The 72089-nt window shown below is 45.4% G+C and overlaps 1 long non-coding RNA gene and 2 pseudogenes across 1 annotated transcript; 1 reads left to right on the top strand and 2 right to left on the bottom strand.

Annotated features, from left to right (window-relative positions):
• The first annotated feature begins 48963 nt into the window (after positions 1 to 48963).
• Positions 48964 to 50233, top strand: LOC147972116 (uncharacterized; annotated as a pseudogene).
• A 4354-nt stretch (positions 50234 to 54587) lies between these two features.
• On the bottom strand, positions 54588 to 57755 carry LOC147972115 (uncharacterized). Its single transcript, XR_015602411.1, has 2 exons — positions 57054 to 57755; positions 54588 to 56804 (listed from the first exon to the last, which is right to left on the bottom strand). It is a non-coding gene; the product is annotated as an uncharacterized LOC147972115 (long non-coding RNA).
• Positions 57756 to 70805: 13050 nt separating this feature from the next.
• On the bottom strand, positions 70806 to 71716 carry LOC125556302 (E3 ubiquitin-protein ligase SINA-like 10; annotated as a pseudogene).
• Positions 71717 to 72089: the final 373 nt, after the last annotated feature.

Below are 72089 nucleotides of genomic sequence, written 5' to 3'. Positions count from 1 at the left end.
GCGGCCTTGCCGATGCAGGTTGTGACATGGTCGATGCAGGCTTGATGAAGTGACCGTGCGGCGATGCCGGTATGCCCGCTCCATCTAATCCGTGGGGCGGCGATGTTGGTGATGATTTATCCTTTGCGATGCCGGACTCTTGTTTGGCTTGCCGAGATGATGATCCGAAGAGGTTGAGCTCGGCTCAACAAAGTGACGACGTGTCTAGCGAAGGTCGACACCCTTGGAGCAATATCGCCGGACTGGTTTGACACCAGCATGATGATGAAGGCGACCTTAGGGGAGGCTTAAAAATTTATGGGCACGTGTTTAAGAACGACGCACAATACCCTAGAAGAGAATTCCTCTAAAAAGGTTGTCCAATGTCACGTTCATAAAGAAACTTGAATTCGGGTCGGATCCGTATTCGCGCAGAAAACGGATCCAAAAATTGATCCACTCATCGGAACGTTCCCGAAGTTTGAACCATCGGATCAAGCTGAAATTTGGAGGGATGGTAGATATGGGAATTCCGCAGTAGATGAACGGTTGGATCTTCCAAAGGACCTCCGAGATAGGCTCAGGAGACAACGCCCTAAACTCGTCCAAATTACCGTCCAGATTTGACAGGGCTCCGGTGTATCGTATATTGTCGAAGATTCCTCCATCGGAACGCGGCGAAATTTTGCATGACTGTTGTAGACTCAATTCCGCACAATTCCACCAAAGGGATCGTCAAAGTGATGCTCTAAGAGGCGGTGGCAGCACATACAAGTTTGCTGTTCGGAAAAACAACACGGCCGCCCGAGGGCAATGTTGACGTTGAGCCCCCGAGCTCCATGGATGATTCCTCCATGATCTTGATAGAGATCGGAGTTGATGTTGATGAAGGCCCTCATCCGAAATTGACGATCGGAGATGGAGCACGGTCCTTGGTCGAGCCAAGGTGACCAGTCGAGCTGGCAACGAAGATGCCGACATCGCAGTTGACCTGCAGACGAGCCATCGATCCTTTTGCCGATCACACAGTGGAACTCTCATTGAAAGAACCAATGTCGGTGTCAAAACCGGCGGATCTTGGGTAGGGGGTCCCGAACTGTGCGTCTAAGGCTGATGGTAATAGGAGGCAGGGGACACGATGTTTTACCCAGGTTCGGGCCCTCTTGATGGAGGTAAAACCCTACGTCCTGCTCGATTAATATTGATGATATGGGTAGTACAAGAGTAGATCTACCACGAGATCAGTGAGGCTAAACCCTAGAAGCTAGCCTATGGTATGATTGTATATATATTATCTATTGACTAGCCTGGCCTCGGTTTATATAATGCACCAGAGGCCTAGGATAACAAGAGTCCTAGCCGAATACGCCGGTGGGGAGGAGTCCTTGTCTTGATCGCCAAGTCTTATGGAATCTTCCATATATGCGGCAGCTGTCCGAACTGGCCCATGAGTATACGGCCGTGGGGGTCCTCCGCCCAATCTAATAGATCGGGAGATGACGTGGTGAGTACCCCCTAGTCCAGGACACTGTCACCAGTTGTAGATGAACTAGCTGGTTTGAAATGCCAAATCAATGCTATGACTTCTTCTATCTTTGGTAAATGTCTGCTTATGTGTTTTGCGCAAGTCAATGAACCTTATTACTGACCAGAATGTTGATAAAAATCTTTGGCAGGCACTCGGATCGCTCATCTTGGTACAGACATGCGGATGAAGCTCAACGCGGCATATACATTGGTTGAACAGCTATACTCTGGGTCTCAGCGGGCTATTTGCACAGCAGCTTACAACAAACTGGCCCCAACTTTGATTAAAGAAACACTTGATAAGTTGGCCATGTTACCAGCCCGTATTGCCGAATTGAAGAGGGCAGCTGCCAGGTCCTGAGCTTTAACCGCACTTATTCGAGCCAAAGCCTAGATTCCAGACCTTGAAGCTGATGATATCATTAAAGGATACCCAGGTGTGAAGGAAGATGGTTCAAACTTTGATAATGATGACCTTCGGCGGCTGACTAAACAGATGCGGCCAGTAGCCAGCAAACTGGCCGATGATACAGACTTGTCCCATTTTCAACCGGTTTATGCCGCTGAAAGGAAAAGACAGTCGGCTGACATCCATGAAGTTGAAGAACTTGTGCCTCTGATTCGTAAGCACACTTATGCTCCTGATATTAACCCCTCCAATCTTATCCACGAGGAACCAGTATTTCAAGTTTTAACTGGAATCGATTGGTCGACGGTTGATTTCCAGCATCTGGGGAGGGATTAAGAAGTGCCCACACCAACTGACCCTCAACCATCAAACCGTCCAGACGAAGCGTCCTAAACCGATCGCCGGTTTACTGGCCACTGTGTGCCGACCTTGTGAAAAACAATTATGCCATTGGAGCCGCTTTGAAAGCTTCTTGTAATAAAATAGCCAAAACTCCGTTATTTGCCATGCCATCGAGCATGTTTTGTAATGCCTCATGACAACTTTTGCCACCTTTTGAGATATATTTATACATAACCCATGATGAATTGTGTTCCTGGGTACAACAACTTAAAAGTATCTAGCGGTTTACCGCTAGAGGGGTCATAATGTCCAGGAAGTGTACAATACATAGATGAAATAATCGAAGTGTTTGTACAAAAAACAATATACATAACATACCTCATTGGTTGACCAACAATGTATACAGCAAAGGTGTTAATACCAATCCGGAACGTTGATAACCCCATCTTTGTAATGCCGGTCTATATATTAAACCGGACCGGGATAACTACTGGGTTTTCTTTATAACACTGGTGATTTAGTCAAACCAGACCGGGTCAATAAACACCGGTTTATAATTGATCATGTGCCGACAACTTGTAGTTGAAAAGCAAGCCGGGTCAAGGACGCCGGTTTATCAAAAAATATTTATGAACTTCAACAAATAAAACTCAAAAAGGAAAATATGCAAGGATTTTTACGAGCTGCCAGGCTCCAAATCGAGGCTTTTCATGGGCTGCCAGCCCTCTGAGTTAAACCATTTAACAAAGCCTTTTAAGATGGGCCTCCAATTAACCAATCATCATTTTAACTTTGACAAGTTTAGGGTCTATAAAAGATTGACATGTCAAACGTTCGATGGGTCATACCAGGATTACCTGGACAGGAGTGGCTTACTTGATGAATACACCAGGCTTCCAAGCCGTGCCTTGATAGCCAATTACAAGGGTCCTTTCAAACTCTTTGTTGCTTTGAAAAAAGATCCCCCAAGTAACTTTGTGAGCTATGCTTAGTGTGTGCCCATGTTTGAGTCTGTGCTTTGTGCAACACTCTCTTTGGCTCCACATATTGTTCTTGTATGGCCTAAATGCCTATCAAGAGGTGTAGCTATGGTGTGATGACAACCAAGCCCCCTAGTGATATCCCTTCGTGGTTTTAAAACCAATCAAGAGGTGTAGCTGTAGTTCAAATATGACCAAGCCCCCTAGTGATTTTCTTTATATCAGTGCAACTGCTAAGACCGGAGTAATAAAAGCTCCGCTTTGTCAGTAAACTCGTATAACACACATATGATGTAAAAAGAACAGATACCCCGCTTAGAACGGAGGTTCCGTTTTATTATATGATATATACACTTTCATAAATATGTACAGATGATGAGCCTATGGCTTCAAGTATAGTAAAGCCGAAGGAGAGCTATGTTCCATGGCCGCTTGGTCTCCTCCTCCGATTGACATGAGTCTTGGTGCTCTCGAACATCAATGAGGTAGTAAGACCCGTTGTGCAGATTTTTGCTAACCACAAAGGGTCCTTCCCAAGGTAGGGATAATTTGTGAATATCAGTCTGATCCTGGATGAGCCGGAGCACTAAATCGCCTTCTTGAAAGGTTCTGGTTTTAACCCGGCGGCTGTGATAGCGTCGGAGATCTTGTTGATAAATCACCGATCGTGCTGCTGCAAGATCACACTCTTCATCCAGCAGGTCCAGAGAATCTTGACGTGCCTTCTCATTATCAACTTCAACATAGGCTGTCACACGGGGCGAGTCGTGACGGATGTCACTAGGAAGAACTGCCTCCGCTCCATAAACCATGAAGAAAGGTGTGTAACCCGTAGACCTATTGGGTGTGGTGTTGATGCTCCATAACACAGAAGGTAGCTCCTCAACCCAACAACCCGGTGTCCACTTTAAAGGAACTGAAGGAAATATGCCCTAGAGGCAATAATAAAGTTATTATTTATTTCCTTATTTCATGATAAATGTTTATTATTCATGCTAGAAACATAATACATGTGTGAATACATAGACAAACAAAGTGTCACTAGTATGCCTCTACTTGACTAGCTCGTTAATCGAAGATGGTTATGTTTCCTAACCATAGACATGTGTTGTCATTTGATTAACGGGATCACATCATTAGGAGAATGATGTGATTGACATGACCCATTCCATTAGCTTAGCACCCGATCGTTTAGTATGTTGCTATTGATTTCTTCATGACTTATACATTTTCCTATGACTATGAGATTATGCAACTCCCGTTTGCCGGAGGAACACTTTGTGTGCTACCAAACGTCACAACGTAACTGGGTGATTATAAAGGAGCTCTGTAGGTGTCTCCAAAGGTACATGTTGGGTTGGCGTATTTCAAGATTAGGATTTGTCACTCCGATTGTCAAAGAGGTATCTCTGGGCCCTCTCGGTAATGCACATCACATAAGCCTTGCAAGCATTGCAACTAATGAGTTAGTTGTGAGATGATGTATTACAAAACGAGTGAGACTTGCCGGTAATGATATTGAACTAGGTATTAAGATACCGACGATCAAATCTCGGGCAAGTAACATACCGATGACAAAGGGAACACCGTATGTTGTTATGCGGTCTGACCGATAAAGATCTTCGTAGAATATGTGGGAGCCAATATGAGCATCCAGGTTCCACTATTGGTTATTGACCGGAGACATGTCTCGGTCATGTCTACATTGTTCTCGAACCCGTAGGGTCCGCACGCTTAAGGTTTCGATGATAGTTATATTATGAGTTTATGAGTTTTGATGTACCGAAGGAGTTCGGAGTCCCGGATGAGATCGGGGACATGACGAGGAGTCTCGAAATGGTCGAGACATAAAGATCGATATATTGGACGACTATATTCGGACATCGGAAAGGTTCCGAGTGATTCAGATATTTTCGGAGGTACCGGGGAGTTACGGGAATACGAGGAAGAAGCAATGGGACTTAATGGGACTTAGTGGGAAGGACCAGGAGGTGGCGCGCGCCCCTCCCAAGCCCAGTCCGAATTGGACAAGTGGTTTGGGGCGCGGCCCCTCTCTCCCTTCCTTCCCCTCTTCCCCCCTTTCCCCCCTTCTCCTAGTTGGACTAGGAAAGGAGGAAACCTACTCCAACTAGGAGTAGGAATCCTACTCCCTGGCGCGCCTCTCCTAAGGCCGGCCTCCTCCCCCTTGCTCCTTTATATACGGGGGCAAGGGGGCACCTCTAGACACACAAGTTGATCTCCAAGATCGTTCTCTTAGCCGTGTGCGGTGCCCTCTTCCACCATAGTCCTCGATAATATTGTAGTGGTGCTTAGACGAAGCCCTGCAATAGTAGAACATCAAGATCGTCACCACGCCGTCCTACTGACAGAACTCTTCCCTGACACTTTGCTGGATCGGAGTCTGGGGATCGTCATCGAGCTGAACGTGTGCTAAAACTCAGAGGTGCCGTAGTTTCGGTACTTGATCGGTCGGGCCGTGAAGACATACGACTACATCAACCGCGTTGTGCTAACGCTTCCGCTGTCGGTCTACGAGGGTACGTAGATCACACTCTCCCCTCTTGTGGCTATGCATCACCATGATCTTGCGCGTGCGTAGGAAATTTTTTGAAATTACTACGTTCCCCAACAGTGGCATCCGAGCCTAGGTTTTATGCGTTGATGTAATATGCACGAGTAGAACACAAGTGAGTTGTGGGCGATATAAGTCATACTGCTTACCAGCATGTCATACTTTGGTTCGGCGGTATTGTTCGACGAAGCGGCCCGGACCGACATTACGCGTACGCTTACGCGAGACCGGTTCTCCCGACGTGCTTTGCACAAAGGTGGCTAGCGGGTGTCAGTTTCTCCAACTTTAGTTGAACCGAGTGTGGCTACTCCCGGTCCTTGCGAAGGTTAAAACAGCACCAACTTGACAAACTATCGTTGTGGTTTTGATGCGTAGGTAAGAACGGTTCTTGCTAAGCCCGTAGCAGCCACGTAAAACTTGCAACAACAAAGTAGAGGATGTCTAACTTGTTTTTGCAGGGCATGTTGTGATGTGATATGGTCAAGACATGATACTAAATTTTATTGTATGAGATGATCATGTTTTGTAACTGAGTTATCGGCAACTGGCAGGAGCCATATGGTTGTCGCTTTATTGTATGCAATGCAATTGCGCTGTAATGCTTTACTTTATCACTAAGCGGTAGCAATAGTCGTGGAAGCATAATGTAGCACCCTCGATGCGACTATAGCTCCCACGTGTTGAGGCACGACTTAGAGACATAATCGCATTGAAGGCATATGTCGCAAGTTAGGCAATCTTCACAACATCCCATGTAATATATAGATAATAAAAGGGGAGATAACATAGTTGGCTTACACTCGCCACGTCAATCAAGGTACATAAATAACATTACATCATCCAAACACTCATGGCCCGACTACGGCGCCAAAATAAAAGATAACCCAACAAGCGACACGGTCCCGATCACCCCCAACTGGGCACCACTACTGATCATCAGGAAAAGAAACATAGTATCGTTGAGAGTCCTCGTCAAACTCCCACTTGAGCTCAAGCGCATCACCTGGAGCGGAATCATCAGGCCCTGCATCTGGTGTAATAGTAATCTATGAGCCATAGGGACTCAGCAATCTCGCACCCTCACGATCAAGACTATTTAAGCTTAATAGGTAAGGTAAGGTAAAATATGTGGAGCTGCAGCAAGCGACTAGCATATATGGTGGCTATCCTGTTCGCAAAAGAGAGCGAGAAGAGGAGGCAAAGCGCGAGCGAGAAACTAGAGGGCAACCTGCGCAAGCATTACTCCAACACCGTGTCCACTTCCCGGACTCCGCCGAGAAGAGGCCATCACGATAACACACTCAGTTGATTCATTTTAATTAAGTTAAGGTTCAAGTTATCTACAACCGGACATTAACAAATTCCCATCTGCCCATAACCGCGGGCACGGCTTTCAAAAGTTCAAATCCCTGCAGGGGAGTCCCAACTTAGCCCATGACAAGCTCTCACGGTCAACGAAGGAATAGACCTCCTCCCGAGACGTTCCCATCAGACTCGGTATCTCGGTTCTTCAAGACACTTCGACAGGTTAAAACAAGACCAGCAACACTGCCCGAATGTGCCGACAAATCCCGATAGGAGCTGCACATATCTCGTTCTCAGGGCACACTCAGATGAGACATCCTACGAGTAAAACCAACCCTCAAGTTGCCCCGAGGTGGCCCCGTAGTCTACTCGGTCGGACCAACACTCAGAGGAGCACTGGCCCGGGGGGGCTAAAATAAGATGACCCTTGGGCTCCGGAAACCCAAGGGAAAAAGAGGCTAGGTGGCAAATGGTAAAACCAAGGTTGGGCATTGCTGGAAAAGCTTTAATAAAGGCGAACTATCAAGGGGTTCCCATTATAACCCAACCACGTAAGGAACGCAAAATCGGGAAACTAGGGCGGCAAGAGTGGAACAAAACAATAGGCGAGAGGCCGAGCCTTCTACCCTTTACCAAGTATATAGATGCATTAAGATAACAAGATAATATAATGATATCCCAACAAGTAAATAAGGTTCCAACAAGGAACGGTCTCCAATCTTCACCTGCAACTAGCAACGCTATAAGAGGGGCTGAGCAAAGCGTTAACATAGCCAATCAACGGTTTGCTAGGACAAGGTGGGTTAGAGGTTTGACATGGCAATTTGGGAGGCTTGAAAACATGTGGTAGGCATCGTAGCATTGGCATAGCAAAAGAGCGAGCATCTAGCAAAGCAAAGCTAGTAGTGATTTCGAGGGTATGATCATCTTGCCTGCAAAGTTGTCAGAGTTGACTGGATCCTCGAAAGCAAACTCAACGGGCTCCTCGTTAGCGAACTCGTCTCCCGGCTCTACCCAAACAAGACAAACAAGCAACAAGGACACAATCAACCACGTGCAAGGATCAAACAATATGATGCAAGGATGGTATGCTATGCGGGATGCGATGCGGGATGCATATGCAAGATTTGACAAGGAATGCATGAACCTGGCCTCAACTTGGGAATCCAAGTGTTCCACTGGAAAGATGAGATGAAATCGCTTGAAAATGATATAAAGAACGCCGAAATCGGAGTTATGGTTTGGAAATGGCAAGCGATTCAAGTATGACACCGGTCTGCGATTTACAGCAAGTAGCCAACTAAATGCAATGAGATGAACAAGCTACAGCACCCAAACATGACAGAAAAATACATGGCAGGGATGCATTCAAGATGCTTAACAAAAGTCTAGCACTAAGCTACGGCCAAATCATCCATTAATAGGTTCAAACAAGCATGGCAAAAATGCATATGGTAAACAGATTTCAGACTTAGTGAAATTAACACTTGTCTGGAATTTCAGATCAGATAGCACTTTTCGGAGCAAAAAAACTACATGCTACAGGACCTGAACATGGCAAAGTAAAACATGGAATGGAGCTACTCAAAAAGCTTAACAAAAGTCCCTTAGTGACCTTGAGCCAAAAGGGATCAGAAAACACATTTGCAAGCATGTGAACATAGCAACAACATAATCAGTTTTCAAACTTAGTGAAAACTGGCACATGCTGAAACAGATATCAAGTAGGCATGTTTACGAGCTCGATGCACTCACTACAGAGCAAGTCATGGCAAACTAAGCATACACCCATCAAGAATACAAAAAATTCAAGCTAGACATGGCAAGAACAATAGCATAGCATGCACGGATCAACTACAACATCATCGGCAAAATCTCTAACAAGTAGACAATCTGCCCAGATTCACGAAGTAGCAAAAGTAGAGCTCGATTGACTCAAACTAGGGTGCTCCATAATTGCAAAAAAAGACATGGATGGATAGAGCACTACAAGATTAATAAAACATCCTTACTGATCATCCTCAAAAGAGGCACGGATCACTAGGAAACAACATGAACATATGGCCATATGAAATAAACAGCTCAAGGACTTAGTGGAAATGCTAAGTCCCTGAAATCGGCATTACCAAGTGCCTCACTTTGCAAGCTTGTGCTAGTCACCACACACATCACGAAAATACATGGGTTGTACCTCTGGAAAGATGGCAAAACCCTTAACAAAAACATATGTAGAACTCATGGGCATATCATGCACACAATAATCATGGCAAAAATGACAAATATCTAAATGGAGTAGCTGATCTGACAATTATCTCAAGTAGCACTCTTCTAACAGCATTTCGGGCATCAAAATGAACTCAAATGAAAATGATGCTATGGAATGAAATGATTTGCTCTCTGCGGCGAACATTTTGATATGCTATATGTCCAAAACGGAGCTACGGATGCGGAGATATAGCACGATGAACATAGGCAAAAAAATTAGGCTTAGGGAGAGAGGAGATCCGCGAATTTCGGGAGGGTGGTGTATATATAGGCATAGAGGGAGCTAGGAGAGTCCAAATGAGGTGCGGTTTTCGGCCACGCGATCGTGATCGAACGCTCTAGATGATGGAGAAGGTTTTGGTGGGTTTTGGGCCAACTTGGAGGGGTGTTGGGCTGCAACACACACGAGGCCTTTTCGGTCCCTCGGTTAACCGTTGGAGCATCAAACGAAGTCCAAATGGTACGAAACTTGACAGGCGGTCTACCGGTAGTAAACCAAGGCCGCTTGGCAAGTCTCGGTCCAATCCGGAAATGTTTAATCCCCACGCACGAAAGAAAGGTAGAAATGACCACCGGAGGAGAACGAAGCGCCGGAATGCAAAACGAACAACGGGGAAAATGCTCGAATGCATGAGATGAACACGTATGCAAATGCAATGCACATGATGACATGATATGAGATGCATGACAACGACAACAACACACGGAGACAAAACCCGAACCCGAGAAAATAAAATAACTTAACGCCGGAAACGACAAGAGTTGGATTACAAATTGGGTAAGTCATATCCGGGGTGTTACAACACTCCACCACTACGAAAGGATCTCGTCCCGAGATCTAGGACTGAAAGAACGCCGGGTATTCAGAACGGAGGTGATCCTAGCATTCCCAGGTAGCTTCACGGTCGGAATGGTGTGACCACTTGACTTTGAGGAATTTGATTGACTTGTTGCCAGTCTTGCGTTCAGTCTCTTCAAGAATAGCAACTGGGTGCTCACGATAGGAGAGATCTTCTTGGATCTCAATGTCCTCGAAGTTGACGGTGCGGTCAAGAGTCTTGAAGCACTTTCGGAGCTGAGAGACATGGAACACATCATGAACATTTGCAAAGTTTGAAGGAAGCTCGAGTTGATAGGCGAGATCGCCTCTCTTGCTGACAATCTTGAAAGGTCCCACGTATCTGGGGGCAAGCTTCCCTTTGATACCGAAGCGACTAGTACCTTTCATAGGAGAGACGCGGAGGTAAACATGATCTCCGATCGCGAAAACCAGATCACGGTGCTTACTATCATAGTAGCTCTTCTGGCGGGATTGGGCTGCTTTGAGGTTATCTCGAATGACTTTGCACATTTCCTCTGCCTCTGTGATTAAGTCATTTCCCAAAAGCTGACGTTCACCGGTTTCACACCAGTTGAGAGGGGTACGGCACTTCCTGCCATACAGAATTTCAAATGGGGCCTTGCCCGAACTTGCTTGAAAACTATTGTTGTAGGAGAATTCAGCATAAGGAAGACAATACTCCCACTTCATGCCGAAGGAGATCACACAAGCCCTGACATATCTTCAAGAATCTGATTGACACGCTCGACTTGACCGCTAGTTTGCGGATGGAAAGCTGTGCTGAAGCGGATGTTGGTGCCCATGGCCTTTTGAAAAGAATCCCAAAACTTGGAGGTAAAGATGCTGCCACGGTCTGAAGAGATCACTTGTGGAATACCGTGCAGAGAGACAATCCGAGAGGTATAGAGTTCCGCCAATTGAGCTGCAGTGATTGACTCTTTGATAGGCAGAAAGTGAGCCACTTTGGTGAGTTTGTCGATGACAATGAATATAGCATCATTGCCATGCTTGGACTTTGGAAACCCAGTCACGAAGTCCATCTCAATGTGGTCAAACTTCCATTCTGGAATGGCAAGAGGTTGGAGGAGACCAGCTGGCCTTTGGTGTTCTGCCTTCACTCTTCTGCAGACATCACATTCATTCACGAATTGAGCAATCTCGCGCTTCATTCGAGTCCACCAATAAGCCTGCTTGAGGTCCTGATACATCTTCGTACTCCCAGGGTGGATGGAGAGGAGAGAATTGTGAGCCTCGTTCATGATCACTTTACGGAGGTCACCTTTGGGCACAACAATACGATCCTCGAAGAAGAGAGTATCCTTGTCATCAAGGCGGTAGCACTTGTACTTGGGTTGACTCTTGGCAATCCCAATCTTCACCTTCTTCACCATAGCATCAAGAAGCTGGGCTTGGCGAATCTGGTCTTCCAAGGTAGGACAGACTTGAAGGTTGGCGAGGAAACCTTGAGGAACAACTTGCAAATTAAGTTTGTGGAAAGCTTCACAAAGCTCGGTTTGATAAGGCTTGAGAATAAGACTGTTGCAATAAGCCTTTCTGCTCAATGCGTCAGCAATCACATTGGCCTTGCCTGGAGTATACTCGATACTCGGATTATACTCTTGAATCATTTCGACCCATCGAGTTTTCCTGAAGTTGAGATTAGGCTGAGTGAAGATGTACTTGAGACTCTTGTGGTCAGTGAAGATGTCCACTTTTCTTCCCAATAAGAGATGTCTCCAAGTCAAAAGAGCATGCACAACTGCCGCCAACTCGAGATCATGAGTGGGGTAGTTCTTCTCATTAGGCTTCAACTGGCGAGAGGTATAAGCAACAACTTTCTTCTCTTGCATCAACACTGCGCCAAGACCTTGGAGAGAGGCATCACAAAAGACCTCATACGGTTTGGATTCATCAGGCGGAGTCAGAACTGGAGCAGTGATCAATTTCTCTTTCAAAGTGTTGAAAGCAATGTCACACTCCGGAGACCAAACGTACTTGGCGTGCTTCTGGAGAATATTCGAGAGAGGCTTCGCGATCTTAGAAAAGTTTTCAACGAATCTTCGACAATAGCTTGCGAGACCAAGGAAGCTACGGAGTTGCTTCACGTTCTGAGGAGGTTCCCAATTCACAATTGCAGACACCTTCTCAGGATTCACCGCAATGCCCTTGGCAGAGATGATATGACCAAGATAAAGAACCTCATCGAGCCAAAATTCGCACTTGGAGAACTTGGCGTAGAACTGGTGTTCCCTCAGCTTATCGAGTACCAAACGCAAGTGCTTGGCATGATCTTCCTTGTTCTTCGAGAAAACCAGAATGTCGTTGAGATAGACCAAAACGAAGTCATTGGTGTAGGCGTTGAAAATGAAGTTCATCATGCGAGAGAACGTCGGAGGAGCGTTGACGAGGCCAAAAGACATGACAGTGTATTCGTATGACCCATAGCTTGTCCTGAAAGCCGTCTTGGGAATATCTTGCTCACGGATTCGAATATGATGATAACCCATACGGAGATCAAGCTTGGAGAATACTTGGGCACCTTTGAGTTGTTCGAACAGCTCATTGATGTTGGGAAGTGGGTATTTGTTCTTGATAGTCTTCTTGTTCAATGGACGGTAAACAACACAAAGTCGGTCCGTTCCATCCTTCTTCTTCACAAAATGAACACCACAACCCCACGGAGAAGAACTAGGCCGGATGAGACCCATTCTTTCTTGAATATCGAGTTGCTTCTTCAGCTCCTTCAACTCTTCAGGTCCGAGCTTGTAAGGACGCTTGCACACTGGTTCCATGCCAGGCTCAAGATCAATGACGAATTCAACTGGCCGGTGCGGAGGCATTCCTGGAAGCTCTTCTGGAAAGACGTCTTGATATTCGCAAATGACTGGAATTTGCGAGATGGCATCCAGTTCACCCTTCTCATTGAGAGAAAACATACAGATGGTATTATCCCGAGCGGCAAAGAAAATTACATCCTCAGATGAATGAGTCAATTGAATCTGCCTGGCTGCATAGTCAAGATGTGCCTTGTGCTTAGAAAGCCAATCCATTCCGAGAATAAGATCAATATCCGAGTTACCAAGAACCACCGGAGAAGAAAGAAACTTGTAATCACCCAACGTGATAGAGATATCGGGAGCAACCAAACTAGAAGTCAAAAGCTTGCCGGGAGAAACAACTTGCATGACTTTGGGCATGATCTCAGTATCAACATTGTGCTTCGATGCAAAAGGGCAAGACAAGAAAGAATGCGATGCACCCGTGTCAAAAAGAACTTTTGCAGGAACATCATTAACAGGAAGGTTACCCATGATCACATCTGACGAATCCTCTGCCTGAGCTGCATTCATCAAATTGACCTTGGCGTGCTTGGGGTTATGCTTGACCATAGCTGTACTTGCCGATCTCACAGGAGAGGAAGACGCCTCTGGTTGAGACACTTGTTGGCATAGTGACCCTTCTGTTGGCACTTGTTGCACGTGACCTCTGAAAGCGGACGGTGATACGGAGCACTCGATCTTGGAGGTTGAGACAAAGTCTTGTTCTGAAAGCCAGGGTTGGGTGGGTGGGAAGATGCACTGCCACCTTTGCTCTTCTGCTGATACGGCTGACGGAACGGAGGAGGAGGAAGCCAGTACTTCTGCTGCTTGGCCACTTGAGTAGAGGAAGAAGGCGTAGCATCTCTGACTCGCTTCTTGGAAGCATCACACCTCAGTTGAGCAGCCTCTTGCTTCAGTGCCATGTTGTAGAACTCATCGTACCTCAAGGGCTCAAAGAGAACAAGAGCTAGCTGAATCTCTTCTCTGAGACCACCCCTGAACTGGTATATCATGCTCTTCTCATCAGGGACGTCCTGCTTGGCAAAGTGGGCGAGCTTCTGAAACAACTTGTTGTAGTCATAGACAGACAAAGAACCTTGCTTCAGGTTGCGGAATTCCTCACGCTTGCTTTCAACCACACTCTGGGGGATATGATGAGCTTTGATGTCTTGGTGGAATTCATCCCAGGTAATCACACGTCCACCTCTGGAATCCTTGTACTGCTGGAACCATTCTACAGCTTGATCTTTGAGTTGGAAGGAAGCGAACTTGACAAAGTCCTCGGGCCTGACGTTACTGCACTCGAAATGCTTGCACAGATCCACGAGCCAATCGTCAGCATTGGTTGCCTCAACACAATTGCTGAAAGTCTTTGGCCCGTTAGCAAGGAACTGGTTGAGTGTAGCAAAGTGATTCTGATTGTTGCCTTGGTTCCCTTGGTTGCCTTGTTTGCTCTCTTGGAGAATTTGCATGATCAACTGTGTGTTTGCATTGGTTGCGGCCATCACAGCTTGCCATGCCTCCGGAGGAGGTGGAGGTGGTGGCGGATCAGGATTCGGAGTCGTGCGCGTTCGAGGAGCCATCCTGAAGAGGTTGACATCCATTAGCACATCGATAGACAAATATTGAAGCTGAATCCAACAGAATGAAAATAGCAACATAAAGTCTTCACATCCGAACATAAGAACGAATGCATTCCTCTTGAAATGGTCACATATCTCTAAATTGAGAAGCCGCGTAGAATTAAGGTAGAGAGATAAATCAACAAGGTACAGATCAAGAACGAATAATCGGTAAGAAATCCCAATCTCATACCAATATCCGTGGAAGAAGAACTAGAACTACTTGAATTCCCACCTATGAAACTCCCGAACCTTTCCGGTTATGCAATCAGGTGTTGGGGATACAGGGGAAGCATAATATCTCACCCAAATCTAGCAAATCCTACATCCAGCTGTATCCATCCTTCAACACATAACCGAGAAAAACTTTGGAAACCATCTACCTCAACCTTCGAAAAGCATCCGTTATACAAGTTATGGCTATACTCCCGAACTCCCGCCCCAGTACTGGGTGGCGTCGAGGTTATCTCACCAACGAACTGCATAAAAGAGATTTTCGATGTCGGCGTACTAAACTCAGGTACTCCAGAACTGCAACGATAAAATTATGATGACAACACCTCAGAGCTCAACTCCCCGGGACACTTCCACAAAACCCCTGACAGGAGGCACCAAGACAATGTTCTCGTCATAAAACCATCGGAACTATTCCAAGATACCCGCGTGATCCTAAAAAAAATTTAGTGAAATTTGAGAAGAGAAGAGTCAAAACTCTACGTCGGGATGCCTTACCAGTGCAATGAGGAGACTGGGAAGTAAAAAGAATTCCTAAACTCTCCGATATATAATTCCTAGATGACTCAAAACATTTTTCTAGACACAACTCGACTGCTAAAAACGATCAAGCAACGGGGCTCCTAAGGTCGGGGAAGGCTGTGATTACCAACTTGTAACACCCTCGATGCGACTATAGCTCCCACGTGTCGAGGCACGACTTAGAGACATAATCGCATTGAAGGCATATGTCGCAAGTTAGGCAATCTCCACAACATCCCATGTAATATATAGATAATAAAAGGGGAGATAACATAGTTGGCTTACACTCGCCACGTCAATCAAGGTACATAAATAACATTACATCATCCAAACACTCATGGCCCGACTACGGTGCCAAAATAAAAGATAACCCAACAAGCGACACGGTCCCGATCACCCCCAACTGGGCACCACTACTGATCATCAGGAAAAGAAACATAGTATCCTTGAGAGTCCTCGTCGAACTCCCACTTGAGCTCGAGCGCGTCACCTGGAGCGGAATCATCAGGCCCTGCATCTGGTGTAATAGTAATCTGTGAGCCACAGGGACTCAGCAATCTCGCACCCTCGCGATCAAGACTATTTAAGCTTAATAGGTAAGGCAAGGTAAAATATGTGGAGCTGCAGCAAGCGACTAGCATATATGGTGGCTATCCTGTTCGCAAAAGAGAGCGAGAAGAGGAGGCAAAGCGCAAGCGAGAAACTAGAGGGCAACCTGCGCAAGCATTACTCCAACACCGTGTCCACTTCCCGGACTCCGCCGGGAAGAGGCCATCACGGTAACACACTCAGTTGATTCATTTTAATTAAGTTAAGGTTCAAGTTATCTACAACCGGACATTAACAAATTCCCATCTGCCCATAATCGCGGGCACGGCTTTCGAAAGTTCAAATCCCTGCAGGGGAGTCCCAACTTAGCCCATGACAAGCTCTCACGGTCAACGAAGGAATAGACCTCCTCCCGAGATGTTCCGATCAGACTCGGTATCTCGGTTCTTCAAGACACTTCGACAGGTTAAAACAAGACCAGCAACACTGCCCGAATGTGCCGACAAATCCCGATAGGAGCTGCACATATCTCGTTCTCAGGGCACACTCAGATGAGACATCCTACGAGTAAAACCAACCCTCAAGTTGCCCCGAGGTGGCCCCGCAGTCTACTCGGTCGGACCAACACTCAGAGGAGCACTGGCCCGGGGGGGGCTAAAATAAGATGACCCTCGGGCTCCGGAAACCCAAGGGAAAAAGAGGCTAGGTGGCAAATGGTAAAACCAAGGTTGGAAATTGCTGGAAAAGCTTTAATTAAGGCGAACTATCAAGGGGTTCCCATTATAACCCAACCGCGTAAGGAACGCAAAATCCGGGAACATAACACCGATATGACGGAAACTAGGGCGGCAAGAGTGGAACAAAACACTAGGCGAGAGGCCGAGCCTTCCACCCTTTACCAAGTATATAGATGCATTAAGATAACAAGATAATATAATGATATCCCAACAAGTAAATAAGGTTCCAATAAGGAACGGTCTCCAATCTTCACCTGCAACTAGCAATGCTATAAGAGGGGCTGAGCAAAGCGGTAACATAGACAATCAACGGTTTGTTAGGACAAGGTGGGTTAGAGGTTTGACATGGCAATTTGGGAGGCTTGAAAACAAGTGGTAGGCATCGTAGCATTGGCATAGCAAAAGAGCGAGCATCTAGCAAAGCAAAGATAGTAGTGATTTTGAGGGTATGATCATCTTGCCTGCAAAGTTGTCAGAGTTGACTGGATTCTCGAAAGCAAACTCAACGGGATCCTCGTTAGCGAACTCATCTCCCGGCTCTACCCAAACAAGAAAAACAAGCAACAAGGACACAATCAACCACGTGCAAGGATCAAACAATATGATGCAAGGATGGTATGCTATGCGGGATGCGATGCGGGATGCATATGCAAGATTTGACAAGGAATGCATGAACCTGGCCTCAACTTGGGAATCCAAGTGTGCCACTGGAAAAATGAGATGAAATCGCTTGAAAACGATATAAAGAACGCCGGAATCGGAGTTACGGTTTGGAAATGGCAAGCGATTCAAATATGACACCGGTCTGCGATTTACAACAAGTAGCCAACTAAATGCAATGAGATGAACAAGCTACAGCACCCAAACATGACAACAAAATACATGGAAGGGATGCATTCAATATGCTTAACAAAAGTCTAGCACTGAGCTATGGCCAAATCATCCATTAACAGGTTCAAACAAGCATGGCAAAAATGCATATGGTAAACAGATTTCAGACTTAGTGAAATTAACACTTGTCTGGCATTTCAGATCAGATAGCACTCTTCGGAGCAACAAAACTACATGCTACAGGACCTGAACATGGCAAAGTAAAACATGGAATGGATCTACTCAAAAATCTTAACAAAAGTCCCTTAGTGACCTTGAGCCAAAAGGGATCATAAAACACATTTGCAAGCATGTGAACATAGCAAAAACATAATCAGTTTTCAGACTTAGTGAAAACTGGCACATGCTGAAACAGATATCAAGTAGGCATGTTTACGAGCTCGATGCACTCACTACAGAGCAAGTCATGGCAAACTAAGCATACACCCATCAAGAATACACAAAATGCAAGCTAGACATGGCAAGAACAATAGCATAGCATGCACGGATCAACTACAACATCATCGGCAAAATAGCTAACAAGTAGACAATCTGCCCAGATTCACAAAGTAGCAAAAGTAGAGCTCGATTGACTCAAACTAGGGTGCTCCATAATTGCAAAAAAAGACATGGATGGATAGAGAACTACAAGATTAATAAAACATCCTTACTGATCATCCTCAAAAGAGGCACGGATCACTAGGAAACAACATGAACATATGGCCATATGAAATAAACAGCTCAAGGACTTAGTAGAAATGCTAAGTCCCTGAAATCCGCATTACCAAGTGCCTCACTTTGCAAGCTTGTGCTAGTCACCACGCACATCACAAAAATACATGGGTTGTACCTCTGGAAAGATGGCAAAACCCTTAACAAAACATATGTAGAACTCATGGGCATATCATGCACATAATAATCATGGCAAAAATGACAAATATCTTGGAGTAGCAGATCTAACAATTATCTCAAGTAGCACTCTTCTAACAGCATTTCGGGCATCAAGATGAACTCAAATGAAAATGATGCAATGGAATGAAATGATGTGCTCTCTGAGGCGAACATTTTCATATGCTATATGCCCAAAACGGAGCTACGGATGCGGAGATATAGCACGATGAACATAGGCAAAAAAATTAGGGTTAGGGAGAGAGGAGAGCCGCGAATTTCGAGAGGGTGGTGTATATATAGGCATAGAGGGAGCTAGGAGAGTCCAAATGAGGTGCGGTTTCTGGCCACGCGATCGTGATCGAACGCTCTAGATGATGGAGAAGGTTTTGGTTGGTTTTGGGCCAACTTGGAGGGGTGTTCGGATGCAACACACACGAGGCCTTTTCGGTCCCTCGGTTAACCGTTGGAGCATCAAACGAAGTCCAAATGGTACGAAACTTGACAGGCGGTCTACCGGTAGTAAACCAAGGCCGCTTGGCAAGTCTCGGTCCAATCCGAAAATGTTTAATCCCCACATACGAAAGAAAGGTAGAAATGACCACCGGAGGAGAACGAAGCGCCGGAATGCAAAACGGATAACGGGGAAAATGCTCGAATGCATGAGATGAACACGTAAGCAAATGCAATGCACATGATGACATGATATGAGATGCATGACAACGACAACAACACATGGAGACAAAACCCAAACCCGTGAAAATAAAATAACTTAACGCTGGAAACGGCAAGAGTTGGATTACATATTGGGTAAGTCATATCCGGGGTGTTACACATAAGATTGGCGAGACGACAACGATGCTACAATGATGATTAAGGTGTCGTGCCGGTGACGATGGTGATCATGACGGTGCTTCGAAGATGGAGATCACAAGCACAAGATGATGATGGCCATATCATATCACTTATATTGATTGCATGTGATGTTTATCTTTTATACATCTTATCTTGCTTTGATTGACGGTAGCATTTTAAGATTATCTCTCACTAATTATCAAGAAGTGTTCTCCCTGAGTATGCACCGTTGCGAAAGTTCTTCGTGCTAAGACACCACGTGATGATCGGGTGTGATAGGCTCTACGTTCAAATACAATGGGTGCAAAACAGTTGCACACGCGGAATACTCAGGTTATACTTGACGAGCCAAGCATATACAGATATGGCCTCGGAACACGGAGACCGAAAGGTCGAGCGTGAATCATATAGTAGATATGATCAACATAGTGATGTTCACCATTGAAACTACTCCATCTCACGTGATGATCGGACATGGTTTAGTTGATTTGGATCACGTGATCACTTAGAGGATTAGAGGGATGTCTATCTAAGTGGGAGTTCTTAAGTAATATGATTAATTGAACTTTAATCTATCATGAACTTAGTCCTGGTAGTATTAGCATATCTATGTTGTAGATCAATAGCTCGCGTTTAGCTCCCCTGTTTTATTTTTGATATGTTCCTAGAGAAAATTGTGTTGAAAGATGTTAGTAGCAATGATGCAGATTGGATCCGTGATCTGAGATTTATCCTCATTGCTGCACAGAAGAATTATGTCCTTGATGCACCGCTAGGTGACAGACCTCTTGCAGGAGCAGATGCAGACGTTATGAACGTTTGGCTAGCTCAATATGATGACTACTTGATAGTTTAGTGCACCATGCTTAACGGCTTAGAATCGGGACTTCAAAGACGTTTTGAACGTCATGGACCATATGAGATGTTCCAGGAGTTGAAGTTAATATTTCAAGCAAATACCCAAGTTGAGAGATATGAAGTTTCCAACAAATTCTATAGCTAAAAGATGGAGGAGAATCGCTCAACTAGTGAGCATGTGCTCAAATTGTCTGAGTACTACAATCGCTTGAATAAAGTGGGAGTTAATCTTCCAGATAAGATAGTGATTGACAGAATTCTCTAGTCACCATCGCCAAGTTAGTGGAACTTCGTGATGAACTATAATATGCAAGGGATAACGGATACAATTCCCAAGCTCTTCGTGATGCTAAAATCGACGAAGGTAGAAATCAAGAAAAACATCAAGTGTTGATGGTTGACGAGACCACTAGTTTCAAGAAAACGACAAAGGGAAGAAAGGGAACTTCAAGAAGAACGGCAAGCAAGTTGCTGCTCAAGTGAAGAAGCCCAAGTCTGGTCCTAAGCCTGAGACAAAGTGCTTCTAATGAAAAGGGACTGGTCACTGGAAGCGGAACTGCCCCAAGTGATTAGCGGATAAGAAGGATGGCAAAGTGAGCAAAGGTATATTTGATATACATGTTATTGATGTGTGATTTACTAGTGTTTATAGCAAACCCTCAGTATTTGATACTAGTTCAGTTGCTAAGATTAGTAACTCGAAACGGGAGTTGCAGAATAAACAGAGACTAGTTAAGGGTGAAGTGACGATGTGTGTTGGAAGTGGTTCCAAGATTGATATGATCATCATCGCACACTCCCTATACTTTCGGGATTAGTGTTGAACCTAAATAAGTGTTATTTGGTGTTTGCGTTGAGCATGAATATGATTTGATCATGTTTATTGTAATACGGTTATTCATTTAAGTAAGAGAATAAATTGTTGTTCTGTTTACATGAATAAAACCTTATATGGTTACACACCCAATGAAAATAGTTCGTTGGATCTCGTTCATAGTGATACACATAATCATAATATTGAAACCAAAAGATGCAAAGTTAATAATGATGGTGCAACTTATTTGTGGCACTGCCGTTTAGGTCATATTGGTGTAAAGCACATGAAGAAACTCCATGCTGATGGGCCTTTTGGAATCACTTGATTATGAATCAGTTGATGCTTGCGAACCATGCCTCATGGGCAAGATGACTAAGACTCCGTTCTCCGGAACAATGGAACGAGCAACAGATTTGTTGGAAATCATACATACTGATGTATGTGGTCCGATGAATATTGAGGCTCGAGGCAGGTATCATTATTTTCTGATCTTCACAGATGATTTGAGCAGATATGAGTATATCTACTTGATGAAACACAAGTATGAAACATTTGAAAAGTTCAAAGAATTTCAGAGTGAAGTGGAGAATCATCGTAACAAAAATAAAAGTTTCTACGATATGATCGCAGAAGTAAAATATTTGAGTTACGAGTTTGGCCTTCAGTTAAAAACAATGTGAAATAGTTTCACTAATCACGCCACTTGGAACACCACAGCATAATGGTGTGACCGAACGTCATAACTGTACTTTATTAGATATGGTGCGATCTATGATGTCTCTTACCGATCTACCACTATCGTTTTGGGGTTATGCATTAGAGACATCTACATTCACGTTAAATAGGGCACCATCTAAATCCGTTGAGATGACACCTTATGAACTATGGTTTAGCAAGAAACCTAAGCTGTCATTTCTTAAAGTTTGAGGTTGCAATGCTTATGTGAAAAAGTTTCAACTTGATAATCTCAAACCTAAATCGAAGAAGTGCGTCTTCATAGGATACCAAAGGAAACTATTGGATACACCTTCTATCACAGATCCGAAGGAAAGACTTTTGTTGCTAAATTCAGAAACTTTCTAGAGAAGGAGTTTCTCTCGGAAGAAGTGAGTGGGAGGAAAGTAGAACCTGATGAGGTAACTATACCTACTCCCTTATTGAAAAGTAGTTCATCACAGAAATCTGTTCCTGTGACTACTACACCAATTAGTGAGGAAGCTAATGATAATGATCATGTAACTTCAGATCAAGTTACTACCGAACCTCGTAGGTAAACCAGAGTGCGATCCGCACCAGAGTGGTACGGTAATCCTGTTCTGGAGGTCATGTTACTTGACCATGACGAACCTACGAACTATGAGGAAGCGATGATGAGCCCAGATTCTGCAAAATGGCTTGAGGCCATGAAATCTGAGATGGGATCCATGTATGAGAACAAAGTATGGACTTTGATGGATTTGCCCGATGATCGGCAAGCCATAGAAAATAAATGGATCTTCAAGAGGAAGACAGACGCTGATAGTAGTGTTACTATCTACAAAGCTAGAATTGTCGCAAAAAGGTTTTCGACAAGTTCAAGGTGTTGACTACGATGAGAGATTCTCACACGTATCTATGCTTAAAGTCTGTCCGAATCATGTTAGCAATTGCCGCATTTTATGAAATCTGGCAAATGGATAACAAAACTGCAATCCTTAATGGATTTCTTAAAGAAGAGTTGTATATGATGCAACCAGAAGGTTTTGTCAATCCTAAAGGTGTTAACAAAAAATGTGCAAGCTCCAGCGATCCATCTATGGACTAGTACAAGCATCTCGGAGTTGGAATATACGCTTTGATGAGTTGATCAAAGCATATAGTTTTATACAGACTTGCGGTGAAGCCTGTATTTACAAGAAAGTGAAGTGGGAGCACTACAGCATTTCTGATAAGTATATGTGAGTGACATATTGTTGATCGGAAATAATGTAGAATTATTCTGTAAAGCATAAAGAAGTGTTTGAAAGGAGTTTTTCAAAGAAAGACCTCGGTGAAGCTGCTTACATATTGAGCATCAAGATCTATAGAGATAGATCAAGACGCTTGATAAGTTTTTTCAATGAGTACATACCTTGACAAGATTTTGAAGTAGTTCAAAATGGAACAGTCAAAGAAAGAGTTCTTGCCTGTGTTACAAGGTGTGAAATTGAGTAAGACTCAAAGCCCGACCACGGCAGAAAATAGAAAGAGAATGAAAGTCATTCCCTATGCCTCAGCCATAGGTTCTATAAAGTATGCCATGCTATGTACTAGATCTATCGTATACCCTACACTGATTTTGGCAAGGGAGTACAATAGTGATCTAGGAGTAGATCACTGGACATCGGTCAAAATTATCCTTAGTGGAATAAGGATATGTTTCTCGATTATGGAGGTGACAAAAGGTTCGTCGTAAAAGGATTACGTCGATACAAGTTTTTGGCACTGATCCGGATGACTCTAAGTCTTCATCTGGATACATATTGAAAGTGGGAGCAATTAGCTAAAGGAGCTCCGTGCAGAGCATTGTAGACATAGAAATTTGCAAAATACATACGGATCTGAATTTTGGCAGACTCGTTGACTAAGCTTCTCTCACAAGCAAAACATGATCACACCTTAGTACTCTTTGGGTGTTAATCACATATAGATGTGAACTAGATTACTGACTCTAGCAAACCTTTTGAGTGTTGGTCACATGACGATGTGAACTATGGGTGTTAATCACATGGTGATGTGACCTATTGATGTTAAACCACATGGCGATGTGATCTAGATTATTGACTCTAGTGCAAGTGGGAGACTGAAGGAAATATGCCCTAGAGGCAATAATAAAGTTATTATTTATTTCCTTATTTCATGATAAATGCTTATTATTCATGCTAGAAACATAATACATGTGTGAATACATAGACAAACAAAGTGTCACTAGTATGCCTCTACTTGACTAGCTCGTTAATCGAAGATGCTTATGTTTCCTAACCATAGACATGTGTTGTCATTTGATTAACGGGATCACATCATTAGGAGAATGATGTGATTAACATGACCCATTCCATTAGCTTAGCACCCGATCGTTTAGTATGTTGCTATTGCTTTATTCATGACTTATACATGTTCCTATGACTATGAGATTATGCAACTCCCGTTTGCCGGAGGAACACTTTGTGTGCTACCAAACGTCACAACGTAACTGGGTGATTATAAAGGAGCTCTGCAGGTGTCTCCAAAGGTACATGTTGGGTTGGCGTATTTCAAGATTAGGATTTGTCACTCCGATTGTCGGAGAGGTATCTCTGGGCCCTCTCGGTAATGCACATCACATAAGCCTTGCAAGCATTGCAACTAATGAGTTAGTTGTGAGATGATGTATTACGAAACGAGTAAAGAGACTTGCCGGTAACGATATTGAACTAGGTATTAAGATACCGACGATCGAATCTCGGGCAAGTAACATACCGATGACAAAGGGAACACCGTATGTTGTTATGCGGTCTGACCGATAAAGATCTTCGTAGAGTATGTGGGAGCCAATATGAGCATCCAGGTTCCACTATTGGTTATTGACCGGAGACATGTCTCGGTCATGTCTACATTGTTCTCGAACCCGTAGGGTCCGCACGCTTAAGGTTTCGATGATAGTTATATTATGAGTTTATGAGTTTTGATGTACCGAAGGAGTTCAGAGTCCCGGATGAGATTGGCGACATGATGAGGAGTCTCGAAATGGTCGATACGTAAAGATCGATATATTGGACGACTATATTCGGACATCGGAAAGGTTCCGAGTGATTCGGATATTTTCGGAGGTACCGGGGAGTTACGGGAATACGAGGAAGAAGCAATGGGACTTAATGGGCCTTAGTGGGAAGGACCAAGAGGTGGCGCGCGCCCCTCCCAAGCCCAGTCCGAATTGGACAAGTGGTTTGGGGCGCGGCCCCTCTCTCCCTTCCTTCCCCTCTTCCCCCCTTTCCCCCCTTCTCCTAGTTGGACTAGGAAAGGAGGAAACCTACTCCAACTAGGAGTAGGAATCCTACTCCCTGGCGCGCCTCTCCTAAGGCCGGCCTCCTCCCCCTTGCTCCTTTATATACGGGGGCAAGGGGGCACCTCTAGACACACAAGTTGATCTCCAAGATCGTTCTCTTAGCCGTGTGCGGTGCCCCCTTCCACCATAGTCCTCCATAATATTGTAGTGGTGCTTAGGAGAAGCCCTGCAATAGTAGAACATCAAGATCGTCACCACGCCGTCGTGCTGACGGAACTCTTCCCCGACACTTTGCTGGATCGGAGTCCGGGGATCGTCATCGAGCTGAACGTGTGCTAAAACTCGGAGGTGTCGTAGTTTCGGTATTTGATCGGTCGGGCCGTGAAGACGTACGACTACATCAACTGCGTTGTGCTAACGCTTCCGCTGTCGGTCTACGAGGGTACGTAGATCACACTCTCCCCTCTCGTTGCTATGCATCACCATGATCTTGCGTGTGCGTAGGAAATTTTTTAAAATTACTACGTTCCCCAACAGGAACCATAAGCCTGGGTTTGATTCCTCATAGAATTTCTTGATTTGCTCTCTCTGCTTGACCATTAGACTGGAGGTGAGCCACCGATGCTAGATCGAGCTGGATGTGCTCATGTTGACAAAATTCTTCCATCTCCCCTTTTGACAGGTTAGTACCATTATCAGTTATAATGTTGTGTGGAAAACCAAATCGGAATATCACCTTTTTGATAATTGAACCGCCGTGGCTGCATCACACTTGCTAACTGGCTCTGCTTCCACCCATTTGGTGAATTTATCAACTGCTACTAACAGGTGGGTCTTTTGTACTTGGATCGCTTGAAGGGTCCAACCATATCAAGCCCCCAAGTCGCAAACGGCCAAGTTATTGGAATCATCCTCAACTCTTGGGCCAGAATGTGGGCACGTCGGGCGAATTTTTGACAACCGTCACATCTCTTGACTAAATCCTCCGCATCAGCATGCGCTGTCAACCAGTAAAAACCATGGTGAAAAGCTTTAGCAACCAAAGACTTTGAACCAGCGTGGTGACCGCAATCCCCTTCTTGGATTTCTCGCAAAATCTCACAACCCTCTTGAGGAGAAACACAAAGCTGAATTGCTCCTGAAACACTATAGTGATGTAACTCCCCGTTGAGTATGGTCATGGATTTGGAACGCCGGGTTATCTGTCGAGCCAACGTTTCATCGTCTGGTAACTCGCCCCGGTTCATGTAAGACAGATATGGGATTGTCCAATCCGGTATGGCATGCAAAGCTGCCACCAATTGAGCCTCCGGATCAGGAATGGCCAAATCTTCTTCGGTTGGCACCTTGACTGACGGATTATGCAATACATCAAGAAAGACATTTGGTGGGACCGGTTTACGCTGGGAACCAAGACGACTTAAAGCGTCCGCCGCTTCATTCTTCCGCCGGTCTATATGGTCCACCTGATAACCCTTAAAGTGACCAGCCACTGTATCTACCTCTCGCCGATATGCAGCCATGAGTGGGTCCTTAGAATCCCAAGCGCCAGACACCTGTTGAGCCACTAGATCTAAATCGCCGAAGCACTTAACCCGGCTTAAATTCATCTCCTTAGCCATCCGAAGACCGTGGAGCAAAGCCTCATATTCAGCTGCATTGTTAGTACAAGGGAACATTAAACGGAGGACATAACAAAACTTGTCACGTCGTGGGGAAGTTAGTATGACTCCAGCCCCCGAGCCCTCCAACTGTCTGGATCCATCAAAATGAATAGTCCAATATGTATTATCTGGTTTCTCTTCAGGTGCCTGTAACTCCGTCCAATCATTGATGAAGTGCACGAGTGCCAGGGACTTGATCGCTGTGCGGGGTATATATTTGAGCCCATGAGGTCCAAGTTCAATAGCCCACTTGGCAATCTGGCTGGTTGCTTCTCTGTTTTGAATGATATCGCCTAGAAGAGCTGAATTGACCACTGTGATGGGATGGCCCTGAAAATAATGTTTAAGCTTCCGGCTTGCCATAAACACTCCAATCTTTCACCTTTGCAATCTCCGCATTGTGCTGATCCCTGGCCGCTGCATCCACCTCCGCGGCCATCAACTTTGCCAAAGCGTCGAACAAATCAGACAGGACTTGTGCTGGAGGCGGCGCTGAGCTTCCTGCCACTGTCGGTGTGGCCGTTGTTGAACCGAAGAGTATTGCTGCGGCGGCCGATGAATGAGGCGATGATTGTGTGCCGGCCATGAAGATAGCGGCCCGGTTTGGCAGATCAGGGGAATACGGAACACTGTTGCCCTCGGATCCTCCATCAATCCGGCCGTCCTGCAACTGGTAAAGCGACTCGGTCTCTCCAGAAGACTCGTCATCAGAATAGACCACGGTCTCTCCATCGGACACCGGCCCGTCCTCGTATCTCGCTCCATGGATGACACCTACGAAAACATGCTTTGCCACGGGCTGAACCGGCGAAGAACCTGCACGCCGAGCCGTTTCAATGATGTCAGATGTCCGGCTCAAGGGCCGGTTCACCGGTCTTACCGATGAAGACGTGAATCCCACCGAAGGGGACCCGGTACCCGTATTCGATTGAATCGGCCTCGGGACCCCATCCTGCATTGTCGATGTAGAGCTTGCTGTGACGACTCTTCGTCATCCGTCCCACATCGTATCCCTTAAGTCCATCAAAGTTGCCCTTCAAGAACTCAAAACCATCATGCGATAGCCCCACGGTGGGCACCAACTGTCGTGGGTTTGTCACGGCAGATGTCCTTGTGAAAGGACTTAGTCGTGGAGCCATCGCTACGGGTTAGCTTAAAGGGGTTAAACCGGACAAGGGGACACGTGGAGTTTTATACTAGTTCGGCCCCTTCAAGGAAGGTAAATCCTACGTCTAGTTGTGATTGGTATTGCTAGGGTTTCGAAGGCTAAGGAGAGAATCCACTTTGTCTAGCTCTCGAGTTGTTATCCGTCCCTAAACCGCTGCCGGGTCGTCCCTTTATATACATAGGTTGAAGCCCGCCAGGCTACAGAGTCCCGAAGCCGGATCATAAATGTGTCCGGTTCGGTCTCTATCCTTCCTATCTTACAATACAAGTTACATGACTAGGTTGGTTTACATTTACAGGCTTTAACCCGCACTTGGGCCTTGGGCCTTCGTAAAGCGCCATCATCCTTGCATCTTCCTGGGCTTCTAATCTTCAAGGAGTTAACCCGGCTACGCAAGGCCGGTTTACATCCAGTAGTAATATCCCCAACAATTAGCCTTCCCCCTTTTATTCTGGCATTCTGCAGTTTAGTCCACAGATACTACCCATTTCATTGATACCAATGCATATGTTGTTGGGGAACGTAGTAATTTCAAAAAAATTCCTATGCACACACAGGATCATGGTGATGCATAGCAACGAGAGGGGAGAGTGTGTCCACGTACCCTCGTAGACCGAAAGCGGAAGCGTTAGCACAACGCGGTTGATGTAGTCGTACGTCTTCACGATCCGACTGATCCAAGTACCGAATGCACAGCACCTCCGAGTTCAGCACACGTTCAGCTCGATGACGTCCCACGAACTCCGATCCAGCAGAGCTTCACGGGAGAGTTCCGTCAGCACGACAGCGTGATGATGGTTATGATGATGCTACCGACGCAGGGCTTCACCTAAGCACCGCTACGAAATGATCGAGGTGGATTATGGTGGAGGGGGGCACCGCACACGGCTGGGAGAGATCAACAGATCAACTTGTGTGTCTAGAGGTGCCCCCTGCCCACATATATAAAGGAGCAAGGGGGGAGGCCGGCTGGCCCCTGTAGGCGTGCCAGGAGGAGGAGTCCTCCTACTAGTAGGAGTAGGACTCCCCTCTTTCCTACTCCTACTAGGAGGGGGAAAGGAAGGGGGAGAGGGAGAAGGAAAGGGGGGCGCAGCCCCCCCTCTCCTAGTCCAATTCGGACCAGAGGGGGAGGGGGGCGCGGCCTGCCCTAGGCCAGCCCTCTCTCTCCACTAAGGCCCATAAGGCCCACTATTTCACCCCGGGGGGGGGATGGTTCCGGTAACCCTCCGGCACTCTAGTTTTCTCCGAAACCACCCGGAACACTTATGGTGTCCAAATATAGTCATCCAATATATCGATCTTTATGTCTCGACCATTTTGAGACTCCTCGTCATGTCCGTGATCATATCCGGGACTCTGAACTAGCTTCGGTACATCAAAACACAAAAACTCATAATACCGATCGTCACCGAATTTTAAGCGTGCGGACCCTACGGGTTCGAGAACTATGTAGACATGACCGAGACACGTCTCCAGTCAATAACCAATAGCGGAACCTGGATGCTCATATTGACTCCCACATATTCTACGAAGATCTTTATCGGTCTAACCGCATAACAACATACATTGTTCCCTTTGTCATTGGTATGTTACTTACCCGAGATTCGACCGTCGGTATCTCAATACCTAGTTCAATCTCGTTACCGGCAAGTCTCTTTACTCGTTTCATAGTACAACATCTCGCAACTAACTCATTAGTTACAATGCTTGCAAGGCTTATAGTGATGTGCATTACCGAGTGGGCCCAGAGATACCTCTCCGACAAGCGGAGTGGCAAATCCTAATCTTGATCTATACCAACTCAAAAAGTACCATCGGAGACACCTGTAGAGCACCTTTATAATCACCCAGTTATGTTGTGACGTTTGGTAGCACACAAAGTGTTCCTCCGCTAATCGGGAGTTGCATAACCTCATAGTCATAGGAACATGTATGAGTCATGAAGAAAGTAATAGCAGTAAACTAAATGATCAAGTGCTAAGCTAGCGGAATGGGTCAAGTCAATCACATCATTCTCCTAATGATGTGATCCCGTTAATCAAATGACAACTCATGTCTATGGTTAGGAAACTTAACCATCTTTGATTAATGAGCTAGTCAAGTAGAGGCATACTAGTGACACTCTATTTGTCTATGTATTCACACATGTACTAAGTTTCCGGTTACTACAATTCTAGCATGAATAATAAACATTTATCATGATATGAAGAAATAAATAATAACTTTATTATTGCCTCTAGGGCATATTTCCTTCAGTCTCCCACTTGCACTAAAGTCAATAATCTAGATTACACAGTAATGATTCTAACACCCATGGAGCCTTGGTGCTGGTCATGTTTTGCTCATGAGAGAGGCTTAGTCAACGGGTCTGCAAAATTCAGATCCGTATGTATCTTGCAAATCTCTATGTCTCCCACCTAGACTTGATCGCGGATGGAATTGAAGTGTCTCTTGATGTGCTTGGTTCTCTTGTGAAATCTGGATTCCTTTGCCAAGGCAATTGCACCAGTATTGTCACAAAAGATTTTCATTGGACCCGATGCACTAGGTATGACACTTTGATCGGATATGAACTCTTTCATCCAGAATCCTTCATTTGCTGCTTCTGAAGCAGCAATGTACTCCACTTCACACGTAGATCCCACCATGACGATTTGTTTAGAACTGCTCCAACTAACAGCTCCACCGTTCAATATAAACACGTATCCGGTTTGTGATTTAGAATTGTCCAGATCAGTGTCAAAGCTTGCATTAATGTAACTATTTACGATGAGCTCTTTGTCACCTCCATAAATGAGAAACATATCCTTAGTCCTTTTCAGGTATTTCAGGATGTTCTTGACCGCTGTCCAGTGATCCACTCCTGGATTACTTTGGTACCTCCCTGATAAACTAATAGCAAGGCACACATCAGGTCTGGTACACAGCATTGCATACATGATAAAGCCTATGGCTGAAGCGCAGGGAACATCTTTCAGTTTCTCTCTATCTTCGGTAGTGGTCGGGCATTGAGTCTTACTCAACTTCACACCTTGTAACACAGGCAAGAACCCTTTCTTTGCCTGATCCATTTTGAACTTCTTCAAAACTTTGTCAAGGTATGTGCTTTGTGAAATTCCAATTAAGCGTCTTGATCTATCTCTATAGATCTTGATGCCCAATATGTAAGCAGCTTCACTGAGGTCTTTCATTGAAAAACTCTTACTCAAATATCCTTTTATGCTATCCAGAAATTATATATCATTTCCAATCAACATTATGTCATCCACATATAGTATTAGAAATGCTACAGAGCTCCCACTCACATTCTTGTAAATACAAGCTTATCCAAAAGTTTGTATAAAACCATATGCTTTGATCACATTATCAAAACATTTATTCCAACTCCGAGAGGCTTGCACCAGTCCATAAATGGATCGCTAGAGCTTGCATACTTTGTTAGCACCCTTTTGATCAATAAACCTTCAGGTTGCATCATATACAACTCTTCTTCCAGAAATCCATTCAGGAATGCAGCCTTTACATCCATTTGCCAAATTTCATAATCATAAAATGCGGCAATAGCTAACATGATCCGGACGGACTTAAGCATCGCTATGAGTGAGAAGGTCTCATCGTAGTCAACTCCTTGAACTTGTCGAAAACCTTTCGCAACAAGTCGAGCTTTGTAGACAGTAACATTACCATCAGCGTCTGTCTTCTTCTTGAAGATCCATTTATTCTCGATGGCTTGCCGATCATAGGGCAAGTCAACCAAAGTCCACACTTTGTTCTCATACATGGATCCCATCTCAGATTTCATGGCTTCTAGCCATTTTGCGGAATCTAGGCTCATCATCGCTTCCTCATAGTTCGTAGGTTCGGCATGGTCTAGTAACATGACCTCCAGAACAGGATTACCGTACCACTCTAGTGCGGATCTTACTCTGGTTGACCTATGAGCACTACAAAAAAATACACTTCTGTGATGATACATGTTTGTCACAGTAGGTCACATTTTCTGTCATGCATGTACATCCATGACAAATTTATGACAGAATCAAGATAGTCATACATGTGTTGTCGTAGAAGTGTTCCATGACATTACCAAAATTATCATCACGGAAGTGTCCACTTCCATGACGATAAATCGCGCGTCACAGAAGTTCTTTCGTCAAGGGTGACCGACACGTGGCATCCACCGTAACGGAACACCGTTAAGCTATCGGGTCCGGTTTTGGATCCGATAACCCGTTAACAGCCCCGACCAATGGGGATTTTCCACGTGTAAAATCATCATTGGCTGGAGGAAACATGTGTCGGCTCAACGTTGGGACAGATGTCATCCACTCATTGGAACCAAAGCGCCTATGATACGTCGACACATGGCACGGCCCAACAGAGGCCCATTCCTGTGAAAAGGCCGGCCCGTTTGACTTGGTCAAAATGTGGCGGGCCGGCCCACGGCAAGCCTGTGAACAGCCTGTTCGCATATAGCCCATTTACAGCCCGCTAACCAGGGCCCGTTTACGGCCTATCCGAATTAGGCCCAGTAGCGTCATCTGGGCCATCCAATATAATTCCAGCCCGTTTTAACTTCCGGCCCATGTATGGCGCATGACGTCTTTTGGCCCATATGAGGCCCTTATTACTCTCGGCCCGTTAACGGCCCGTGGTAAAACTGACCCATAATTAACAGTGTATCACTTTATACCCATTAACGTCACGTGGTGAAACTGGGTCGTAATGAATAGTGTATCACTTTATACCCATTAACGGCCCATTATTCCGTTGGGCCGTTTCCAGCCCATGTTATCTTTCGGCCTTCTCGGGGCCCATTTATTCTTGGGCTCATTTCCACATTCGTTTACTTGCGGCCCGTTACTGTCATTTTCTGCTTGTGGGCCAAATTCAGCCCGTGGTTACAGTCGGCCCGTTTGTGGCCCGATAATACGTTGGGCCGTTTTCATGTCAAAAAAAACCCGTTGGGCTGTTTTCATAGAGTTATCAAATATGACTTATTAACGACCCATTATTGTCCACGAATAGTACGACCCATGATTGGCGAAATGATGATACGCCCCGTAGAAGGCCCATGGATCCTACGGCCCGTAGAAGGCCCATGGATCCTATGGCCCGTATAGAAGGCCAATGGATCCTACGGCCCGTAGAAGGCCCATGCATCATACGGCCCGCAGGAGGCCCATGGTTACAACAGTCCGTGTGTTGCCATGATTATTCTGGCCTAATTTCCAAAGATAGGTTATTGTGGCCACTAGAAAAACACAGAAAAAGAACTGTAGTGACTACAAGCAAACAACTAAACAAGACAATAAGGAAATAAATAAGCAAGAAATTAGCGCTAGCCAATTACCGCTATTACACATATTACATTCACTGGGCATCAAAGTTCGCCACCAGTGCAAATATAGGGAACAAAGCAGCATATTACATACACTGGCCGTCAAAATTGGCCACCAGTGCAAATAAACGCGGCAGCAAAACAAGAGCATAACTGAAACAACTTCAGAAGAGCTCAAGAAACGTGGTATCCACCATGCTGGCAATAAGCTTAGCAAGCTTATTAGCTTTATCCTGTTTGGCGCTAAAATCCTCCAACGCTTGCAATTGCACCAGAAAGTATGCATCTGAATGCTCGAGGGACTTCCGCAGTCCTTCCGCTTCTTGTCGCAGCACAGCTGATCGATGTCTTTCAGCTTGTAGTTGAGACTCAAGAAACCGAACTGATTCAGACAGTGAGTTTGAATAGCTTGTGCAAGCGGTAGTGGCCAGTAACTCCAACACTAAACCAAGACAGGACTTTGCGGTTGTCTCACTGTCTTCGAGATAGTCTTCCTTAGCTGTTTTATCAGCTTTGTTGGAGACCAACAAGGATGTGTCACTATCCTGAACCTTATCTGCATTACTTCCTCTACCATTGCTTAATAAGGCACTCTTCCCCAATATTCTGTCAGCATTCTAAAAGAAGAACCAAATAGACACATAACAGTTTAGCATGTACTAGTATATGAAACTCATTTCGGTGAACCAGTTCATTAGTAAGGTGGACAGGATTAAACTACCAAGTCTTCTATTGCCAAGTACTAGTACATAATAAAAGCATCAAACAAACATATATCTATGTCCTATGGTCACTGCATTGTCTTGCCAAATCAAAATAGTGACACGGTTCAAATCATATCAGTTCAAGACAAAGCAGCAGTGAAAGAATACAAAGCGTGGAAAACTACACGGCACAACAAGATTTCAGATGGGTACCACGGGTCTACATGTACAACAACACTATTGGCTTTGTTTTGATGCTAGTAATGTGCATGATATGAGAAGTCAATTGTATACACAATTGAAATTGAAATCAACAGAGCTATTGATAAGAGCAAGCCTGTTAAAGGAACATGCGTGAACATACCTGTTGTGCCATTGCAGTTTCGATTGGATCCTTCAATTTAAAAATAAGTTTGTATGAGTAAATACAGTGATACAAGAGCAAAGCAGTATGCATGATAGCAATCATAGTTAAAAAAGGCGCGCCTAAGCGAGCGCTTAAGCGCGCCTAGGCTCTAGGCGTTGGCAAAACGCATTGCGCATAACTATGCTTAATTTGTGCATAACTACGCATAAGCATGCGTTTTTGTCAGTAAAGCGCAAGGCGGTGGCAAAATGCACAATTAACGCCTAGCGCTTTTTTGAACTATGATAGCAATGGAATCTTAAATTATAACAATTGTTCTTCAGGTTTAGGCACTTGTTCTACATGAATAGAGTACAGTAAGATGTAAGAATATAGTACTTAAAATAGAAAATGAGCTCATAGACCTTACCACATTCTTGATTCGGGACCAGTACAGAACAAGGCGTTCCCAGTCATCATCTAGTAAATGTGTCTCAGGAGAATGTAAGGGAATTTTATGAGTTTCTTTGCCGGTGAAGTACGTTTTCTTCAGGTAATTCTGATACTGCCACCAACCATTCTTGAAGATAGCAGAGGTATTAGCACATGTTACTGAAGGAAATATGCCCTAGAGGCAATAATAAAGTTATTATTTATTTCCTTATATCATGATAAATGTTTATTATTCATGCTAGAATTGTATTATCCGGAAACATAATACTTGTGTGAATACATAGACAAACTAAACATCACTAGTGTGCCTCTACTTGACTAGCTCGTTAATCAAAGATGGTTATGTTTCCTAACCATAGACATGTGTTGTCATTTGATTAACGGGATCACATCATTAGGAGAATGATGTGATTGACATGACCAATTCCATTAGCTTAGCACCCGATCATTTAGTATGTTGCTATTGCTTTCTTCATGACTTATGCAACTCCCATTTGCCGGAGGAATACTTTGTGTGCTACCAAACGTCACAACGTAATTGGGTGATTATAAAGGAGCTCTACAGGTGTCTCCAAAGGTACATGTTGGGTTGGCGTATTTTGAGATTAGGATTTGTCACTCCGATTGTCGGAGAGGTATCTCTGGGCCCTCTCGGTAATGCACATCACATAAGCCTTGCAAGCATTGCAACTAATGAGTTAGTTGCGAGATGATGTATTACGAAACGAGTAAAGAGACTTGCCGGTAACGAGATTGAACTAGGTATTGAGATACCGACGATCGAATCTCGGGCAAGTAACATACCGATGACAAAGGGAACAACGTATGTTGTTATGCGGTCTGACCGATAAAGATCTTCGTAGAATATGTGGGAGCCAATATGAGCATCCAGGTTCCGCTATTGGTTATTGACCGGAGACGTGTCTCGGTCATGTCTACATTGTTCTCGAACCCGTAGGGTCCGCACGCTTAAGGTTTCGATGACAGTTATATTATGAGTTTATGAGTTTTGATGTACCGAAGGAGTTCGGAGTCCCGGATGAGATCGGGGACATGACGAGGAGTCTCTAAATGGTCGAAACGTAAAGATTGATATATTGGACGACTATATTCGGACATCGGAAAGGTTCCAAGTGATTCGGGTATTTTTCGGAGTACCGGAGAGTTACAGGAATTCGCCGGGGAGTATATGGGCCTTATTGGGCTTTAGGGGAAAGAGAGAGGAGAGGTTGGGCGCCCCCCCCCCCCCACCAAGGCCTAGTCCGAAGTGGACTAAGGGGAGGGGCTGCGCCCCCTCCTTCCTTCTCTTCTCCCTTCCCTTGCCTTGACTCCTACTCCTACTACTTGGAAGGGGGGAATCCTACTCCCGGTGGGAGTAGGACTCCTCCAGGGCACGCCATAGGGGCCGGCCCTCTCCCCCCTCCTCCACTCCTTTATATACGTGGCCAAGGGGCACCCCATAGACACAACAATTGATCCTTGAGATCTATTAGCCGTGTGCGGTGCCCTCCTCCACCATAATCCTCGATAATATTGTAGTGGTGCTTAGGCGAAGCCCTGCGACGGTAGAACATCAAGATCGTCACCACGCCGTCGTGCTGACGGAACTCTTCCCCGAAATTCTACTGGATCGGAGTCCGGGGATCGTCATCGAGCTGAACGTGTGCTAGAACTCGGAGGTGTCGTAGTTTCGGTGCTTGATAGGTCGGGCCGTGAAGACGTACGACTACATCAACCGCGTTGTCATAACGCTTCCGCTGTCGGTCTACGAGGGTACGTAGACAACACTCTCCCCTCTCGTTGCTATGCATCACCATGATCTTGCGTGTGCGTAGGAAACTTTTTGAAATTACTACGTTCCCCAACAGTGGCATCCGAGCCAGGTTTTATGCGTTGATGTTGTGCACGAGTAGAACACAAGTGAATTGTGGGCAATATAAGTCATACTGCTTACCAGCATGTCATACTTTGGTTCGGCGGTATTGTTGGATGAAGCGGCCCGGACCGACATTACGCGTACGCTTACACGAGACTGGTTCTACCGACGTGCTTTGCACACAGGTGGCTGGCGGGTGTCAGTTTCTCCAACTTTAGTTGAACCGAGTGTGGCTACGCCCGGTCCTTGTGAAGGTTAAAACAGCACCAACTTGACAAACTATCGTTGTGGTTTTGATGCGTAGGTAAGAACGGTTCTTGCTCAGCCCGTAGCAGCCACGTAAAACTTGCAACAACAAAGTAGACAACGTCTAACTTGTTTTTGCAGGGCATGTTGTGATGTGATATGGTCAAGACGTGATGAGATATAAGTTGTTGTATGAGATGATCATGTTTTGTTGAAGTTATCGGCAACAGGCAAAAGCCTTATGGTTATCTCTCTATTGCATAAGATGCAAGCGCCAAATAATTGCTTTACTTTATCGCTATGCGATAGCAATAGTTGCAAGAGCAATTATTGGCCAGACAACAATGTGACGACACATTGATATAGATCAAGATGATGGAGATCATGGTGTCATGCCGGTGACGATGGACATCATGACGATGCTTTGGAGATGGAGATCAAAGGCACAAGATGATGATGGCCATATCATGTCACATATTATAATTGCATGTGATGTTTATCTTTTATACATCTTATTTTGCTTAGTTCGGCGGTAGCTTTATAAGATAATCCCTCACTAAATTATCAAGGTATAAGTGTTCTCCCTGAGTATGCACCGTTGCGAAAGTTCTTCGTGCTGAGACACCACGTGATGATCGGGTGTGATAGGCTCTACGTTCAAATACAATGGGTGCAAAACAGTTGCACACGCGGAATACTCAGGTTGAACTTGACGAGCCTAGTATATAACAGATATGGCCTCGGAACACGGAGACCGAAAGGTCGAGCGTGAATCATATAGTAGATATGATCAACATATTGATGTTCACCATTGAAACTACTCCATCTCACGTGATGATCGGACATGGTTTAGTTGATATGGATCACGTGATCACTTAGAAGATTAGAGGATGTCTGTCTAAGTGGGAGTTCTTAAGTAATATGATTAATTGAACTTTAATTTATCATGAACTTAGTCCTGGTAGTATTAGCATATCTATGTTGTAGATCAATAGCTCGCGTTTAGCTCCCCTATTTTATTTTTGATATGTTCCTAGAGAAAACTAAGTTGAAAGATGTTAGTAGCAATGATGCGGATTGGATCCGTGATCTGAGGATTATCCTCATTGCTGCACAGAAGAATTATGTCCTTGATGCACCGCTAGGTGACAAACCTATTGTAGGAGGAGATGCAGACGTTATGAACGTTTGGCTAGCTCAATATGATGACTACTTGATAGTTTAGTGCACCATGCTTAACAGCTTAGAATCAGGATTTCAAAGACGTTTTGAACGTCATGGACCATATGAGATGTTCCAGGAGTTCAAATTAATATTTCAAGCAAATACCGGAGTTGAGAGATATGAAGTCTCCAACAAGTTCTATAGCTAAAAGATGGAGGAGAATAGCTCAAGCAGTGAGCATGTGCTCAGATTGTCTGGGTACTACAATCGCTTGAATCAAGTGGGAGTTAATCTTCCACATAAAATAGTGATTGACAGAATTCTCTAGTCACCATCACCAAGTTAGTAGAACTTCATGATGAACTATAATATGCAAGGGATAACAGAAACGATTCCCAAGCTCTTCGTGATGCTGAAATCAACGAAGGTAGAAATCAAGAAAAACATCAAGTGTTGATGGTAAACAAAACCACTAGTTTCAAGTAAAGAGACAAAAGGGCAGAAATGGGAAATTCAAGAAGAACGGTGAGCAAGTTGCTGCTCAAGTGAAAAACTCAAGTCTAGACCTAAGCCTGAAACTGAGTGCTTCTACTACAAAGGGATTGGTCACTGGAAGCGGAACTACCCCAAGTAATTGGCGGATAAGAAGGTTGGCAAAGTGAACATAGGTATATTTGATATACATGTTATTGATGTGTACTTTCCTAGTGTTTATAGCAACCCCTCAGTATTTGATACTAGTTCAGTTGCTAAGAGTAGTAACTCGAAACGGGAGTTGCAGAATGAACAGAGACTAGTTAAGGGTGAAGTGACGATGTGTGTTGGAAGTGGTTCCAAGATTGATATGATCATCATCGCACACTCCCTATACTTTCGGGATTAGTGTTGAACCTAAATAAGTGTTATTTGGTGTTTGCGTTGAGCATGCATATGATTTGATCATGTTTATTGCAATACGGTTATTCATTTAAGTAAGAGAATAAATTGTTGTTCTGTTTACATATATGGTTACACACCCAATGAAAATGGTTCGTTGGATCTCGATCGTAGTGATACACATATTCATAATATTGAAACCAAAAGATGCAAAGTTAATAATGATAGTGCAACTTATTTGTGGCACTGCCGTTTAGGTCATATTGGTGTAAAGCGCATGAAGAAACTCCATGCTGATGGACTTTTGGAATAACTTGATTATGAATCAGTTGATGCTTACGAACCATGCCTCATGGGCAAGATGACTAAGACTCTGTTCTCCGGAACAATGCAGCAAGCAACAGATTTGCTGGAAATCATGCATACTAATGTATGTGGTCCGATGAATATTGAAGCTCGCAGCAGGTATCATTATTTTCTGATCTTCACAGATGATTTGAGCAGATATGAGTATATCTACTTAATGAAACATAAGTCTGAAACATTTGAAAAGTTCAAAGAATTTCAGAGTGAAGTTGAAAATCATCGTAACAAGAAAATAAAATTCCTACGATCTGATAGTGGAGGAGAATATTTGAGTTACGAGTTTGGTGTACATTTGAAATAATGCGGAATAGTTTTGCAACTCACGCCACCCGGAACACCACAGCGTAATGGTGTGTCCGAACGTCGTAATCATACTTTAGTAGATATGGTGCGATCTATGATGTCTCTTACTGATTTACCACTATCGTTTTGGGGTTATGCTTTAGAGACGGCCACATTCACGTTAAATAGGGCACCATCAAAATCCGTTGAGACGACGCCTTATGAACTGTGGTTTGGCAACAAACCAAAGTTGTCGTTTTTGAAAGTTTGGGGCTGCGATGCTTATGTGAAAAAGCTTCAACCTGATAAGCTCGAACCCAAATCGGAGAAATGTGTCTTCATAGGATATCAAAAGGAAACTATTGGATACACCTTCTATCACAGATCCGAAGGCAAGACTTTTGTTGCTAAATTCGGAAACTTTCTAGAGAAGGAGTTTCTATCGAAAGAAGTGAGTGGGAGGAAAGTATAACTTGATGAGGTAACTGTACCTGCTCCCTTATTGGAAAGTAGTTCATCACAGAAATTTGCTCCTATGACTACTACACCGATTAGTGAGGAAGCTAATGATGATGATCATGTAACTTCAGATCAAGTTACTACCGAACCTCGTAGGTAAACCAGAGTGAGATCCGCACCAGAGTGGTACGGTAATCCTATTCTGGAGGTCATGTTACTTGACCATGACGAGCCTACGAACTATGAGGAAGCGATGATGAGCCCAGATTCCGCGAAATGGCTTGAGGCCATGAAATCTGAGATGAGATCCATGTATGAGAACAAAGTATGGACTTTGATTGACTTGCCCATTGATCGGCGAGCCATTGAGATTAAATGGATCTTCAAGAGGAAGACAGACGTTGATAGTAGTGTTACTATCTACAAAACTAGAATTGTTGCAAAAGGTTTTCGACAAGTTCAAGGTGTTGACTATGATGAGAGTTTCTTACTCGTATCTATGCTTAAGACTGTCTGAATCATGTTAGCAATTGCCACATTTTATGAAATCTGGAAAATGGATAAACAAAACTGCATTCCCTAATGGATTTATTAAAGAAGAGTTGTATATGATGCAACCAGAAGGTTTTGTCAATCCTAAAGGTGCTAACAAAATATGCAAGCTCCAGCGATCCATCTATGGACTGGTGCAAGCATCTCGGAGTTGGAATATATGCTTTGATAAGTTGATCAAAGCATATAGTTTTATACAGACTTGCGGTGAAGCCTGTATTTACAAGAAAGTGAGTGGGAGCACTACATCATTTCTGATAAGTATATGTGAATGACATATTGTTGATCGGAGATAATGTAGAATTATTCTACAAAGCATAAAGGAGTGTTTGAAAGGAGTTTTTCAAAGAAAGACCTCGGTGAAGCTGCTTACATATTGAGCATCAAGATCTATAGAGATAGATCAAGACGCTTGATAAGTTTTTCAATGAGTACATACCTTGACAAGATTTTGAAGTAGTTCAAAATGGAACAGTCAAAGAAGGAGTTCTTGCCTGTGTTACAAGATGTGAAGTTGAGTAAGACTCAAAACCCGACCACGGCAGAAGATAGAGAGAGAATGAAAGTCATTCCCTATGCCTCAGCCATAGGTTCTATAAAGTATGCCATGCTGTGTACCAGATCTATTGTATACCCTGCCCTGAGTTTGGCAAGGGAGTACAATAGTGATCTAGGAGTAGATCACTGGACATTGGTCAAAATTATCCTTAGTGGAATAAGGATATGTTTCTCGATTATGGAGGTGACAAAAGGTTCATCGTAAAGGGTTACGTCGATGCAAGTTTTGACACTGATCCAGATGACTCTAAGTCTCAATCTGGATACATATTGAAAGTGGGAGAAATTAGCTAGAGTAGCTCCATGCAGAGCATTGTTGACATAGAAATTTGCAAAATACTTACGGATCTGAATGTGACAAACCCGTTGACTAAACTTCTCTCACAAGCAAAACATGATCACACCTCAGTACTCTTTGGGTGTTAATCACATAGCGATGTGAACTAGATTATTGACTCTAGTAAACCCTTTGGGTGTTGGTCACATGTCAATGTGAACTATGGGTGTTAATCACATGGTGATGTGAACTATTGATGTTAAATCACATGGCGATGTGAACTAGATTATTGACTCTAGTGCAAGTGGGAGACTGAAGGAAATATGCCCTAGAGGCAATAATAAAGTTATTATTTATTTCCTTACATTATGATAAATGTTTATTATTCATGCTAGAATTGTATTATCCGGAAACATAATACTTGTGTGAATACATAGACAAACTAAACGTCACTAGTGTGCCTCTACTTGACTAGCTCGTTAATCAAAGATGGTTATGTTTCCTAACCATAGACATGTGTTGTCATTTGATTAACGGGATCACATCATTAGGAGAATGATGTGATTGACATGACCAATTCCATTAGCTTAGCACCCGATCGTTTAGTATGTTGTTATTGCTTTCTTCATGACTTATACATGTTCCTATGACTATGAGATTATGCAACTCCCATTTGCCGGAGGAACACTTTGTGTGCGACCAAATGTCACAACGTAACTGGGTGATTATAAAGGAGCTCTACAGGTGTCTCCAAAGGTACATGTTGGGTTGGCGTATTTCGAGATTAGGATTTGATGTGGGCATACCTATCATAAAAACATCTACAAGAACTACATGTCAAAATAATAACCAGGTAGTTTCGTTTCTTCGTACACATGATTTAACTGCCAAGAATACGATGCTCCATTCATTATTCGTTTTAATTATACTCAGGAATGGAGGGGTCAAAGAGTCAACAGGAGAAAGCATTTGGAGATGCAAAGTGAAGATGCATGTACTAATATGCATACATGCATTGCGTACACATGCATGCATAGACTTTGGAATTTTAAAGATGACCAGCCGTGCATGCATCCAAGTGGGCCATGGACATGCTACGTATCAACCAAGGAAAGTGGGCCAGAAGTTTTCCATCGACCACGCCACGCCACGCAGCTTCTAGGGTGCACCACGACCAAAGGATTAAAAAATGGACAGCCTGGATTAAATCTGAGGAGAGCCAGAGACGGCGCCGACCAGGACATCGTTTGTGCGGCGCGGCGCGTCTGCACCCTTTAATAAATAGCTAGTCAAGATTAGGGTTTAGACTGGGGGTTTTGTTTAGAGAAGTTCAGCTATACTGCTACTTTTATTTGTCTTCGCTCGTAGCGGCTAGTGCGACCGTCAAGACATCTTATCGGAACCCCATCTTGTGAGATTAATCCCATCTAGCATATTCGCAATTTTGAGATTGCTTGGCTATTATTTTCTTGCATGTTCTTCGATTTGCTTGCAGGAAAAATCCTTCGTGGATAGGTCGATCGCGCCGTTGGCTCGGTCGATAACGTCGTGGAGTTGGTTCAGCGATTGCCGTGGATATTAGTCGTGTACGGTTCTCCCTGTACGGTTGGTGGCCGGATCGTGAGGGTCAAGTCCCACCCAAAATCGTAGTTATCCTCTCTCATTGAAAGATCGGGTCCCCAGTTCACATCAGGATTTGTCACTCCGATTGTCGGAGAGGTATCTCTGGGCCCTCTCGGTAATGCACATCACATAAGCCTTGCAAGCATTGCAACTAATGAGTTAGTTGCGAGATGATGTATTACGAAACGAGTAAAGAGACTTGCCGGTAACGAGATTGAACTAGGTATTGAGATACCGACGATCGAATCTCGGGCAAGTAACATACCGATGACAAAGGGAACAACGTATGTTGTTATGCGGTCTGACCGATAAAGATCTTCGTAGAATATGTGGGAGCCAATATGAGCATCCAGGTTCCGCTATTGGTTATTGACCGGAGACGTGTCTCGGTCATGTCTACATTGTTCTCGAACCCGTAGGGTCCGCACGCTTAAGGTTTCGATGACAGTTATATTATGAGTTTATGAGTTTTGATGTACCGAAGGAGTTCGGAGTCCCGGATGAGATCGGGGACATGACGAGGAGTCTCAAAATGGTCGAGACGTAAAGATCGATATATTGGACGACTATATTCGGACATCGGAAAGGTTCCAAGTGATTCGGGTATTTTTCGGAGTACCGGAGAGTTACAGGAATTCGCCGGGGAGTATATGGGCCTTATTGGGCTTTAGGGGAAAGAGAGAGGAGAGGTTGGGCGCCCCCCTAAGGCCTAGTCCGAATTGGACTAAGGGGAGGGGCTGCGCCCCCTCCTTCCTTCTCTTCTCCCTTCCCTTGCCTTGACTCCTACTCCTACTACTTGGAAGGGGGGAATCCTACTCCCGGTGGGAGTAGGACTCCTCCAGGGCGCGCCATAGGGGCCGGCCCTCTCCCGCCTCCTCCACTCCTTTATATACGTGGCCAAGGGGCACCCCATAGACACAAAAATGATCCTTGAGATCAATTAGCCGTGTGCGGTGCCCTCCTCCACCATAATCCTTGATAATATTGTAGCGGTGCTTAGGTGAAGCCCTGCGACGGTAGAACATCAAGATCGTCACCACGCCGTCGTGCTGACGGAACTCTTCCCCGACATTCTGCTAGATCGGAGTCCGGGGATCGTCATCGAGATGAACGTATGCTAGAACTCGGAGGTGCCGTAGTTTCGGTGCTTGATCGGTCGGGCCGTGAAGACGTACGACTACATCAACCGCGTTGTCATAACGCTTCCGCTGTCGGTCTACGAGGGTACGTAGACAACACTCTCCCCTCTCGTTGCTATGCATAACCATGATCTTGCGTGTGCGTAGGATTTTTTTTGAAATTACTACGTTCCCCAATAGTTACCTCATCCTGAGTTTCCAAATCGGTCCTTCTCTATAGAGAAAAATGGGAAAATTTGCTGTATTATAACCATCATGGAGGTAGGATGTATGGGACAAAGCAAAGTAATTGCCATGAATAACATTACTTACACATAACTCCTGGACAAACACCTGCAACTGGCATTTTCCTTCATCTTCAGTATAATATTTCCAAGATGGGAAGATATGCACATACGATTTAACAACATCAAATGCGATAGATGCTAAACTACGACTACCTGGTTGTGCTTCCTCCATAGGAATAGGCGTACTAACTGGTAGAGTTGGGGTTCACCATGATAGTACTGGCCCTTTGGGCACTGGAGCTGCCTTACTAACTGCTCTTGTTTGGGAGCTCTGTGGTGGACATGGTGCTGTGTCAACAGGAACTGGGTTACTATCTGCTGGGGTGGGGGTAAATTGGGTGAAGCTCGTTCTCTATCCATCGCAATAGGGGTACAATCTGCGAGAGTTTGGGTTATGTGTGGTAGGGCTAGTTCTCGTGCATGTACAACCGGGGTGCTATCTCCACCAAGAGGTAGCACTGTTTTATTTGAAGACCGTGTTTTTAGTCCACTAGATGCTGGCATCACCTGCTCCAATTCAAATGGCTGATAAACATGAAACATAGTTGAATGTACAGACATTGTATGGAAAAAAGAGGTCATGAAATAGTTGACATGTATATTGTTTAACTAAAATGGATAGCATGACATAATTTCACATATATGATGTCTATATAAACTGGATAGCATAGCATAACATAATTCAAAGATATGATGAATAACTAAATAGGATCACATGACATAATTCACCTACATGTTATCTAAGTAATCAGGATCGCATCATTTAATTCACATATGTGATTTATATGCTAAACAGAGGGCATTAGATATGATGTCTGAACTAAGAACATGGTGTTGAATATTGTGTATATGATGTCTAATCTATGCAATGCAAGACACCATATGCATGATATGAGCAGTATATCCGTGCCAAGTTAGAGTATACACCTCGGTGGGGGAATATGACTGGTCATCTATCTTTGAATCCATCTCTGAGGAGCTATCGGGACCCAACAAGAGATCTGCTTCGACAGGTAGCACTGTCTGCTCTGAAGGCCTTGTTTTCACTCCAGATTTTTCAATCTCCCACCCAAATGGCTGATTCACAGGAAGAGTAGTTTAATGTACAAACATTATCGACAAATGGAAATGTAATGAAGAAAAGGATGGGCAAGATATCATTCAAATATATGATGCCTGGTGAAACAGGATGGCATTGCACATTTCACGTATATTATGGCTGGCTAAAAGACATGAGACTGCACAATTCTCATATATGATATAGAAACTAAACATGTGGCATTACAGAACATGTCTAAACTAAGCAGATGACATATATGATGTCAAAAGTAGGCACTGCAAGGCAACTTATGCATGATATGACTAACATCATCATGCCAAGGTAGAGCAAACACCTTGGGGGTAAATAAGAGTGGTCAGCGGCGTCTGAATCTGCCTCAGAACAGATATCTTCCTCTGGATTACAATCTGGAGAGGGGTGGGGAGGGTTTGACATTGAACCCACGATGGAGCGATGTCTGCATGACATTGTATTGCCGTGCAAAACTCTTCTATTTTTTTCTACATGTTCAGCATGACTGTGTACAATATCTGACATGCATACGAAAAAATATATGGTGAGATTATGTAAGGAGATCATGCAGAAATTTAGAGTGATGGTAACAACCAGTGGATGGATCCAAAAATAATGATAGCAGGTTGATGATTGCTTTAATTTAATAAAAAGACAGATGATGATTGCTTTACTATTTGTTTCCCTCCCAAGATGAACAACATATGCATACCCTAGGTGAACCAGATATTAGACAGATATACTATTCATTGCTTCCTCGATATGTGCCCCACAACTAATTTAGAACTCCAGTTTGAACATTAATTTGGACCTGACTTGGAGTCCAAGAGGTGAACATGACAATAAAGTAGCAGGTAATTTTAAGCAATGCGTAACATAAGCAGAATCAAAAGAGTGCGACCTCTCTTGTGGACCCGTGTACTCCTCAGGTTCATCTGCTGAGTCGATGATGGTGATGCCATTGCGGTGGGTGTCGGCGGCAGGGAAAGAGTTCCGAGGCGGCGAAAGACGGTCAGGAGTCATGACGTCTGGTTTGGTGGATGTTTCTGTCGATGGAGCACCTCAGGTGAGGTGGAAGACGTTGCGGCAGGAGCAGGACAAACCACACAAAGTTCCCTTCGACACCTACCTGTAACTGAAGTAATTCTGTAAGGGCTCATTTGGCTTGCATGATTCTAAAAACGCAGGGATAGGAAAAACACCGGAATAGGATAGGAATGCACATGGTAAATAGAGCATTTGTAAACACATGTTTTCTATCAACTTGGGTGTTTGGTTTATAGGAATTGGAAGAGCAGAGGAATGCAAAGAAACATGGCCAAAATAAAGTGAAACCATATGAAAGCGTGTATAGTTAGAATGTTATTCTGCCACTAATGCACTTGGTCTTGTTTTCATGCATAGGATTTTGAAAAGTAGGTCCAGGTGGATGTTTTGCTTCATTCCTTTCAACAAAATGCATGAATAATTGAATAGTAGAGTGCCATTGGAAAATTCCCTATTGCTATGTTTTTCCGTCGAACCAAAATAGCCCTAATGGATCGACATGAATGTATAGTAATAAGTAATGCAACAAGTGTACAACCTCTTTGCCGTGGCCGTGTCGACCTCAGCGTCATTGGGTGTGTCGCTGAAGCAGTTGAGGCAGAGGTGGCTGTCGGAGGTGTGGAGGAAGATCTGAGGAATCTGTAGACCGCGTCCAGGGCACTGCTCTGTTGTGATGGATCGCTCTATCGTTAGAGAAGCCCCGGTGAGCCGTAAGACGTCAAGGCTGAAGCAGCACAAGACAGACATCGTCCATCTCAAGTGGGATTCTAATAGCATCTCCAATAGATGGGGAGATTGGATAATATGCCCCTCTTAATTGGGCAGTTGATAATTTGCCCCTCTTTACTTTCAATTGGATGATTTGCCCTGCTTTTCTTTTTCCACTAGATAATATGCCTTTTTAATTACTTTAATCATTTCTCAGTTTTTATCCCAATTATCACCATGCCAAATGACCCGACTGCCCTTGTGGCAAATTGCAATTATGTCCTAGTCTCCTTCCCTCTTTACGTTGGTATACACAACAGAACCAACTGATCAAGAAATCGTAGATTGATTCTATTACGCTGCATCATCATGTCCGCGCCCAGCGAACAGGCGAATGCACCGCCGGCCACCAAGCCATCAACTTCGGTGGCCCCTGGACAGCCGGCCACCAAGCCGTCAACTCCGGCGGCCCCTGGACAGCCGTCCACCAAGCCATCAACTCCGGCGACCCCTGGGCAGTGAGGGTTCACACCAGCAGCCGGCGAGGTGATTCCATGGAGTGCCGGATGAGGCAACTCATGTATCCGTGGATCGCCATAAGATGCTCCAGATTGGTAAGCATTTGGTCCTCCCTTCCGCCTCAGAACCTCCCTCCCATATGGCGTTGATGAGCCTGCATAGAAAGTACAGTAAACTCAGATGAAGCCTGAAAAAATACTTCATATCTAGCATATATAGTTTTTATTTTTTGATGTAATATTTTTAAGTAATTGTATGATGTCCTTATGTTAATGCTTATTTCTTCTCCAAGTAGGCGAACGACGGTTGCTAGCAATGATACATACATATCAACAACAGAAGGAGGCATTGATTGGTCTCAGATTGAGATAGCACCAATGAATGATGACGAAATTGATGTTCCTATAACAGAAGAGAATATGTGCTCGGTGCTTGGAATCGACGATGAACCTGTGCAACGAAAATGTGTATCTGAAGCAGACATCAAAGCCTCGATTGCAAATTTTGATGCATGTATAGATGATATTAATGAGGACTTACTTGCTGATGCGGCTCTTCCAGTGCCTGACCATATGCCTGAAGATGATCACTTTTGGTATGATAATGAACATCATGTGATAGAGGAAGGTTCTTTGTTTCGTTCAATGAAAGAGCTTAGGATGCTTATGAGAACATTTGCTATTAGAGGTAAGTTTGAAATTCAGACCAAGGATAGTGACACTACTAGATATGTGGGTCACTGTAAAGGAAATGGATGTCCTTGGCGTATAATTGCTAGAACGATAGAAGATGGCAAAACAGTCAGGGTACAAACTTATCTAACACTAATCATTTTTTATGTTGAAACAATTTTTAAAAATTACTTGCACCTAATGGTTGCTATTGTGCAGGTTAACAAGATAGTAAAGCCTCATAAGTGTTCATCAACCGCTAAAGTGATTACAAGCATGGCAGACCAAGCATGGGTGGCAGAAAAAGGCAATTGGGTATCTTCAAAGTGAACCAAACATTGGTGGCATGGAGCTTCTAAAAAAGCTAAAAGCATAGTACAAATGTACTATTGGGTATGATATTGTTCAAAAGGGAAAAGAAAGGGCCGCAAATATGTTATATGGAACCTGGGGAAAAAGCTTTCAGAATTTATTCAACTTCAAAGCTGAGATTGATAAGAGATCTCCGGGTAGCATTGTTGAGGTTGATGTCAAGAGGGGAAAAGGTGGAGTGTATTTCCGGAGATTTTTTATGGCACTTAAGCCAAGCATTGATGGCTTTTTGGCTGGTTGTAGACCATATCTCAGTATAGACTCCACACATTTGACTGGAAAGTGGAATGGTCAATTGACGACATGTACAGCACTCGACGGACAAAACTAGATGTTTCCTTTAGCATTTGGTTTCTTTGGTACGGAGACTGAGGAGAACTGGGTTTGGTTTATGCAACAACTACATAAGGTAATAGGACATCTTCAAACTCTAGCTATTTGTACTGATGCATGCAAAGGGTTAGAGAATGCAGTTAAAATTGTTTTTCCTCAAGCTGAGCAAAGGGAATGCTTTAGGCATCTAATGGCAAACTTCAAAAAGAAGTTTCATGGAGATGTTTTTGGTCGGATGTGGCCAGCAGCCAAGGCTTACCGTCTAGAAACATTTAACTACCATATGTGCAAGATTTTCGAAGCTAAACCTACAGTGAGTACCTACTTGTGCACTTATCATAATTTGAAGTGGATGAGATGCGCTTCAACACAGAAATAAAATGTGATTACATTCACAATAATCTAGTTGAGTGCTTCAATAGCTGGATCAAAGGAACAAAGGATCTGCCCATGGATGAGCTAGCAGACAAAATAAGAGAGAAAATTATGATACTTGTTGAGAGGAGGAGAAGGATTGGGGAAATGCTCCGGGGAGAGATGCTGCCTGCCATCATTCAACAAATAAATAATAGAACTAGACAATTGACCATTTGGTTGTTGGAAGATCAACCGGAGAAAGTTGTGAGGTCAAGGACACCAGCAAGAAGAATCTTAGGCACGTTATGAAAATAGGTACCTATGAGTGCACTTGCCTAGAATGACAGCACATTGGAAAGCCCTGTGAGCATGCACTTGCATTTCTTATAGAGAGAGCAGATGTGAACTTTCAACCATATGTGCATGACTACTACTCTGTGAGTAGGTTCCGGGCTGCCTATGCAGGAGAGATTGAACCAATCACAGACAAGTCTCAATGGCCTCAGGTTACTCTAGATTTTGAGATGATACCACCAGATTTAAAAAGCTCTGTTAGGAGAAGGAGGAACCAGAGGATCAAAAGTTGCCTTGAAGACGGTGGTGGTGGTGGCAAACGGAAGAAAAAAGATGATGATGGCAAACGAAATGAGCAAGAAGGTGGTGCCAAACAGAAGGAAAAAGAAAAGAAGAGATTTGGCACCAAAAACAGGTGCAAACAATGTGGAATCTTGGGGCACAGAAAAGCAACTTGTAAACAGAAGGAAGCTAATGAGAGGTAACCCAATACTACTACTACTACTACTACTACTACTACTACTACTACTACTACTACTACTACTACCAATAGTCCAACACGGGGAAGGAGACTAGGACATAATTGCAATTTGCCACAAGGGCAGTCGGGTCATTTCGCATGGTGATAATGGGGATAAAAACTGAGAAATGATTACAATAATTAAAAAGGGCATATTATCTAGTGGAAAAAGAAAAGCAGGGCAAATCATCCAACCAAAAGTAAAGAGGGGCAAATTATCAACTTCCCAAGTAAAGAGGGGCATATTATCCAATCTCCCCCAATAGATGATGTAAAATAGATGTAAAATTTACATCACCAAAAACCACCTGACTACAATAGATGAGGTAAAAACTATTGACTCTGAACTTAACTGTCGAAACTGAAATTTACTGTGAAATCTGAATGTTACTTTCGAAACTAAACGCAATGGTAGCAGAGAGGCACTTGACATGTAGTTTAGGGAGGGCCTGCATTTCATCTTCAACCTGCACCCCCCTGAGCCGCCAGCCACCACCGGCCGAACGGTTGGCCCCAGCGCCGCCTTGCCGCCCTGAAATAACTCCCCACTGCCGGTCCGCCGCCGCCCCGGCCAGCCCTATAGGCCCCCCGCCCCCACCCTGAACCCTAAGATAGATAGTGGGGTACCTCTCCGGCGAGCCCCCATCCCCACTGCGGGTGGTTCTTCCTTAACTCCGGCGAGCCCCCCACCCCCTGAAAATTGACTGACCCAAAAGTCGATTTAGTCGACTTAAGTGTAGCTAAATCGGAGCAGAGCAGCAGCACGAGCGAGGGGGAGAGCAGCAGAAGCAGCGCGAGCGAGAGAGCGAGAGCCGGAGCAGCAGCAGCTGGGCGATCGAGCGAGAGCCGGAGCAGCAGCCGCAGCGCGAGCGAGCGAGCAAGAGCCGGAGCAGTAGCAGCAGGTCCGGCTGGTATGGACGCCGCCGCCGAAGGGGCCTCGCATTGGGGGAGAGCCGCCGTGGAGATGTCGCCCGCGGCGCCGGCTTCAAGGTAGCTGCTCCATGGGGGTGCGGGATGGAGCATCGTCGGCGCCGGGAGGTCGAGCTAAGGAGAAGGTGTGATGCGATGAGTGTACAACCTCTTTGGTGGCGCCGAGTAGGCCTCGGCTTCGTCCGAGGAGTCGGTGAGGATGTTGCGGTTTCGGTGGAGCAGGTTAAGGCCACGCTATGGGGATGGAGCAGCCGCGAGAGACGAGGCGATCGTTGGAGTAGCTCCTTGGAGGTGGAGGACGGGGCGACTGAATCGGCGGGACGATGAGATGGACGACGGATCCTCATCTAGGGAGGTGGACGAGGGACGTCGAGCTGTTGCAGTGGACATCGTCGTCGGGGAAGAGGCTCCAGCTGGGCAGCGGTGAGGTGGCGGACGAAGGAGGGTGGGGTTTCGCGGCTGGAGCGGAGAGGTTATGGCGGCCTGGGATTTCGAATGGCGAAAAGGAGGCGATGGGAGGGGGTGAACCATGACTTAGGGACGCGCTTGTCCAAAATGTAGGGTGTGTTACAAAAGTACCCTCCATCAATTGGAACTAGCGGCCCTTTAGGCTTAGGGTTAGAAGGGGGATTTCGCTTGTCGGGATTTGGCAGCTGGAGGGAGTTTTCGCGTGCGTTGTAATTTCAGGATAGCAAGGCGCGGGTTGTGAAGGCACCAATTTTGGGTGCACGATATCTGAATTTTTGGGATATAACAAGGCGCGGGTTGAATTTTAGAGACAAGCCTAACGTGTAATATTGTACTTGTACGTACCAAATCAATTCGCACTTCCCTCAGTCAAAAATAAAACAAAAAAATAAAACTATTCACACCACACAAAGAGAATCTTGCCCCATTTTACTATAAAAATGCTATTTAAAGCTACTCATACCAACAATTTATTGCAATTAAATGCTATTCGGTAGTATGAATCCATGTTATGTCCAATTAAATTTTTTCGCTTGCTGTATAATGCATGTAACCTACTCGTACCAACATTTTAGTGCATTCCAAATGTCTATACTACTGCTGCAATTCGAACTGAATTTGAATTCGTTTCTCTATTTCAATAAGAATCTACAATCATGATTGTTGCCAACTTCAACCATCATTCGTGTATTTCCTTAATAACACACCACATGATTACTATAGAGATACATATGAACTATGTGTACTACATGAACTCGAATTATATTTTTTGAATACACTTGATGTTGATTCCAAATAATAGTACATTTGATGTACTAACTATATATTCATAATATAAACCATGTTCCATACGTATACACTGTGTTTATCACATATATTATAGTGCCCCGCCCCCGAAATTATGACAAGTATTTAGACCTGAGCTGCAAAAGCCACACATTAGCCTAAATTATGATCAATGTTCTATATGTTATACGTAGTACTAGCAAGATGCCCATGCGTTCCACAGAACATCAACATGATCAAGGGGAGGCCTAATTTACAAATATGGAGAAGGGTGTGTGTATCTTTTTTCAAAATTGCCATAGTTTCCTTCCTATCCATCAGATATAAATCGGACGGCCTATATTGCAGGATGGCACCATCATCAACAACTCCGTTTTTATAAGAGTAGAGATAAAATATATTATATGTAGTATAACATGTTCATAACCACACCATATGTATCACCGTTATATATATTTACACATGCGTCGGTTTAAAACACTATGAAAAATTCTTCAAATATCCGAATTTGCTTTTTATAATGAAGTATGATCTCAATTCATCTTTTACACCCACACAATCCTCTTATCTTTGTAGCTAGCTAGCGCTAACTTTCTCTCGTGCATGCAGATGCCCGCATCCCTCTCACCCTCCCTCATCATTCTCTAGCTCCATCACGCAAATTCGTCTTTTCGCTTTAGGTCGTTCACCCACGGTGTGTGTAGCCCCCCAGCTCCTTCTTTACGGCACACATCGATCGATATGCCTCTCTAGCCAGGTGTGCCTAGCACAAACACAAGCTTCCCCTCTTCTCTTATCACTGTCCATGCCTCACTCCCACCACTCTTTTCATCGATCTCGTACTCGCACACTCCTTCCCCCTCGATATAGTATGACTCTCGCACCACCTCCTAGATGCATCCCTCTCTCTCTATCCTTCTCCCCGTGCCTCATTTGCTTCTAACACACACATGCATGTATACCGATCGATCTCCCAACATATACCTAGGTCGACTTTAACTATTCCCCCCATCGATCGACGTACCTCACAAGTTATGTCTCTCCTTTCTCTGACAAAGGACGATTGATCTTCCTATATAGTTATGTCTGCTTACGACAGCCATATCTTTCGCCCTCATCATTCGTGCATGCCTCTTGACCCGTCTCTCACACGCACGTGCACAGACAGGCAGCCATCCCCTCTCTTATTGATATTGCAGGCATGCCCTCCGGTTATCTAGTAAGCCTATCCCACCATTTGTTAGAAGCAACTCCACTACCACCCCCTCCAACACTCTAGCTCCGTCTCTCTCCCAACCTTATTCCTCTTCTACACATATGCATGGATGTCGATCGATCTCCCTTAATACATGAGGTAAATCGATCTCCCTTAATACATGAGGTAGGCCTCTCTCCTCCTCCACACATATACCTGCCATTGTACCTCTATAGTTAATTAGGCCTCCCTCCCCCCCCCCCCCCACCACACACCGATAGTCGAGCGCTGTAGGTATCCATGCCACAGAGACAAACCGCACCTATCCCCTCTCTTGTTCTAGTAGGCCAGCCACTCTATATCTTTGACGTGGGCACACACAAATTCGATGGCACTCTTTATCGACTGCGCGCACACACACACACACACACACACATTATCCCTCTCTTCGATTCTATGGACACCTCAAGTCGATGATACCTCCACTCTCTTCTCGTGGATTGCCCCCTATATATAAATGATATATCCACTACTAGAATCAACGATTTTACCTAGGGTGGAATACCCTAGGTGAAAGCCCAAAAACTCAGGTAAAGGCTTTACCTAGAGCTTCCCCTAGGTAAAGGGCCCTAGGTGAAGTCTAGACGGGAAAGAGGGCTGTCCCTAGCGTTTTTCATCCACCCTAGGGAAACTAAACTTTACCTAGGGGCACATGCCCTAGGGAAAGTATACATCTGGTCACCTTTGCCAACATGGAAAGCATGTATACCTAGGGACATATTCTGCCCTAGGGAAAGCTTGTGAGACATATATATATATATATATATATATATATATATATATATATCATCCATAATTTGAAATATATATTTTGATTCATATCAACCATTTAGTAATACTAGAAACAGGCTACAACAAACAGTCACAACCAAAGCAACAATACACCAAATTTGGATATATATATCAGCCATAATTCAAATAATTCATAGATGACCGAATATTCATCATCATACAACATATTCATACCACCCATCGATCCAAAAAAGCTAGCTTAAGTTGCAAAATGGTCTAAACACTGCAAGTTTAATCTACAACCTGCTATAGACAAGGCCACATATCAGCTACTGTTGCTAGATCGAAACACTTCCAATCAACATGGTAATTAACTACACATGCATCACATCGCCTTGAGAAGTACATGCTCCAGATATCCCTTGAGCACTTGCATCAGGTTGCCGATCCAAGTCTTGAGAGGAACATCAGAGCTCACAACATGATGCTCAAAATAATGGTCACAAATTTAGCACTTCTCTAAAATATCAAAAATATTGCAGCATACACAAGAACACAAATCTGCATCATATTAACAGTATCACAACAGTCATGGACATACAAAACTCATGCCAGCAATAACATGCAAGATTGCAAGTAACTGAAAATAAGAACGAAGTATTGGTCTGTATACACAAAAGACAGAAAAATAAATAAAGCACCATCATGGCCATACAACAGTTTTGCAGTACTAGACATTTGAGAGTTGACACATAGATCATAGGTGTACCTCAAAAACATCTGTTTGCTGATTCCTTCAACCAAATGTTTGATCACCGTCTCAAGGTTTCCAGTCTTGACAGATATAGACGAGCAGATCTTGTGAATAAATATATGACAATGCAGCTAAATCATATGAAGTTCATGTGACTACACTAACAAAATAATAACATGCCGATGTAGCATCTGGTATATATTTGTTGATAAGCTTGTTGAAGTACATCAAAAGAGGGTAGCATGTAAATTCGTGATACAAGGTTTGAACTAAGGAAATGCTTCTAGTTTTAGAACACCTATCAAAAATATAAAGCATGGTTAGTTGTTCATATATTTGCTATGAATTGTGATTTTAAGTTGCTCAGCGAGCTTGACATTGAAACGGCTGGGAGTTTGGCTGTTTAAGATGCAGAATGAGAAGTTTAAGAAAAGGAACAAGGCCATGGTAGGTGATTTCTTTGAATTTGGAAACTGGCTATGAAGTTCCAATTTGCGAAAATGTTTTTGAAGTGAAAAGAAAAACCGTACAAAAAGGCTTTGATAAGTTATTTCATTTCTCTATTAGTTAAGAAAGCTCGAGATGAAACGGCATGCCCCCAGAAGTCTCAACTACTATATTTAAAGCAGGTAAGACACAACTTTCGAACATGTGCAACAAAGCAGTCCTGCCATACCTCTTTGTTGCCTTCTCGAATAAACACCACACTTGACAAAATAGTGCATCCTATAATTTCAGTAGTTAGAATGATAAATCACCGAATTTCTAACATGTTGTTCTGCCAAATTATCACTTAATTATAATTGTAAATGCCTAAATTATGTACCTCGTGTTTGTATCATTATGACACATGAAGAGATCTTGCATAACAAACAAAGTCTAAGCTTGTTTTGAGGATCTGTAAAACATACATGACAAGGGCCAGGTTGTGAAAACATTTAATGGTTCTTGGCTCGTTTCGAGGATCTGCAAGACAAGGGCCAGGTTGTGAAAACATACATGAGCATGCTCATGTAAATCAGCTTGTTAGTCGTGTCCCAATTAGATTATAATTGCATGCATGTCCATTAAGAAATGTGTTGGGTATACACCACTCAGATTATGCTTAACCTATTCTACAGGAAAAACAAAGCAAAGGAAAGGATAGCTCTATGAATTAGTGTCCAGCTAGTTTGTAAAGCTTCAGCTGAATTTTAGCTGCAGAAAAAAACTACATGGTTAAGCACACATCTTCAGCACAGTTCTAGTCATTCTTAAAAATGCATAAACAGTCATGATTAAAGATACACATTCATATTTCAAAATAGCAAAAAGAAACTATGCAATCAAAATATACTAAATCCATTTATATGGTTGTCATAGCTCCCAATTACAATAACAGAGATAAAATAATTTGCTCATATTTCATTGGATGTTGACTTTATGCATGGATAGGAATTTAAGCAGAGCATCACTCTAGAATCTATAACAGAAGAAAAATGGTCTTACATCCGTGCAAGATCTCTCCCCCTATGAGATGCATGCACATATACTGGTGAATCTGCATCCCAAGTTGATGTTGCTTCTCCAAGCTAGAAAACACCAATGTAGTATTTAAACATTCCTTGGTACCTTTAAATCAGAAAAACATTCAGTCAGGAAATATGTTTTAAGTTAACAAAATGCTAGTGCAGGAGAGTACTAGCATGGCCAACCTGCATCATAGCTACCATATATCTGTCTTTAAATCTGAACTTGGACTTAAAAGATTTACCTACTAGATCTTGTATGTAAAAGTTCTACTTTTAAGTTCTGGTTCTGGACATCATGTTCAAGCTGAAAAAACTAAATCGAAAGACTTGTACTACTAAAAAGATTTACCTAGTAGACCTGCAGGAGCGGACCTTGCAAAGGGCAAACTGATATTCTGCAACAACGGCAAGCTTGCCGAAAGAAGTAGTATAATTTCTTAACAAGCAAATCACATAGATGAGCATCACTTGCGAGATCTGAACACCGAAAAGATCAGAGCATATACAACTACCTAAACCAGAGAGCAAGAGGCAGGGAGAGAACCTTTGGGGTGAAGTCGAGGTGGTGGACGCAATCTTGATCTAGCGGGTAAGTGGATGTCGTCCTCCTCGCCGTAGTGCTCGTAGTGCAGGAGAGGATGTGGCCGTTGGGGAGTAGCTCGTCGGGGACAGTCGGGTGGGGGTGGTGCTCGTCGGGGACAACCGCATCGAGGAGCAGCTTGAGGTGGAGGCGGCGATGGTGGCGGCAGTCAGATCCGCGTGAGGACATCGTGCCCACCGCCAGATGGTCCGATTGGGCCACCGATGTGGTAGAGAAGGGGGAGGAAGAGGCAATGCGACGGATAAGGGATGGTAGGGGCGCGGCGGAGCAGGGCCGGTAGGGGCACGGCCGGGTGGTGGCGCGCGGCGGGCCATGGCGATGTGGGAGAGGAAGATTGGGGAGAGAGAGGGGGGATTTTTTCTGGCGGCGGCGAAGGATTGAGGCACGGGGGAAGGAGACCTAATTTAGCCAAATTTTTTGGCACTGCGCGCCCTTTCTCCCGTCGCTAGCTCACTGCATAATGGGCCCCCAGAGCGCGGGGGGGGGGGGGGGGGGGATAAAAGGCGCGCGCCGTCGACGCGGGAGGCCATATCTTCGTGTTTTTCGGCGTGGATGGTCTGCACGTGGCACATGTACTTAGGAAATTTTATTTTTCAGTTCTTTTTGCCACAAAATTGTCTTTCCCTAGAGGGGTACTATTCATTGCTTTTCTTTCCCTTGAGGAGATTAATAAGCTCTAGGTGAAGGCCTTAGCAGTAGGTAAAATGGGGATTTCTAGTAGTGATCCAGGACTCTATCTCGCACACATTGCATATGTTACATTTTTTGATTGACTTTCTCTAAAAAAAACTCTCATGAACCCACACACTATATCTCTCTATGTTTGTATCTCTCACACAACCCCACGTAGGTGGTGTACGTATATAAGAAGAGAATAGGTGTACCGTGCACACGTACTCACGCTTCATGCCCAGCCACACCCGCACGGGTACACGGTGGAGCTCATTTCTATACGAAATGGTAGCCCACGTGCTAATTTGAACACATGTAGCGGTTGTTTACCTACGGAGGTCGTGTACCACACGTGCATGAAATAAAGTTCGACTTGATGCGTTGGCCGTTATTTTTAAATAAAGTTATATCGCTCAATGGCACGCACACTGAATACAAACCGATTTTTATGGAGAAAAAGGTAGTCCGCTCCACTATATACAATGGAGCCTCCCTGCCTGGTTTGTCTCTCTTTAGAGTATCTCACACAAGGCTGCGGTGGCCTCTCTCTCTCACTGTTGGCCACTGATCCGGCCGCATCCCATCCACCGTCCGAAAGGGAGGAAGTGCATCGTTTCTCCGTTCGACGGCGCCGAGGCAGCATGTCTTGATCTGCGGTACACGTTGTTCTCTCTGACCAAGCTCCGACGCGGTAGGGCCTACGCCACCTGCTCGTTGTCACAGTATGGGCAGATTCCGCCCGCCGCTGCTCACCTAGTTACATCCCCAACGACCTCCAGGTATCCCCTCCGGCCTTGCTCCACTACCCGTCTTCCCACGTCGCTGCATGTGGATCTTCCATAGTTCTTTGCACAAAACGTAGCTCGTCCGGCGTACTTTCCATATTGCAATCTCATCCTCACACCATTTTAGACAAACACAACCGTGTTGGTATCTTCCCTTAGGACAAGGAATATGCTTCTTTTTTGTCGTCGCAACTGTCATCAACAATATTTATCTTTTTGCAAATTTCAAATGGGCATATTTTAGAGTGTAGATTCGCTCATTTTGCTTCGTATGTGTACTCCCTCCGTTCCTAAATATTTGTTTTTCTAGAGATTTCAACAAGTGACTACATATTGAACAAAATGAGTGAATCTACACTATAAAATATGTCTATGGACATCCCTATGTAATAGTCCATTTGAATCTCTAAAAAGACAAATATTTGAGTAGTCACTCGTTGAAGTCTCTAGAAAGACAAATACTTCGGAGTATATTTAAGAACTGAGGGTAGTGCACAGCCGCATGGGAGACTCAGACCGGTCGTTGCGCCGCATTAATAGTGAGTAATGAGCAGTCAAATCATAAGCCCCACCTTTCCCATTGTAAGTTGCTCGAAAGAAGCAAACATCAATAAGCTCTTTCTTGAATCCGCTCATACCACTCCATCCGTCACTGTTTATAGAGCGCGCTTCAGAAAAAGAGAAAATCTCTAGGACCAAGGCAACTAGCGATCGGCCTGAAAAATAGCATTGGTAGTTATAGCACGGCGTCTATTACTAGAGAAAATAATGCGTACACACATGTATGCAGTGCTTCCACCCTGGGTAGACACATGCATGCACTTACTCCACTCCGTAGTACTATATCGAGAGAAAATTGCGGTTACCACGCCCTAATTAATTGAGCCTTAAACCAAACGCGTCTAAAGTCTCTCTAGTGGTGGAAATGCATTGGGAGAAATGCATCATAATGAAGCGCGCCCTGTAAACTGTGATGGAGGGAGGAGTAGTATGAAGGTGCAAAACCAAGTACGCGTATGGCCAGTCGGTCAACGCACCTCCTCTTGGCACATCACTGACATGTGGGACCGGAGTGTGAGCAAACCGATCTCAATTGACGGCAAACTGGCCAACCCGCCGTTCCTTGAGAGATACGAGGAGCGAGAACACACAGACGGGCTCGCACGGAGGCCAAGATATATGCGAGCATGGTTGATCGATATCATCATTACATGTTGGGCTGCCGTTTTCCGCCCTTCTCCGAAATAAATGTGTACTTTATTAGAGATTAAATAAAATAAGAGTATAGAGGCTCCACCATGCGGTTCTAGTAGTAGTACTACTCGTACTACTAAACCTTGCGCTTGGCTCTTCGCCTCTTCGTGAAGTCGAACAATGATGGTACTCCGCATGTTCGGTACTACAGTGTATGCCTTTGGCAATCTGACACCAAATGAACTGATGCATGTCCACCACCTGGGCGAGGGTACGTTGCATTAGTCAAAAGGCGTAAGCGAGCTTCTCCTCGTTCTGCGAGTTGACGGGACACACCAACAAGTAGTGCTAGTCCATACTCCCTCCTTTCCGGTTAATATGGCTTAATCTTTTTTCGTGTAAATGAGAGAGCTTTATTCATATATAAGCATTCTTAGGACGATCAGCCAAGACACTGGTCACTAGGAAGCAAGGTACCCCGCAAAAAAGTAGGAAGTGAGGTGTTTCATCAAGCCAGCTTTCGGCCACATTCAAAGTGCAGCAAGCACGGTTCGCACAAAGATGCGCCGCAAGGTTTGCTGACCTGTTTACATGCCGAATAACAAAAAAAGAGGAAATATTACCGGGTGCTCCTATTTGTAACAGGATATGAGCCAGAATTAAGCGAGAATTGTAGCGAGTGTTCCATGCAATCAACTTCCATTGTCACATGCGAGAACCCTCGAAGAGAACCAAATGTGTTGAAGATTGCTTTATCACATTTTAAAAATATAATAAGAGTGCAGACGCTCCTCCATCCGGTTCCTAGTACTACCTCTATAGACTATAGTAGTAGTACTAGTACTAGTAAACTTTGCGCTTGGCTGTTCTCCTCTTGGGGAAGTGCAATTGTCGGTGTCAAAACCGGCGGATCTCGGGTAGGGGGTCCCGAACTGTGCGTCTAAGGCGGATGGTAACAGGAGGCAGGGGACACGATGTTTTACCCAGGTTCGGGCCCTCTCGATGGAGGTAATACCCTACGTCCTGCTTGATTGTTCTTGATGATATGAGTATTACAAGAGTTGATCTACCACGAGATCAGAGAGGCTAAACCCTAGAAGCTAGCCTATGGTATGATTGTTTTTGTCCTACGGACTAAAACCCTCCGGTTTATATAGACACCGGAGGGGAGCTAGGATTACACAAGGTCGGTTGCAAAGGAGGAGATAAAGGAGGAGATATCCATATCCATTTTGCCTAGCTTGCCTTCCACGCCAAGTAGAGTTCCATCCAGACACGAGACAAAGTCTTCAATCTTGTATCTTCATAGTCCAACAGTCCGGCCAAAGGATATAGTCCGGCTGTCCGGAGACCCCATAATCCAGGACTCCCTCAGTAGCCCCTGAACCAGCTTCAATGATGATGAGTCCAGCGCGCAGTGTTGTCTTCGGCATTGCAAGGCGGGTTCCTCCTCCGAATACACCACGGAAGAGTTTGAATACAAGGATAGTGTCCGACCCTGCAAAATAAGTTCCACATACCACCGTAGAGAGAATAATATTTCCACAAATCTAATCTGCTGACGCGTTTTGGCAGCATGGCATCACGCCATGGCCCGGTAATTATTAGAACCGTTTTTCTTTAACCAGCCCCGCACATAACGCGAGGCGGTTTCTTGACACGTCTTGTCAAAGAAGAGATCGTGTTCCCCTTATCACGGGATTCTCATCAATACAAACGTGGGTAACCCAACCGTGCCTGTTGGTATGACTCCTAGATCTTAGGTAAGTCTCGAACGGCCACGAGGAGGACGCCTGGTATTCATCCCCTTTATAAAGGGACAAGGCTTTTTCTTTTTCCCTCCTGTGCTCAATCGAATCCTTCCCCCGCCTCGAGTTCTAACACCCAAAGCTCAGGTCAGGTGCTTCGGACCTTCAATCATGTCCGGATCCAGCCTTCAAGGCTGGTGGGTGCCTTCCTCCGTCACGGAGGAGGACATCAAGAAGTTGAGGGAGGCCAGATATCTGACCGCCGAAATTTCGCATAGGTTGCCCGTCCGAGGGCAAGTTGTCCCTACTCCTGAACCCAACGAGAGCGATGTGTTCGTCTCCCACTCCCTCCGAGGACCAGGCCTCGCTCTGGATCCCTTTGTTAGGGGTCTTATGTTCTATTACGGGCTAGATTTTCACGATTTGGCCCCGGATTCCCTTCTCCACATCTCGTCATTTATGTCGTGTGTGAGGCCTTCCTCTGCATTACCCCTCACTTCGACCTGTGGCTCAAGACCTTCGATGTGAAGCCGAAGATGCTCGAGGGGCAGTACGCAGCGTGCGGAGGTGCTTTAATAAGCAAAATTACTGACGCTCCATGGCCAATGGGTTCCTTTCCAGAGGTGTTCGGATTGTGGCAACGGGAGTGGTTTTACGTCACAGCTCCCCGAAGTGCCAAATGGGTAGCTGCCCCCACCTTTCGCTCGGGCCCCCCACCACAACTGATGTCATGGATCAACATGGGGCTAAGCTGGGGTCCATCCAAGGACGTGCCAATACTGCAGAGCCGTATCCGAGATCTCTGGTTATGGTAATGCAAGTTTATGCTGGTTCGTCAAGTCCAGCCTTGCAAATGCCGGCCCCTCCGCATGTGGGAATTCAACCCGGAAGGACCACGCACTATTCAGCATTTCCTCGGCATGACGCACGAGGAGATGTACAAATCGTTCTTCGGACCCCAAATAGAGTGTCCGGACACTACCGAGGACGTGGGCCTGAGCTGCAACCGCCCCACTGCCCAAGTAAGTAATCCCCTGGCCGAACACACTGTCCTTTTGTTTATCATGACATCATTCTGACGAATTGCTCTTTGACCAGGACTGGATAGCAAAGGCAAAGATGATCCGGTGTTCGGCCCCCCTTCCTGAAGGCTTGGACAATCCGATGCTGGAAAAGATGCTTGAGCCAACACCTCGTCTAGTGCCCTCAAAGGAAGATGAAGGGGGGAATAAAGAGGGCGAAAGCGGGCCTCCATCGCTATCTATTCCAATCGAGGGAATGAGCGCCTCCACGAGGGAGGATAACCAAACGGAAGAATCTGACATTCTTTCTCCCCGGGGAAGGAAGAGGACCACCTCTGAAGATCCGGAAACTAAGGTTTCCAAACGGGAGAAGAAATCTCCGCCAGAGGGTCCTGTCTCGGAGGGTATTCTGGCCGCACAATGTACGCGCGGGAATCAGCCCTCTACCGAGCTGTAAGTAATCAAAAAGTACTTAATAGTGAAGATATCCTACCTTGCTTCCGAAGACAATAACCGATGCTTCTAAATTGTAGTCCGGATCGCAGCCCTTCTCGACAGAGTTCATCTTCGGGGGATCTTCTTCCGGAGATGATGGAGAGAGAAACGCCTCCCCCGGACTCCCCAGCTCAAGAAGCGGGCGACCTTGAAGTGTCGTTGCGAAGGGTATCTCCGGATCTAATACCGCTGGAAGATAACCCTTTGGCTACCCGGCATCCCCTGTATCCAGCTCCTGAGGAGAGTGACAGCAAGGGTCCCTCAGTGTGCGGTCGGACGTGCTGAAGGATCTTCTGGGGCAATCTGTCGTCTTGGAAGCACATCGTACGCTAGTGGGTACGGTAATTGAAAGGATTTCATCCGCCGAAAGCGGTTTGCATGAAGCTTTTATGAGTCTGTTGAAAGGCTTCAAGGTACGTGAAATAATGTATGCGTTTTACAGTACCGCATACGTTAGGTATGCCCATGCAAATAGTAGTCCCTGAGACTCTGGTTGTGGTCGAGAACGGCGGAAAACAGAGGATCATAGTCCCAGGTAATAACCAGACCGCCTTTATGTGCAGGTGGTTGAAACTCCGGTGGCTAGCCGGACTAATGGGTTTGCCGAACTAAAGCGGCAGCTGGATGCAGCAGATGCCGACATCGTGCTTGTCAACAAGCGGCTTGATGAGGCACAGGGTGAGTGATTTTTCTGGTGATCGTCGCATAGTAAGAGCAGCATGATGCCGGTATCTTTAATATGTTGTGACTGCAGATGGAGCTGCCACCATGGAGACCCTTCGGGCGGAGCTTGCCCGAGCCAAGGAGCAAGCGAGGAGTAGCAATTCGGCCGCTTTAAAGGCGGTCGAAGAGTTAAGGGCCGAACAGGCCGCGCGTTGCGAGAGCAAGGAAAAAATAGCCAAGATGGCTGTAGAATGAAAAGATGCTGCTGACCGTTACCGGCTTCTTGAAGAAGAAGACTGGGCGAAAGCGACGGACCTGGAGAAGGCCCGGGTGGCTGGCAAGGAAACCCGTTCCAAAATTAGAGCGACGAAGGAGGAGCTGAATCAAGTTGCAGATATCGTGTCTGGGAAGCCCTTCTTGTTGCGGACTAAGTTCGGGGATCCGAAGTATGCTCCTCTGGACTGGCTATGGAGTTCTACGGACGAGTACATGGATTTGGCTGCAAGTGCTGCTGATGCAGCCGAGTACTTCAAGGATCAGAAAGGTCCCGAAGTGGAGAAGTTGTTCTGGTCACAGTTTCACGCTCCAGTCCGTCCGCTGTTGCTGAATGAGCGATTGACCGGTTAGGCTGAGCTCCATAGGTTGTCCGTACTTTCCATGAGGTCCGTTGTGGATCACATGTGGCCGGGAGAGCGAAGGCCAAGTAGCTACTTTAGCTTAGTGCAACAATTCCTTGAAGCTGCGCCACACATCGATGTTGTAAAGAGATCAGCGTGCATAGAAGGTGCACGGATGGCCCTTGCCCGTGTCAAAACATACTGGGCGGAGATGGAGGCCACCACTGTTGCGGCACAGGGTTCGGCCATCGGCCGAGTGGCTGCCGAGCACTACTTTGAAGAAGTCCTTGAAGGCGCTCGCTCGATAGAGGCTCAGTGCTCGAAGAATATTATTTTCCAGTGACATGTAGTCCCATTGTACAAACAATATTTTTCTGCATTAATCAAGGCTGTATTTATACTTTTGCCCGAAAGTGCTATGATGCCTCCTGTGCGGCCGTTTATGTATATATGTATATAACCTGAAAGTTTGCAGTCGTCGGCTTCCGCCCCCACGCATATAATGCAGGGGTGTTTGCAAAAGATGCATATCCACACTTGATCCAACGTCTTGGTCTGTTAAGGAGGTGATAGCGTAGCAAACAAGCTAATCGGTCTATATTGCTTCAACACTTTCACTTAGCCATAGGAGTTTGACAGTGGGGCTACTATATAGCCCCTGGTACTTTTGCGCTCGTCTGAATACGATGCGCATACGTACATGACTGGGAAACGGCCCTTCGTTAATGCGGAGGAATCCTGAAGATTCCGATTAGTCATCGAGTGGTTGACCAGTCTCTCACTATATCATGCCAGTCAGTTTTTGGCTTTCTCTACTGAGGTGCTCATCCGGACGAACCAGGGCACAATCGCAGTAGTTCTCCCAGTGCTACCTTAGCCGATATAACGGAATGTAAGGTACCAAAACATGGGAGCCGGGCAAACCCAACATTTGACCAAAGACATGATTCGGAGCTGATGCATATAGGGCCAAGCTCGCGACGCAAAACACTCCCTAAGGTGTTTAGTCTTTATAACATATACCGGGCTAAACAATGCCCTTTGTAAGAAACCCCATGTGTCCAGGTACGTGCAAAATCCTGGCGTGGCCACATGCCAATAACGCCGGCATCCTTCTCGGTTGTGTGGAGTATCCGGAAGATGTGAGCAACAAGAGACAGTAAAAAAGGTTTAAGCAGGGCCTTAATCTAAAAAGAAACCTTTTGGCGGGTCCCTGCTGCACGTCTGCACCTGTATCTTCGTTGTGCCGTGTCCTGGACGGGTGTAGCACGATTGCAACCTGCAAAAAGGAAGGAACTTAGGTGAAAGTTGCCGTGCCGAAAAGAAGAATGAGTTATCAGAATTCCAGAGGAGCCTAGTTGAGCCGGGTTGGCCCTGATTACACGCGGGAAGCCCCTGGTATCGTTTTATGAGGGTTCGAAAACCAATCTCATGCATGTATGATGGAACGCCGGACTCGTCTAACCATGTTCGTGGTCTTGACGACCTGCCATTTTTCTGGTTAGTGAGGCCGTCTAGTGTGCGGCTGTTAGAGCCGCCGCGTCCTCTTCCATACGTGAAGAACGGTTGGTATTTCCGCTAACTGTAATGACGCCTCATGGACCGGGCATCTTAAGCTTGATAAAGCATAATGCGGTATTGCGTTGAAACGAGCAAAAGCCGCCCTTCCAAGTAGTGCTTGAAAATCACTTCGGAATGGAGCGATGTGAAAAGTTAACGTTTCACTTCGGAAGTTATCGGGAGAACCGAAAACCACCTCTAGTAATAGAGAGCCCATGCAGTGGGCCTCTTGGCCTGGTATTACTCCCTTGAAGGAAGAATTACTGTGGCTTATATGTGTCGGGTCTATCCCCATTTTGCGGACTGTGTCCTGATATATTAGATTGAGATCACTGCCGCCGTCCATGAGGACCCTTCTAAAATGGTACCCATTTATTATTGGGTCTAACACCAAGGCCGTCAGTCCTTCGCGTCGGATATGTGTATCGTGATCCCTACGATCAAAAGTGATCGGGCAGGCCAACCAGGGGTTGGACCTAGGGGTGACGGGCTCGATGGCGCGTGTGCATCGGAGTGCACGATTGCTTCTCCTCCTTATCACATTGATCATGTTTACTGTTTTAACCTCCGGTGGGAATTTTTTCTGTCCTCCGGCGCTTTGCTAGCGAGGTTCATCCTCGTCTTCGCTTGGTGTCGCCTCCTCTTTGTGTTCGGCGTTTAGCTTACCGGCCTGCTTGAAGACCCAACATTCTCTATGGGTATGATTTGCAGGTTTGTCTGGGGTGCCGTGAATCTGACAGAGCTTGTCAAGAATTTTGTTTAGGCCAGATTGTCCTTCTCTACTGCTTTTGAAAGGCTTTTTCCACTGACCTGGTCGGGAGCCCCTAAATCCGGCGTTTACCGCTGTATTATCTGGGCTACCTTCTTTACTTCGACGCTTGTTTTTGTTGCGTCATGGTTTACCATTGCCATCCCTTACTTCGGATGTGCTTGGGTCACTGGTGCTGCTACGGGCCAACCAGCTGTCCTCGCCCGCACAAAAGTGGGTCATGAGGCTTGTTAGGGCTGCCATTGTTCTCGGTTTTTCTTGACCGTGGTGTCTGGCGAGCCATTAGTTTCGGACGCTGTCTTTAAAAGCTGCTAAGGCTTCGGCGTCTGGATAGTCGACTATTTGGTTATTCTTGGTGCGGAACCTGTTCCAAAGCTTTTGGGCAGACTCTCCAAATTGTTGGATTATGTGACTTAAATCATCTGCATCCAGAGGTTGGACATAAGTCCCTTGAAAATTGGCCCGAAAAGCGTCCTCGATCTCCTCCCAACTTCCAATTGAGTTTCCGGGGAGGCTTTTCAGCCAGTGCCTAGCTGGCACTTTAAGCTTGAGGGGCAAGTATTTAATGGCATGGAGATCGTCTCCACGAGCCATATGAATATGGAGGATGAAGTCCTCTATCCAGACTCCAGGGTCTGTGGTTCCGTCGTACGCCTCTATGTTCACTGGTTTGAATCCTTCTGGGAATTCATGATCCAGCACCTCATCAGTGAAACATAGTGGGTGTGCGGTACCCCTGTATTGGGATGCGCCATAGTGTTCGGACGATTGTAGTATTCGGTGCTGGTTGCGTACCGTAGCGTGCTTCCTAGATCCATAGATAGATCTGGTCGCGCCGGATTTTTGACGCAAGTTCTCACGTAGAACGTGTGTTGACTTATGCGTGACTTTGTTAGCCGCTCTATCGCGTTCACAGGGTGGTGGATCCGACCGGTTGGCCGTATCACTTATCGGCTGTATGGGCTCTAAGGCCTCGTCGTCGAATTCCGGTAATAGCTTGCGCTTTGGATAGCTATTTTGGTGGTAGCTTCTAGCATACTTTGTTACTTTGTTCCACTTGCTGTTGAGCGTATCTTGTGCGACCTTGAGCCTTTGCTTATGTTTCTTCAGGCTTCTCGCTGTGTCTGTAAGCCTTCTGCGCAGGTTCTCTTGCTCCAAGTGTGTTTCTGGGATGATGGGTGCATCATTGTCCGGACTGTTTTCTTCCCTAGATGGGGATTGATGATGCTTATCTTTGGCGTCATCGTGTTCGGACGTAGGATCCGTACTATGTTTGCTGTTTGCATCTTGATCGTTTTCTGCCACTGGGGTGGTGCAGTTGTCGTCTTTTCCGGAGTCGCGTGGACTATTGTTATCGCTGTTTTTGCTATGGCAGGACTTAGGGCGGCGCCGCTGACGTCGGCACTTGGGTTGCTTCTTGGAGGGGTCATCCTCCGCTTTCTCGTCGCCATTGGCTTCGTTGGGGGTGTCCACCATGTACACGTCATGTGATGAAGTAGCGGTCCAGCGCCTTGTGGGCGGTGGTTCTGGTTCGTCTCCGGCTTCGTCGTCCATACCGTCGAAGTCCTCGGAGCCGAAGTCGAGCATGTCGGTTAAGTCGTCGACAGTGGCTACTAAGTGGGTGGTGGGTGGGCGGTGAATTTCTTCGTCGTCCGCATCCCATTCTAGCCGGACATAGTTTGGCCAAGGTTCTCCTGAGAGGAAGAGAGACCTTAATGAATTTAGCACATCTCCAAAAGGTGAGTGCTGAAAGATATCCGCGGAGGTGAACTCCATGATCGGCGCCCAGTCGGACTCGACGGGCAAGGATACGAGCGGCTCGGAGTCCGTGACCGAAGATGAATCCAGTGGTTCGGCGACACGGCTCTCGCAAGGGGTGAAGTCAGTATCCGGCTCTATCGCCGTTGAGAGTGCGGCCTCCATGGCGGGGTCCATCCCTCCGCCCTCGATTGCGTGAATTGTTCCAGGTTAAAAACCGGAGTAGCTACGGATGCGATCTCCCGAACATTGTCCCACGGTAGAGTTACGTCTTGCTCGTCGTGACTGCGCAATGCGTTCGGCATGGGCTCGAATCCGTCGAAGATCAAGTCTTCGCAGACATAGGCCGTGTAGTTCAAGTTTCCAAATCTGACCTGATGGCCAGGGGCGTAGCTCTCAATCTGCTCCAAATGGCCAAGTGAATTGGCCCACAGTGCAAAGCCACCGAATATGAAGATCTGTCCGGGGAGGAAAGCCTCACCTTGGACCGCATCACTAGCGATGATCGAAGGATCCATCGAGCCTTATGGTGACGACACAGTGGAACTCTCAATGAAAGCACCAATGTCGGTGTCAAAACCGGCGGATCTCGGGTAGGGGGTCCTGAACTGTGCGTCTAAGGCGGATGGTAACAGGAGGCAGGGGGCACGATGTTTTACCCAGGTTCGGGCCCTCTCGATGGAGGTAATACCCTACGTCCTGCTTGATTGTTCTTGATGATATGAGTATTACAAGAGTTGATCTACCACGAGATCAGAGAGGCTAAACCCTTGAAGCTAGCCTATGGTATGATTGTCTGTTGCCCTATGGACTAAAACCCTCCAGTTTATATAGACACCGGAGGGGAGCTAGGGTTACACAAGGTCAGTTACAAAGGAGGAGATATCCATATCCGTTTTTCCTAGCTTGCCTTCCACGCCAAGTAGAGTCCCATCCGGACACGGGACGAAGTCTTCAATCTTGTATCTTCATAGTCCAACAGTCCGGCCAAAGGATATAGTCCAGCTGTCCGGAGACCCCCTAATCCAGGACTCCCTCAGCAACAATAATAGTACTACTAGTATAGTGTATACTTCTGGCAATCTGACACCGAATTAACTGTTGCACGTCCACCGCCTGAGCGAAGGACAGCTTGCATTAGTCGAAAGTTTCTCCTTGTCCTGCGAGCCACCGCGCGCAAGCTTCTCCCGTCCTGCAAGCTTCTCCTCGTTCAGCAAGTTGACGGGACACAACAAAGTAATGCTAGTCCATACTGCCTCCTCTCCGGTTAATATGGCTTAATTTCAAACGAGATAAATACACTGTCTGTCACTATATATTTGTAAAAATATGGTCAGTGGACTTCATAATATGCTCATTGCGCTCAATATATACATTTTCCGGTGTTTATACGGTCACTAGCTCACCCTGGCTGAGTATGTGTGTGCATGCACGTGTAGGTTGAGCACTTGAGCATGACCGTGTGTGTTCCGTCGTGTGCTCGGACATGCATGCATTAGGGTGTCGCGCGCGTTTTTGCGTCCATGTGTATGTGTGACTGTTGCATACACGTAGGGGGAGTATGTGTAGGGGCCACTAAAGGAGCAGTCCAATCACACATTAAGTTAGTCAGAAGAAGCAACCATCATTTCACTCTTCAATGACACGTACGCAATATAAAATGGTTGATATGGAGAGAAAAAGAAAACCACTATATATACACTAGCAGGAGCCTAAGCTACAAGCCTGCTTGCTTGGGTTGCTCTCTTCAAAAGCATAGAACGACGGTGGCCACACCGCTGATCAAATATCCGGCCTGATCCTGCAGCTAGGGGAAGGGAACAATGTTCTGCGTAGACGCGGTCGACATCGGCAAGGGAGAAAATCCACAGTCGGTGCGTCCCAATCGGGGGTCACCGCGGCATGGGCCGATGCTGCGTCCCAACCGCCCTTCTAGCTACAGCCCGATGTCCGTTTCAAAAATATTAGTGCATGTCAACAAAAAATCCGTTCCGTTTCGAAAAAACATATAAGCTGTTAGTTCTTACCCAAAGGATATTTATATCCAACAGACACAAAATATCCATTCGACTGTTCGAAATAACTTTCACTGCTGATCTGATGTCGAGGTAATTGCTGCATCGCCACCAAAACCCACCATCTCTTAAGCTAAAGTAGACCGAGCTAACCCCTATATTAGCATATTACTAAGATAAACAGAAGGCACTATAGAATCATTTAGGACGTGAGCTTGTCAATCTGAATGTGGAGGGACACCAGCTTAGCCCCGGCCAACAATTTGGGCGGAACTGTGAAGAAGGTCAGCTCCTGCACGGCGACATTGCCGGGATCCCTGCTGCTTGTCACCTCCATTTCCACCTTGACGGCGTCGGTCCTGCCTTTGGGCTCCCACGGCGGTTTGTTCGCCCACAGTGGCCACATAGTGCGGTAGTGGGGACGCCCCCGCTCTGATGCAGACAACCGACACGATGATAGGCGCGCCGATGTCTAGCACGCCGCCGACCAAGAAAAACACGCGGTCGTCCTCCTCCGCGAACAGAAAGAGTCGTGGCTTCGACAGTGGCACTTGCAGCTGGAGTGCCTTGCCGTACTGGATCCTGTGCACAGGCATGGGATGCACGGTGCTGATGTGGTGGGAGAGCACCGGCGGCGGGCCTTCGTAGCCATAGACGGGCACGGGGCATTTGCAGGGCGTGAGCGGACACACGCTCTGGTGATCGGCGAGCTTGTGGTAAGTGACGTAGAGCCCACAACCTTTGTACGGGCACTCCACCCTCACCGAGGAGAGGACGGCATCCACCGCCGTGTTCCGCACGTCGAAGCCACCGCCGCGCTCGCACTTCTGGCACTGCCGCTGGTTCCCGGGGCGCTCGACGCGGCAGTCCACGCAAGCCAGGTGCCCTCCCTTGCACTGCACAAATCAATCAAACAACACATCAATCAAGAAACCTGCACCTTGCTCGATCAGCTGAACGGATGAGGTGTATTCGAACCTCATACACTGGAGGCTTCAAGGGGCGGAGGCACAAGGTGCAGTGGAGCAAGGCGAGGTCCATCGAGACCATAGAGAGCTCCATCATCGGGTCCTGTTCCGTCTGCATGATCTCGCCCTCCTCGTGCACAACCATCTCTCGCTTTATTAGGGTTGGGGCATTACAAAGCTTTACCGTCACATATTCATACTACATCAAGGTGCATTAAATCAACACATGCAAGTATCAAAAGGAGAGTCACAGCATGCATGCATTGTAATTAATGCATCGGTAAACGCAAATTATTGAAATATATCGAGTGCAGTGCTTTGATGTGTTGTGTCAACTCGTACAAGACCGAGAAGTTTGATTACTACAACACCCTCGCGCCTTAACCGCACCTATCTTTGGCTGCATGACAGGTGGGTCACCGACCTGTTGGGCCCACCTGTCATGGACGCAAAGGCAGGAGTAGTAAGTCAATGAAGCTGCGTCCCTCCCTCGCCCATGAGCGTGGTGGCTGGCAGGA

The sequence above is a fragment of the Triticum urartu genome, chromosome 5A (genome assembly GCF_056163025.1).
Source record: "Triticum urartu cultivar PI428250 chromosome 5A, HENAU_Tu73, whole genome shotgun sequence".
Classification (NCBI taxonomy): Eukaryota; Viridiplantae; Streptophyta; class Magnoliopsida; order Poales; family Poaceae; genus Triticum; species Triticum urartu.
Note: the sequence above shows the minus strand (reverse complement) of the source record. Positions and strands in the feature narration are given on the sequence as shown.